At 41.8% G+C, this 72,089-nt stretch overlaps 1 protein-coding gene across 3 annotated transcripts; it reads left to right on the forward strand.

The window, feature by feature from the left end:
* The first annotated feature begins 2,329 nt into the window (after positions 1–2,329).
* Positions 2,330–58,520, forward strand: LOC122656998. Of its 3 annotated transcripts, XM_043851729.1 has the most exons (7): positions 2,330–2,445; positions 2,581–2,612; positions 3,235–3,304; positions 3,335–3,423; positions 31,882–31,932; positions 58,090–58,154; positions 58,241–58,520. In XM_043851729.1, the coding sequence occupies exons 1-7, from the start codon at positions 2,375–2,377 to the stop codon at positions 58,307–58,309; spliced, it is 447 nt and encodes a 148-aa protein (XP_043707664.1). In that variant the 5' UTR covers positions 2,330–2,374; the 3' UTR covers positions 58,310–58,520. The 3 variants fall into 3 exon arrangements, with proteins under 3 accessions (XP_043707664.1, XP_043707665.1, XP_043707663.1); XM_043851730.1 differs by having other exon boundaries at positions 3,235–3,423; positions 58,090–58,155; positions 58,226–58,520; XM_043851728.1 differs by having other exon boundaries at positions 3,235–3,423.
* The last annotated feature ends 13,569 nt before the right edge of the window (positions 58,521–72,089 follow it).

The raw sequence follows: 72,089 nt of genomic DNA on the forward strand, positions 1-72,089 counted from the left end.
TCGATACAGTATAGTCAACACAAAATGACTAATCCCATTATATAGCCTCTGACCACTATTATGATATACATCTAAAAGAATGGGCTTTAAAGGTCTGTGTCATAGGTCATGTGATGGACATCCAACCTATGTGAAGAGGAATAATCCTGAATTAGGTTCAAAGGGTATAAACAAAGTCACTAGGGAGACCTGTTTAGTACTACTATACATTTTCTCATTTTGGTTAGATGGGAAAGTAGTACCAACACAACGACAAGATGATGAGTTTTAGACTCTTAATTAGCCGAATCCTACAAAATGTGGGGGTGTGTTCACTGTGGTGTACACTGGCTAACCTAAATGAATGTAAGAGGTGTGGCCGCCTGCCGATAAGAGTTTTTAAAACGCGAACTCTTTTAACATTCATGAGACCAAGATAGGGGACAAGGCCGTATAATGTCTGATTTTATAATTAAGATGAGGTTTCGAATGTTGACTAGTAGGATATGGATGGTGAGGTAGCTGGTTACACAGATGAGGAAAGATTCAAGAAGTCTGACTTCACTCGTACTCTGTAGCATAGTTTATCAGACCTAGTGTAGGTTCAAGTTCGAAAGACACCTCCAACGATGTGTCCTACTATGTTTAAATTTACTCATTAATTCGGTGTTTTGTTTTATCGATATTTTGAATTTGTGGGGGATTGTTGGAATTTTAAATGATTTTAATATTATGGATTCAAAATATTATTTTATTTTATAAAAGGTGTGTTAGAGGGTTGATTCTTTTCCTAATAGACTCCTAAATAGCCGATGGGTGTGCCTGTTGGAAGCCTTGTTTGAATAGCTAACAAACAAGCCTTGTGGGAAAAGACATGTTTTGGGACATACCTTTTGGAGACACCCCTTAGAAGTGTCTCTTCTTCTCCTATATAAAGAGAGAAAGTCTTGCCTATTTCTCTAATAGGGTTTTGAAAACATTCTTATTTTGTTTTTTTTCTATATCGTTGTGTGTCTGTATGAATGAACTAGTGAATATTACCTTCGGATACTCCGTATTGTAATCACACTTGGGGTGCTACCATTTGTGATTGGAGTTGTTTTATCTTGGATGTGAGAACGTAAGGTCAACCCGGTCAACACATATTGGGGGAGTTCAAATACCTTAAGGAAAGTACATTAAGTACGGCTCAACTCAAAGTACAGCTTTGATGATTCAAGTGATATAAAGGATGATATTGGTGCTATCAATCCCTTCTCCAGTTTCTACGAAGATATTTCGGTGACATACAAATTGTCGTATAAAACAGATAAGTCTTATACTTATGCCCATTTTGTTATTTTTCTAACATCATAGGAGAGGTCTATATTTCTAAGTTGTTACTGTATTTTGACTCTGTAAATATTAAGACTGTGCATCTCTATTATATATGTCCATAGTTTGTAGGTTTGCATGAATGATTGCTTTATTTAGAACAAAGAAATATGTAATTGACAATGTATTCTCATTTTGTTTTCTTTAATTTTAGTTTGAGTTTCATAAAAAAGATGACAATATGTATTTCCCCGTATATTTGAGAAATAATGTGAAGGATGAGATTTTTCTCAAGATAGAGTGAAATGCATTTCAGACATTCAAATTGCAAAGGGAGCAATGACTCCCTTGGATCCATGGGTGAACTATTTTGTAAAACAATCCCCTGATGCAAAAGAATGTTTTTAAAATGAATTTTCTTATGACATCATGTGAGGTTTAAATAGATTTATATATATATTTTTTACAAAAAAAAAGGATACTACCTGGTCGCATGGCTCCTGCGTGCAGACACAAGAGCACACAAAAATACTTCCTTGCCCCACATGAAACAAAAATTGTATCAATGTTGATGCCCCTGCACTCTCATTGCCCCTTGGCCTGGTGCAAGTGTTACACGACCAATCGTGAATCTCGAGCCCTTACATTTTTAGTATAACAAATTTTTTTTTCAATGAAAGTAAATAATATCATCATTCACAATGTGCATGAAAATGACAATTTTGATAATGACATTGTGATTATTTATTTTCAAAATTCATTTTTCTTTAACTTACTGAGACTTTAGAATAAGACAAGGACAATTAAATGAAGTTCTCAAGTTCTAAATCACCTATTGAGGGGTCGTATTACGGATTTTATACATCACGTAATTTTTTTGATAAAATATATATAACGTATTTACTCCGGCGAATCGTGAAACCAGTGAACCGTGGCTGTTGGAAGAAGTGGATGGTCGGACAGGGCGGTGGGTACAGGAAATAAAGAGCAAGAGAGAGACTGCTGACGGAGTGAGCAACCTTACGGTCCTAGTTCTCCTCCTCAGTTTCTTCTTGGCTTCTCCATTTCTCTGCCTGCAGAGATGCTCGAAAACGCTTCCGATTCATCGGCCCCCTCTATCACCGTGAAGCGATATGCTCCCCCTAATCAAAGGCAACGTTTCTCTCCCTCTTTCCAAAAAACAAACTCTTGTAGATGGTTTGATTTGATCCAACTTTTTGTTCATTGCGATCTGTTGAAATATTGAGGCAAATGACGGGTGATTGCCTTTTCCTTTCTTGTTTGCAGGAATCGCGTACATAACAGGCGTAAATCTGGAGGTATGAACATTTGATAACTTGAATCTCTTCTTCAAACGATTACATCATTCTCTAGTTGGGCTGAAACACTAAGGATCATTCCATATCAATGGATGTTAAGCTTATAGGGTTTCTATTGCTTGCTTTCCTTTACAATTTCTCCACCCAATATATAGAAAGCCAAGATAAACAGAAGGGGTCGCTTTCACCCCCCTCTCTCCCTGTCATTGATCATGTTATGGCACTTAAAAAGTAGTTAAAGAACTAGCCTCATTCGTTTTCAACAGCCCAACATGGATCATGTTACTGAGAAATAGTGAACAGGCTGATGCATATCCAACAGTCCCTAGGATTTCAGCATATGGTTGGGCATGCAAATACTGGAATAAGAGCCAAGAAAATTCTCTCAACTTTAAATCACAGATGTGGTGATTGTAGAGCTCATCTCTTTCTTCAATTCCTTGTTGGATTAGGACTACCAACTTCCCAATCATAGTGGAGGTTGGATTTCATTCTTAATTCCTGCTGCAACTAGTATTCGTAAGCTTAATGCAATTAGGATTGTACTACTACTTCTCCTACTTCACCAAGCCACTATCCCAAGCACTAATGGTTTTCAGTTGGTTATATTAAACTTGAGCAGACCGATTTGAAAGAACAAGCAGCTCTCATTCAAATGATGGAGAAAAGAATCAGAATTCTTCCAGAAATACTCCTACTCTAGATCACACTGTAGCAGTTAGCAGCAATCATTTGAACGAGAATGCTCCTCCAGGATTGATAGCATTATATGGGTGTTGCAGCAGTGAGGCTGCTCAGCTTCTGAATGACCGTATGTATGCGCCTACTTTTTTATTAAATTATTTTTTTAATGTTTCTTATGGTTCACTATTCTGATTTTAATATTGTGCTCAGTTGGAGTAATTTAGGTGTAACCTTGCATAACCTTATGAAGCAAGCATCTCCCTTGATAAGTATAAACCCCCTACGATGCTCGGGGAAAAAAATCTAGATTGTCTTTGAAGGATAAAATTTCCTGAAAATTGAAAAATGAAAGGGGGAAGGGAAAACAGAAGAGGATCCCACATAAGAAGAAATTAGTAAATTACTTCCTTATACAAGAGACCCATTCCCAGCCCCCGCCTCCCATGGGCAGTGAAAAACTCCAACTGCGCCTTCACTGATCAACCCTTTGCGAAATCCCTTGAGACCTATTATAAAAGAAAAAAAAAGAAGAAGAAGATACCATCCATGAACCTCTGCAACACTTTTCGACATTAATTACATCTAGAATGGATAAAGAGATTAGCTGGCTTCGGGCCTTTGCCCAATAACCGTTAAGCCTACCACAACCCTCAGTGCTGATTTTTATAAGTGTTCAATTCTTCTCTTGCTGGCAGATCAAAATTCTTCTATCTCTTTGCTGCCAAAAGATCAGCCCTTTCTTATTTTCTTCTTTTCTTTGACTAGTTAAGCACTTTCTTCTCCAACCTTACATAGAAAGCCCTTCTTTACTTGCCTAAAAAAAAATTCCTTGTTCCTACATGCCCATTGTAGAATCCATTCCAACATGTCTACAATTGTTTGGCCACATGGACTAGATGATTTGGAAAGTTGGGAACTCCTTAAATATGCCACATGTCAAATATTGTTGCCTATCTGAACCCAATGGCAAACCCTGTAGGGGGTTTTCCCTTTATTTTTTAATTGTCCTTATTTTTTAACAGTTCCATAAAGAATTTGCAATCATTTTGTAAACCACTGTAATGGCATGTAGAGATATCAAATTTGACTTGAAAGTCACACATGATCATATGATGACGGGGAAAACATGTTAACTAATGTGGGCACTTTCAAAGCTCTCAAATGGCAGGTGAAGAGAGAGCCAAAAAAGGATCTTTCAAGTGTGGGCATGTGGGAAAGGGTTCCTACAAAGGATGTATTGAAACCTTCCTCCCACCCCCTAAAGGAAAAAACTGCTGCATTCTGTAAGTCTGACAATCTAAAGGCCCAACACTTATGGTCTTCATCAAGATAATTTTTTTTTTGGGTTAATAAGAAATTCATTACCAAAGCAAGGGAAAAAGGAGTAAGTACAACAAGAAATAGAACCCAACCTTTACACAGAGGGTGGAGAAGAGGCATGGGCTAGTAAGATGGAAGGGGGGAGACCTCACTAATTTACAATAAGCGTATTTCTAGGAGAATCAATGCAACGACTAGGAGATCATGAGACCTTGGTTTTGACTTCAAAGAGAATAGAGTTCTAGATTCGGCGAAAAGATCTAGCTTTTGAGGTGCACCTTCTAAGGTTGTGCTCAAGCCAGATATAGGAGATTGCTGCATCGGAAGCTAATTTATCCACTGAATCACAACAAGATTTTCCAGCACAAGACGTGTCGACCCAAATACATTCTCTATCAAAGAGCAGAATTCTTCTTCTCCTAGGCCAGCACTTAGCTAGCAATCCATGCCAAACTGCTGAGGAGAAAAGGCAGTCGAAAAAGAGGTGATCCATATCTTTAGGAGCATTCCAAAAAAGGCAGCATTGGGGAGAGATAAGAATCTGCCGGTGTATGAGGAAGCACTGGGACATTGAAGAGAAAGCTCCATGCATTGAAGACTAAATTCCTAACATCCACAAGCTGCCTGAGTACTATAATGCTTTGAAGACAGATGTTCACCACACCAAGTTGATTCCTCCATATTGCAAAATTCAAGGACGAATTATTTTCAAGCAGGGGAGAATTGATGTAGATAAGTCACCTAAAGGGTTTATTTTATTGAAAATAAGCTTTGGGTTGGGTTTGTAGGTGTTGAGCTTTTGATCCCATGGGTTTATTTTGTAATTGACCAATTTAATGAGCCTAAAATATGAGTATAAAGTAGGAAAACGGAATTTACTTCATTAGTTTAGTTAATCTGTTTTCTTTATTTCTAATCACTTTCTTATTCAATTTAGGTTACCTTATTAGTTAAGGAAAGGCTAGTTTGTAAGGGAGGCCAACATTGTACATGAATTTGATTAATGAAATATTTGCTTTAGCCTTTGTGAAAAATCCTGAGATAGGATGGGTGAGATTCCCAGGCTGAGATAGCCAACCCCACCTTTCCACATCCCCTTCCATCGGTTCTTGATTCTAAACTCTAGTTTCAATTACATCGAGATCAAGAGTGCTACAAGCTTTTGGGATTTCTTTTCAATAGATTGTTACATCGATTTCTTGAAGATTACCAGATCAAGATCATTGCTTCAACAGGTTACAAATTTGTGGGTTTTTATTTGTTATTTCAACCAAGGAAATTGTTCCCTCATTTGATTTCCCATTGTTCTCTTGGTTCCCTCATATGATTTCTTGTTTATTGGAGGTTTTTTATTTGATCCTGCCTGGGACTAGACCTATTCTGGTTCTAGTCTTACATTACCCAAGAGGAGATCTTCCTCCACCAAAAAATCTAGGGTCCAATGCTTGGAGCTAGGTGACTCCAAGTTTGTTTATTTTCACAGATTCCTTAAGGCGAAATCCAACTGTAGCTCCATCACGGCCAACGAAAGCTGTCAGTTGTGGACCTTGACTTGGAAGCTAGGGGGAACTGTTTACGATGGTGTCCATCAAAAAGCCCAAAGGAGAAAGAGAAATCAACTACAAGCTATGGGTGAAGTTGTCAAATAAGATCCTGCTAAATTGGCTAAGCGAACCATGCTTCGGATATCGCTCGGAGCAAGGCTAGTCACTGGATTAAGACTAACAAATTGATTATTCCTTCTCAAAGGCCCAGCAAGAGACGTTACTACGTACCTCGGCCTCAGGATGAACTCCGGTGTTGAGGCCCGAAGACTGTAAATTCAACCCAACCTAAGAAATTTGTTAAATTATGTACACCAGAATACCATGGGGACCATGGGGGTATTCTGATCTTTTGGGTGTTTTATTTATTCTTTATTTATGTATTTATGAGCAAGGGTAGAAATGTAATTAGGGCTGTGACACTGTTCACGTGAACAGTGTCGTGAATAGTGTTTCCCCTTGTAATCTCTTTTATTATTATTATTATAAATAGAGAGCTTGACTGATCTCATTGATCATTCAAGCATTATTCCACAAACCTGTTTTGTTAACATGGCATCAGAGCCAAAATTTCTCTAATCTAAGTTTTCAAAACCCACCCCCTTCCTATCGGTTTTTTCTTTCCTCCGCTTCTCTCGATTTCTTTTCTCTCCTTTTTTTTTTTTTTCCTTTGCTTCTCCTCCCTTCCTAAGGGCAGCACTACAGAGGTGATCATATGATCTAATTGCTGCCCTATTCCCACCTCTGTTTTTCCCCTTTATGAGATAATTTATTTGGTTCGATTGTTGCTGGTTCCTGTTTGCGATTTTTGGGGTTTCCAGAATTTTGAAGCCCTAGCCACTACCATTGATCAAGGCTGGTTTTCTACATATTGGACACTCATCTGCGATCAGGATCAGCTGCCCTCAAGCCTCTTTTGGTTGTTGAAGACCCCTCCTCTCAATTGATTCCTCTTTTTCAGGGTTTTCTAAAACCCTGATCATTATCGATTTTTGGGAATTGGGCTGTTTGCTGCGGTTTTTTTATCGGAGCTTCTTCTCTTCATCGAGGACATCCTCTACAGGTTCCTGGACAGATTCGATCAAGCTTCTTCGGCAATTTTTTTTGGATCCCCATCACCACATCGATCTCCAATTTCAGGTTCTCCTCCAAAACCCTGACATTGTCGATCTCTGTGGAAGGGATCTCTCTGCTGCTGCTGATTTTTTTGGGAGCTGTTTTGCCCTTCATATTGGCCCACTCGACCTTGATTTCAGCTCTTGGTTTGGTGTAATTGCTGGTTTTTCATTCTCCACAGCCTTGTTGCAACTATGGGTGACTCTGCTGATTCCACTGCAACTTCTAATCAATCTGGACATGAAAAATCAGATTGTCATACTTTTCAGCCCAATCCCATCAAACTTGATGGCAGCAACTACCTATTGTGGTCTCGGTCAGCCTCTTTTGCTATTGCTGGCCGTGGTCTCACTGGCCACATTGATGGCACTGTTCCCATGCCTGCTGCCCCAGGTGCTGCCCTGACTCGCTGGCTTGCCAACAATGGTGTTTTCATGTCTTATTTGATTGGTTCTATGACTTCGGACATTGCACATGGGTTCCTCCTTTTTGATATAGCTTCTTAGGTTTGGTCAGCCTGTAAGGAAACGTACGGACAGCTTGGTAATGATGCACAGGTCTATGAACTCAGGAAGAAGGTTCTTCAAACTACTCAGGGGGACTTAACAGTCTCTAAATGTTATGCTACTTTGCGCAACCTTTGGCAACAGTTGGACCACTTCTCTGATTACCAACCTGATAATGCTACTAATTTGGCTACCTATAAGAAACATGTGGCTAAAATCAGGGTCTATGACTTCTTGGCTGGGTTGAATGTTGAGTATGACCCAATTCGTGTTCAAGTGTTGGGCCATTCCCCTTTTCCCACACTTGAGCAATCTTATGCCTTGGTCTCCTCTGAAGAAAATCGCCGAGCTGCTATGTTGCACCCTGCTGTCCCTGACAGATCAGCCCTCCAGACTACTGCACTGGCTCCTTCTACACCAGTTGGCACTCTCTCTGTGGGTGGTACTACTATCGGTACCATTACTTGTGAGCATTGTCATAAGCCTTATCACACCAAGGACAAATGTTGGAAACTTTATGGGAAGCCCGCTGACTTTGAGGCTAAACGGGCTGCCAAGCGAAAACCAAAAACCAAGGCCAATCACTTTGAGGCTGTCACTGCAGCCCCTACTACTGACACTGGCCTATCTTAGGAGGATTTACAGGCATTCCTACGTGTGCTAAAGTCTTCCACTGCTGCTGCCTCTACTACACCAGCTACTGCCACTTCATCTACTCCCTCAGGTTCACACTTTGCTCAGTCAGGTATTTCGTTTGGTGGTCATTGCGCCTCTGTAGCTTCCCATCCTTGGATCATTGATTCTGGAGCTACAGATCACATGACCGGGTCCTCTAGCCTCTTTCATCGTTATTCTCCTACATCTGGGAAAGACAAAGTCAAGTTGGCTGATGGTTCCCTTTCCTCCATTTCTGGAAAAGGAATCATTAACTGCACTTCTTCCCTTCCTTTGTCCAATGTTTTACATATTCTAAATTTTACTACTAACCTTCTTTCTATTAGTAGTATAACTTCTGATCTTAACTGCAAAGTAACATTTTTTCCTTCCCATTGTGTTTTTCAGGATCTGGACTCTGGGAAGACGATTGGATTGGGTAAAGTGCATGGTGGCCTGTACCTGCTTGACGATGGACGTCTCACTCCACTTCCATTACTACCACTACATCAGAATTCCTTAGTATCTTCTGAAATTTATCAGTGACACTCTAGATTAGGTCACCCCCCCTTAGGCATCTTAGCATCTTTATTTTCTACTTTGGTCAAACATTGTGATAAGACCGATTTCTTTTGTGAGGCTTGTGTTCTGGCTAAACAGACACGTTCAACTTATTCTATTTCTAATAAAAGGAGTTCTTCACTTTTTCACTTAGTACATTCTGATGTTTGGGGCCCCAGTCGTAAGACTTCGGTTTCTGGTCACCGTTGGTTTGTCTCTTTTATTGATTGTCATTCTAGACACACATGGGTTTATCTTTCACACACCAAAAGTCAAGTTTTTTCTTGTTTTCAGCATTTCCATAACATGGTCAAAACTCAGTTCAATGCTACTCTCAAAGTCTTGAGAAGTGATAATGGGACTGAATATACAGAGACTCAATTTCAGAAATACCTTACTGATAATGGGATTGTTCATCAGACAAGTTTTGTTGATACCCCAGCCTAAAATGGTGTGGCTGAAAGGAAGAACCGACACTTGTTGGAAGTGGCTAGGGCGTTGATGTTTTCGCGCCATGCTCCCTCCCAATATTGGGGGGATGCTATTCTTACTGCAACCTATCTTATTAATCGGTTGCCTTCCTGTGTTCTTGACTCCCGCAGTCCGGCCGATATTTTACATGGGAATTCCACCTTTGTGGTTCCTCCCAAAGTTTTCGGTTGTGTGTGTTATGCTAGAGACACTAAACCTCATGGAAAATTTGATCCTCGTAGGTTAAGGTGTATTTTTTTGGGTTACTCTCCAACCCAGAAAGGTTAAAAGTGTTACCACCCTCCTTCTCGTCGTACTTTGGTCAGTATGGATGTGGTCTTTCATGAAAGTTTTGCCTATTATCAGTCTATACATCTTCAGGGGGAGAATTCTGGTTCCAGTGAAGATGTGCTTGTGTTTCCTCCCCTTGAAATTCCTCCTTTGGCTGCTGCCCAGCCTCCAACTGCTGCTGTCCAGCGTCCTTTGGCTGCTGCCCAGCCTTCTTTGGCTGCTGCCCAGCCTCCTTTGGTTGCTGTCCCTTCATCTGTAGGGACTCCTTTACAAGGGGAGTGTGTTGGAAATAATGGTGGTAATGATCATTGTCAGGGGGAGTTGACTCCAATCCAGAGAACCATCAGTGAATTTCAGAAGAGAATTGACAACTCTAATATCATCACCTACAAGAGACACTCCAACAGAGGGTAGCATCAATCCACTGTGGCACCAATACCTATCCAATTGCCGACCCAGGAGTCAGATCCTCCTCCTCCTTGTGGTGAGACCTCTCCTTCCGATCTACCTATTGCTCATCGAAAAGGTACTAGGACTTGCACCCTGCATCCCATTTCTCGCTTTGTTTCTTATAGTTCTCTTTCTCCATCTTTTCGTGCATTTGTGTCCTCTCTTTCTTCTGTTTCTATTCCTAAAAACTGGCAGGAAGCATATACAGATGGAAAGTGGAGGGCAGCTATGTTGGAAGAAATGAGAGCTTTAGAAAAAAACAACACTTGAGATCTTGTAACCCTCCCTCCAGGAAAAAAACCAGTAGGATGTAAGTGGGTGTTTGTGGTCAAACAAAAGATTGATGGGTCTGTGGATCAATATAAGGCACGTTTGGTTGCAAAGGGCTTCACCCAAACATATGGGATTGACTATCAGGAGACTTTTGTCCCTGTTGCAAAATTGAATACAGTTCGGGTTTTACTATCGTGTGCAGTTAATCTTGGATGGGATCTCCAACAGTTGGATGTGAAGAATGCCTTCCTGAATGGGGAACTTTGTGAGGAGGTATACATGGATATTCCACCAGGTTTTTCTTCTGATAATAATGAAGGCAAGGTGTGCAAATTGAAGCGAGCACTGTATGGGCTGAAGCAGTCACCTCGAGCATGGTTTGGTCGGTTCCACAAGGTAATGACATCTGTTGGCTACAAGCAAAGTAATGCTGATCATACTCTTTTTATAAAGAGGGCTGGTGAGAAGCTCACTGTTCTTATAGTGTATGTGGATGACATTGTGGTTACAGGCAATGATGGGGATGAGATCAGCCGGTTGAAGAGGTTTCTTGGGCAGGAATTCGAGATTAAAGATCTAAGGCCGCTACGGTACTTTCTTCGGATTGAGGTTGCTAGATCTTCTGAAGGCATCTTTCTCTCCCAAAGGAAGTATGTCCTAGACTTGTTGGCTGAAACTGGTCTGTTAGAATGTCACCCTTCAGATAATCCTATGGAGGCTACTGTTCGTCTCAAAGAAAAGGAGGGTGAACTTGTTGATAAAGGCTGGTACCAACGCCTAGTGGGAAAGCTGATTTATCTCTTACACACTCGTCCAGATATTGCTGTTGCTGTGAGTACTGTGAGTCAGTTCATGCATGATCCCTATTCTTCTCACATGGAGGCTGTTCTTCGGATTCTCCACTACTTGAAGTCAGCTCCTGGAAAAGGCATTCTTCTGTCTCCTAATGGTAACCTACGGGTAGAGGCGTATACCGATGCTTACTGGGCTGGTTCTGCAGATCGGAAGTCTATCTCTGGGTACTGTTCTTTTATAGGTGGCAATTTGGTCACTTGACGTAGCAAGAAGCAGAATGTGGTGGCTCGTTCTAGTGTTGAAGCCGAGTTTCGGGCTATGGCACAAGGCATTTATGAGTTACTTTGGTTGAAAAGCTTGCTACAAGATCGTGGTGTTCTTGTTCATCTTCCCATGATGTTGTACTGTGATAACAAAGCTGCAACCAGCATTGCACACAACCCGGTACAGCATGATCGCACTAAACATGTTGAAGTGGTGGACATTTCATCAAGGAAAATGGAAGAAGGGTTGATTTGTGTTCCCTTTGTGAAGTTTCTTGATCAGGTTCTTGCTATCTTCACTAAGGGATTATCTGAGAAATTGTTCCATTCCATTTTAGTCAAGTTGGGCATGATTGATATATTTGCACCAACTTGAGGGGGAGTGTTAAATTATGTACACCAGAATACCATGGGGGTATTATGGTCTTTTGGTTGTTTTATTTATTCTTTATTTATGTATTTATGAGCAAGGGTAGAAATGTAATTAGGGCTGTGACACTGTTCACGTGAACAATGTCGTGAACAGTGTTTCCCCTTGTAATCTCTTTTATTATTATTATAAAAAGAGAGCTTAATTGATCTCATTGATCATTCAAGCATTATTCCACAAACCTGTTTTGTTAACAAAATTCAACCCTTCTCTCAAGTAATGGCTCTCCCCTCCTCTGTACAGGACATTAAATCTGAATCTATCAACCTTTTCAGCTCTATTTTCTACCCCCTTCCTCCGGTCCCTTCCCTGCCATACCTGATGGTCTCCTCATCAATTCCATCCCTCACTCCCTCCTACCCTCTCTTCAAGCAAATCCCTTTGTGTAGGAAATCCTCTCTGCTGTCCTCTATCTCAAAGCAAACAAAGTTTCTGGTACCGATGGGTTTAGTATGGGCTTCTTCTCCTCCTCTTGGAACAATTATCAAACCTAACCTCATCTCTGCCCTTCGGAGCTTCTTCTTTAACCCTTTCCAGATTAAGGGTATTAACCAAACCTTTCTCTGTCTGATCCCCAATAAAGAAGGTGCTTCTTCTCTAATCTTTTGTACAAATTCATTACCAAGATTCTTGCTAATCGTCTCAAATCTGTGGTTGAGTCTCTTATCAGTGCCAACCAATCAGCTTTTATCCCTGGCAGATCCATCTTAAACAACATCCTTCTTTATTCTGAGCTTGTCAGAGGCTTTGACAGAAAATCCTACCCCCTTCCGCTCTTATGGAAATTGACATTCGCAAAGCTTTTGATTCTTTATCCTGGGATTTTATTATCAGTGTCTTGCACAAGATGTCCTTCCCCCTATCTTCATCAACTGGATCTTCCAATGCATTTCTTCCCCCCATTTTCGGTTTTGGTTAATGGTAGCCTTGCCGGGTTCTTCTCATCGTCTACTAGCGTCCCCTATATCTTTACTCTTACCCATGAAGTTCTTTCCAGAAGCATCCAATCCAGCATGGATCAGTGCCTCATCTCCAAATTTTCATTTGGCCTTTGCTGATGATCTCATGGTCTTCTCCAAAGCTCTCTTCGATCTAGTCCATTTTATCTTATTTGAGCCAGTTCCAATGCTTGTCAGGCCTCCACATTAACCGTTCCAAATCCTTCGTGTTCCTTGCCGGGTCACTGAGGCTAACTTTTTTGGCTCTGCAGTGATGACTAGTTTTCCTTTGGCCGGCTTCCGGTCAAGTACTTGGGTCTTTCTTTGATCCCATCCAGGTTAACAACTCACCATTGTTTCCCCATCTTGGATTGCCTTCGCAAAACGCTTCAGCTTTGGAAAGTCAAGCTTCTCTCTTGTGCCGACCACCTTGAGTTGATTAGATCTGTCCTTTAGGCATCATATATCTACAGGTCCAACATTTTTGGTGTCACTCAGTCTACTATTTTGAAGTTGGAGTTTCTCATGTGTTCATTCCTTTGGAAGGGCTATGAGTTGGCTAGATTCCTCCACCCTATCAGTTGGGTTTCTGTCTGTCTCCCTAAAGACGAAGGGGGCCTTGTAATGTAGTCCTAAATTGGTAGGAGACCAACTAGGAGCCAGTAAACTGGGATCTGTTATGAACAGGTGAATTGGCTAGGTCAAAATAGGGTTTTTGGTGAAATTAGGGTTAGGGTTTGGATCGAATGCTGTAGGGGTAGGTGTGGAGAGTTTGAACTAAAAAAGGAGGGATTTTGCTGATTGGTTTGGTCTAGGCAGAATTTAGGTTAGGTGTTGTTAGCTGAATGGTTTGTTAAGAATTTTGGGAGATGGGATGGTTTTAAGAGATGGGTAGGAAAATTAGGGCTTTGGGGTGGTTTGGAGGATTAGGAGAAGAATGGGTATTGATGGAATGATTCAAACTTACTGTTGTTGTAAGAGCAGCTCAGTTGGTTAGAGGATCTTGAATAATTCTTGAGTTTTGATTTTGAAAATTGAAGGAGATCTTCAGAGAACTTGAAGAGAACCACCTGGGCTTCACACCAAAAGGTGTCGATTGGATCAAACACCAATCCCACCAACGAACCACCCGGGCTTCCCACCGTAAGGTGTCAATCGGATCAAACACCGATCCCACCAGCCTTGATCAAACACAAGACAAAAATCTTCAATGGAGAAGAAGAGCAACAAAAGCTTTCATTAATATCAAAATTCGTATTCCATACTTTTCCCCCTTACGACCTTATATAAAAGACTCAAAATTAGACTCTTACACTAAAAAGGAAAGGCCTAACCCAATCCTTAACTTATTAGGTAACTTAAACTGACTAGGAAACTGAAATAGATTCAAAATAGAGTCCTAATTTAGTCCAACTAAAACAATTGAAAGAAAAACTTCTAAAATCACTTAAATTGAACCACTGGTTCAAACCAGCTTTGGACCGGTTCAATTTAAAACATTAAAAACATGAAAATAAAACTAAGACACCGTTTGATAACGTTTTGCGTGTTTCTGTTCGGTTTCTCATAAAAAACGTATTTTGGTGTTTTTGAGCCCGCTTGATAACCTTATGAGAAATAGTTTCTGGTGTTTTTCCGTTATGAGAAATGGAAAAACACCTAAAAATCGCTTGATAACGAAGTGTTTTTTGTGACTGTTTTTGGAAACATAAATCAAAATTTATGCGCCTTGGAAGACTTTTGACAGAACATGTTGGACATGTTCTATCATTTCTTGGCTGAAAATTGGAAAAGTGTGCCCGATAAAAACTCCTATATTCGTGAACAAAGCTCCAACCTCCATCGTTGCTCTCACGAACAAAGCTCCAAGGATTCCTTTTGTTAAATTTAATAAAAAAAAGGGTTTTGCTTGTTTCCAAGAACAGGTTTACCAAGGGGGTCAAAAACGGTTTATCAACACAGAAAATGAAAAAACTGTTTTGCTGTTTCTCAGCACATAACTAGAACAGAAACACCCGTAAGGTTATCAAGCGGGCACGTTGGTTGCAGAATAACGTTTTTGGGTTGCGAAATGGTGTTTGATAAACCTGTTTCAGGAACGTATCCAGAACACTTCTAGTACTGTAAAGGTGTTTGATAAAACCTGTTTCTACAACAATTTTGTAATTATTATTGTAAATTACAGAAATGCCATTAATACTATAATCCATATAAAGTCAATGATGTTAGGATATTAAAAATTATTACAAATCCATATAAAGTGTATATTAAAAAAAAGAGACAGAGATGCACTAATAGGTTACTATAAATTACAGAAATACCATTGACACTATAAACTACAAAAGTTTATGGATCGATTAGACATACAAAAGTTTTAAAGAATACAAATAGGAAGTGTCTCATTCATTTTTGCATCTTCAAAACCAGAGAAGCAACAAAATTCATTCAAACTATCAACAAAAAAATGAAAGAAAAAAAAAAAAAAAAAACATAGAGAAGCAGACATCGTATGATGCTCATGATTGTCTTCTATGAACAGTTGAATAAAAAGGGTTTTGGTGGATTCGAACCACCATCCCCTTGGAACATGCTTGAGACATCCTCATGTTCCAAGTGCTCTACCAATTTGAGCTAAAGACCCAACAAGGCAACAAGTAAAATTTGAAATTTACAAGTAACCATGAGACCATGCCACAAACCATGCTTCAATGATAATACCCAATGGGGACCTTGCCATAACCCTTCCTAATGTTGTCACATGTATTGAACAAAACAAGAAAAAAATTATTGAAGAGGAAGATCAAAATCAATTGTTTCTTCCTTAGAAAACAAGTCACTGATGAGCAACAAGTACACCATCCAGAACTCAGCTAATCTAACCCTGTCCAGCACCTTATCTGTTCAGCACCGGAAACATGTTCTTATACTATTTGCAGCACATTCTCTCTCTGTTATTTGTTTGTTAATGGGTTATATAGCTGTGATGCATGCAAAGGAGAATAAGAAGGGTTAGTAGCTAGTAGCTAGTAGCAGTAGCAGTACAGGACTGATAGTGGTTGGCCATTACACCCATCCATGAATGAGTACATGAGGAGGGCCATGATCTCAGACACCAAAACCCATTTGGAATCCATTAATTCCTTTGTTACTTTACTGATCTAAATTAAAAAGAAATGAGAGGGGGGAACCAAACTGTAGGTGTAATGAGTGATGACTGATGAGGCAGTGACTATGAGAGTGAAAGGATAGTTTCCTTATTTTTCCACGACCATCTCCCAACTCTGAAACACCTGTTCTTCCTTCTCTTGAGATTTGTAAGAGATAATGTACTTATAATTCATTTATGTTATCACTTTGTCACCCCACCTTCATCTTCATGTGTGTTTAACTGTTCAAGTTCCCATCTCTCCTTATTTTAAAAATCTGAGAATGAAGTCTCTGCAAAGGAGCCAATCTCTAATATTCCCCATGGTACTACTTACCACTTTTAGTTAAACAAATCCATCCTCTTACTTCATAGAGATCTTCACTAATGCATGAATGGATGCAAGTACATCAGTAATTAGTAACTTGTAGAGAATAGAAATCAAGGGAAGTAGTACTGCTGTGACAGAACATAGAAAAGGGGCAGTGAATTGTCAATAGAACTTGAGATCAATGGGATGAATCTACTGCCATTCCGGTACTAATAATCTGATCTGAAAACTAGAAAAGGTTGAAGAAGATGAAGAAGAAGAAGAAGAAGGTTAGAAAGAATAATAAGAAGGGAAAGGATAAGGGGATATAACCTTGGAATCACCACCAAGGCCTGCAGGAATGGCTTCACCACCAATCCCAACCTGTTGCTTCATCACAATAGAGCTGGAGTTGCATCACCACAGTCCAAGTATAGCTGCACTACTGACCAATTCGTGAAGGAGGTTTATGACCACTCAAACCTGTCTTAATGTTGGCAGCCGGAGTCTCTTACCATCACAGAAGAAAAAGAAAAGAAATCCTGCTACTGGTTTTGATTACTAATAAACTATGGCATAAGTTATTGTTGTAACTTATTATTGAGGATTGATCAGTAGTTGGATTGAAACTTCTTGTTAAACCCATCTTCCTCTAGTTGATTTCCTGCATCCCATCTCTGCTGGTATATCTTTTTCACCTTGAATACTTTCACAGACATGATGTGCTATCCAGGAATTTCACAAGGTAAAAAAGATCTGGAATTTGGAATAGCATTTTACAAATTATTCCTTTTCTTCAACAGATGTATGCTGGAAGTTGGCTTAGGTGATTCTATTAGTATATAGAATGATCCATGGCTGATTAACCGTGAGGATATATTTCTTAATTGCATTGATCCTAACCCATTCTCTGGTTTTGAGAAAATTTCAGATTTAATGATAGATAGAGCTTGGAATGTGCCTTTGCTAACCTCTATGTTCCCCAACAATAGAGCCAAGAAAATTTTGTCCACTCTTAGCTTCTTATAATCGTAAAGATTTTCTGTTTTGTCATTATTCCAAAATTGGTACACTCACCACTAAAATACCTGAGAACCTCGGAAAATAATATGAACTCACATGAGTTGCTGAGAATATATGCCTGGCCTGAAGTGGACAACCATGTCAACATGAATGTGAGAAAAAAGTACAGGAGTTCATTTAGTATGTACCTATACCTTTTCTTGCCCCTAGGAGGCCATTTTTAGTCCTAACCCATTAATGTTAAGGTCTGGGAAGGGGTAAATTTCAGTTAAGGCCCTCTTGCATACAAAAAAAAAGGGTAAAGTACACGTACCCCCCTATAATGCACCCAATATTCCTCGTACCCCCCTAAGTGGCTCAATATTCCACGTACCACCCCTGCTTACACCCCAAATGCCAGATAGGTCCAATCTGTTAAATACCACCGTTAGATGCCAAAATTTTGACCATTTTACCCTTTGCTCCATTTTCTTAAATCTGAAAAGACTTAATTACCCTCACTTATTTGTTGCCCTAAACTAATTGAAAATGACCATTTTACCCTTTGTTTTATTTTTATAAATGAAAAGACCTAATTGCCCTCATTTATGTATTACCCTAACTTAATTTGAAAAGACTATTTTACCCATAGTTGTCATGGCGTCGCCATGGCGTCCTGGCGCTGGAGAGGGTTGCATGGCGACCTACGCCATGGCGTCCCTCTTTGATTTCTTCTTCCTGTCTCTCTTTCCCTCCTCGATTTCTTCTTTCTGTCTTCGATTTCTTCTTCCCTCTTCGATTTCTTCTTTGCCTCTTCAATTTCTTTCGATTTCTTCTTTCCCTCTTCGATTCCTTCTTCGATTTCTTCTTCCTGTCTTCTTTCCCTCTTCGATTTCTTTCGATTTCTTCTTTCCCTCTTCGATTTCTGAATTTTCTTCTTAAAACTTGAGAACCAATAGAGAAAAAATAAAACATGGCTTGAGTATACATCTATTAACACATTAAAAGTAGAGAAAATAAAAAATAAAACATGGTCGACATGCTCGCCATGGCGGGCAACATGTCGATATATCGACGTGACACCCCTTCGCCGACTTGGATCACCGTGATGCCGTGACAACTATGATTTTACCCCTAAATACTTGTTCCTAAAAACCCCAAAATGCCCTCATCTTCCCCAAATCATCATCTTCTTTTACATACCCACCACCACCACCAAATCATCATCTTCTTTTACACTGATGCAGATTGGGCTGGCAGCCTTGATGATAGGAAGTCAACATCCGGGTATTGCACATTTGTTGGAGGAAACCTAACTACTTAGAGAAGCAAAAAACAAGTTGTTGTAGCTCGATCTAGTACTGAAGCTGAATTTCGGGCTATGGCACAAGGTATTTGTGAACTCCTTTGGCTTAAGGGGTTTTTTCAAGATTTGGGGATGAATGCTGATCTTCCCATAAGGCTCTACTATGATAGCAAGTCGGCAATCAACATTGCTCACAACCTGGTTCAACATGATCGTATCAAACATGTTGAGATTGACCGGCACTTCATCAAAGAGAAGTTGGAACAAGGGATAATTTGTATCCTGTTCATTCAGTCTGGTGAACAGTTGGCTGATATCCTTACCAAAGGAATCAGTACCAAGTTTTTTTTTTCCTATTGTTAGCAAGTTGGGCATGTTTGATATGTATGCACCAATTTGAGGGGGAGTGTTGTAATATGGGTTCAGGGGTAATATTGTCCTTGTACCTATAGTGTCTAGGTTCATTATGCACATATTAAATATGTTAGTTGAGTGTTGAGCAAGTCATTCCATATTTGTAATATTATAAGATTATAAATAAAGGCATGGCCACTGTCATAGAGATAAGCCAGTATTCACGGAATTCTACAATAGGATTAAAACATCTAATCCCGTATGCAAAATAATTACCCATATTTTAGGCCCATAAAAGTGGCCTATTACATAGAAAACCCAAGGGATTAAAGGCCCAACATGTATATAACCCAACCCTAGACTTATTCCTTATAAAAGAAGCCTAGTTTGGTGATAAATCTGCATCACCTTGGCTTGAGAAGAATCAAAGAGACCAATTATTTCGGTATTGTCAAGTTGATTTGGAAGATTGCAGCTTAGCAGAAGAGTGTTTGGGTTGATTGGGTCTATTCTTGCCTCCAGCGCAAGGACTCTATCTGGACTGTTGCTCCTTTATCTGATGCTTCATGGGTTTGTAGGAAAATCCTAAAGCTCAGACCTCTTGCTTATGGGATCATCAAATTTCATATTGATAATGGATCTTCTACTAGATTCTGGCTTGATTTCTGGCACCCCAATGGTGTCCTCCACTCCGTGGGAGATAGAGCTATCTATAATTCTTGTTTCAGCAGGATTGAACATGGTCTCTAATTTCATTCAGCAGGGCAATTGTATCCCCCCTGTCCACCCCCTTGTCCTCTCTTTGGAGTGCTTTGCCGAGTACCCCAGGAGACCAATTGGCAGTGAGGATATTGTCTCTTGGTCTGCCTTTTTGTCGGGTCTCTTTACTACCAAATCGGCTTGGGACCTCATTAGGCCTCGTGGTTGCATCAAGCTTTGGCACCATCTGGTTTGGTTCAAGAGAAACATCCCCTGCCACAGCTTCGCAATCTAGAGGGTTTTCACCTGCTGCCTCCCCACTCAGTCCTTCCTCATCTGCCGGCAGATCCCTATCTCCCCCTAATGCTGCCTTTGTTGGAATGCCTCTGAAGATGTGGGTCACCTATTTTTTGTGTGCCTTTTCTCCTCTGCAGTTTGGTATGATTTGCTGAAGGAGAATTTTTCCCTTTGATAGAGAATGGATATGGGTCGATATGTCCTTTGCTGTTGTGACAAGGTGGGAAAATTAGCTTTCGGTGTTGCCGTCTTTCACATCTGGCTTGAGTGTAACCTTAGAAGGTAGACCTCTAAAGCTAGAGCCTTCCATCAGATCTGGGACTTTATTCTCTTTGAAGTCAAAGCAAAAATTTTGAGGTCGCCTAGTTGGTGTATTGACTCCCCCAGAAATAGGCGTATTGTATTTTTTTGGGGTTTCCTCCCTTCTATCTTACAAGCCCATGTCTACCCTCCACCCACATGCAAAGGAAGCTGGGTTTCTTTCTTGTTGTATTTGTTTCTTTTTCCTGTTCTTTGGTAATGAAATTATTTATTCACCCAAAAAAAAGTGGCCTATTATAGAGATAACCCATTAGACCAAAGGCCCGACAAATATATAATCCAACCTTAGCCTTATTTCCACTAAAATAAGCCCAATTTTGTGTTTTATCTGCATTACTTGTAAAAGCAAGTAGGACCTGCACCTGGTTACAGATCTTTTAAGGGCATCTCTTGGTGCAACGGTAAAAAGTTGGGGCTGCCAGCATGAAGACGTAGATTTGAGTCTGAGGGTGGCCTCTTCATGCCAAAATCATAGTTGTCACGGCGGCATGGTGGTTCAAGGTGGTGGAGGCCTGTCTAAGTGCTTAGGCGGTAGAGCGGCCGCCTAAGCGGTAAAGGCGGTCTAGTATTAGTTTTCCCCCTCCCCCCCCAAACACTCAATACATGATAGCATGATGCATCATAGTATCATACCTTATATCATTAAAAATTAAATTTAAGCCACCTCAAGTCATCAAAATGAAAAATCATACATGACACATAAAAATTCAGAATAATCAAACATCATAAATTAATTAAGAAACTAAGGCCATCTTTGGTATAGTTTTATTTTTGATTTTTGACTTAAAAAACGTTTTTAATTGCGTTTGGTATCATTTATGGAGCCTGTTTCTATTTAAAAAAGATTGAAAAAAACCAAAAACCAAAAACAGGTGTAGAACCATTTATGATTTTTGCGAGAAAACTCTTTTTCGCAATTTTTGCGCTGAAGTTAAGATGTTTAAAATGCACGTGTGAATTGCTCCTTACAAAGGGTCTCTTGTGAGGGTATATTTGTAAATTACCCAAAGAAAACAAAACCCTCCTCTCTCACTCTCTCTCGTCCCTAATCTCTCATCTCTATTTCTTATTTTCCTGCAACTCCACCCACCCCCTCATCTTCTTCTTCCTGCAATCTACCAAAGCAGAGGCGGAGAAGATGAGGGGAGGAGGTAGTGGTAGTTGTTGTTTGGAAGAGAGCGAATTTGGATGTTGGTGGTGGTCTTCATCAGATGGTGCCGGAAGATTGAGATCTAACTGAAACACATTTCTTGGCTTATGGATTTCTTCATTGTTGCCCCGTAATTCAAAGGAGGCTGGCGTTATCGTGGTACCTGAATTGTTAGTGGTAGTTGGTGCGGCAGCGCTTCTATGCCGTCTCATGTGACCCCCCAATGCTTGGCCAGATGAGAACTCAGCCACATATAGAGCACTCATGGACCTTTGATTTATTATTACTGTACATAGCCCTGCTGCTGCTTCTGCTATGGTTGGGCATTTGATGGAGAGAGAAGGAACGAGGGCTATTGGTATTGAATTGAGAAGTTTGTCAAACAAGTATTTAAATCACAAGTAAGAAAGAAATAGGATAAGCATACCCATCAGCATTGGAGACGGCGCCAATCTCTGCACGGGTCTATCTCATCTGAAATTCAATATAAGATTAAGTATTTGAAGACGAGAAGTAATAGAACAGAGGAGGAAGGAAGTTGAGGAGACAAAATAACTTAAAAGAATAAAGGTGAAAATCTTTTTTATGTTTTGGGAAGGAAGATGGGTAAAGGTGGCATCTCTCCACCCACCTACCTCAAAAAACTATTATGCACATACGTGTGCCAAACATATTTCATTGTCTACAATCTATTATGTGTAGTGGTTACCAAATGATTTTTATGTTTTGATAAAAAATGGTTTTCACAAATGATTTTTGTTAAATTGGCAAAAATCAAAAATAAAAAGCATACCAAAGAGAGCCTAAAAGACATAGCACAAAATCACAAATGACTAATCAACGTTCTCTTATTTAGTAATTAGTTAATCACTAATCAATAATCACTAAGTCCTAGATAAAAAAACTAACTATTAGCATCATTTCATAAAAGCCCATTACCAAGCTACCATAATACCATTACCAAGCTAAAAAAAGAAAAACCAGCAGAGAAGAAGCAGAAGAAGAATAGAAGAAGTAGCAGAACAAGCATAGAAGTTAGACTTAAAAAAAAAAAAAAAAGCAGCAGTAGAACAGAGAAGAAGTTACCGTTACAGACTAGTGACTACAGAGAAGAAGCATAGATAGAAGTTACCGTTACAGACAAGTGACTACAGAGAAGAAGCATAGATAGAAGTTACCAAGCAAAAAAAAAAAAAAAAACAGAGAAGAAGTTACTGTTACAGACTACACTAGTACACTCTACAGAGAAGAAGAAGCATAAAACTATAGAAGTTAACAAGCCAAAAATAAAGAAGAGAAGATCAGAAGAAGTTACCGTTACAGAGTGAGAGTATAGAGTCTACAGACTACAGAGAAGAAGCATAGGGAGTAGAAGACTTACCTTGCCAGAAAGGTAGGAGGAAGAGGAAGCTGACTTGCTGTTGCCGGAACTGGAGCTCTGGAAGAGTCGAGTTGCTGTTGGGGGGAAGCCGTAGCAGTCGTTAAAATTAAAAAAAAAAAAAAAAGAAAAAAGAAGAAGGGGAAAACAGAGTTACAGAGAAGTAGAAGAAGAAGAAGAAGACTAGGTAGGGAGTACTGAAGTAGGGACTTACCTTGCCGGAAGACGGGAAGATTCGAGTTGCTGTTGCCACCTTGCCGGAATTGGAAGAGACTTGGAGTTGCAGACTTGGAGTTGCGCAGAGGGAAGAGACGAAGAGTCGAGGATTTTCGTTTCACTTTTTAGGGATTTGACGATTTCACATTTTACCTTTTAGGGATTATATTTTTAAGTTTTTAGTTTTAAAGCTAACTTATCCCATGTAGCAGCGTACATTAGAATCCTTATACACAAACCAATACAAATCAAACAAAAAGAATAAAAAAAAGAGCACGAAAAAAAAAAAAAAAAAAAAACCATTAGTCATCAATGGCAGTTGACTTTACCATATGGCGCACCAAGCTGTCGCTTTAACCGCCTTGGCGACGCCTAGATGGTCAGAGCGAACGCCATTCATGACTCGTAGTAAGCGTAGTCCCGCTCAGTGCTCATAATTCCGCTAGGATGCCAAGGCGGCGCCTTGACAACTATGGCCAAAATTGCCAAAGGCAAAGATCAACTCCAATCCAATCCTCTCGGGACCCCGTGAATGGAAGATTTGCACCAGGTTATGGATCTTTTATGTAATATTAGCTTATTTTACACTTCAATGATGTGATTTAGGTGCTCATTAGAACTTGGGACTTCTGAGTGTAACACTGGCCACTACAAAGAAGGTAAGATTTCATACCTTGCTAGCTCTTTCCTTCCCTACCTCCTTACATTACATGGGGCTCTCTCTTGTGACTGAAACGGTTTTTTTTTTTTGGGGGGGGGGGGTTGCTCTCTCTAGAGTCTGAACCTGCTTTTTAGTAGTTGAAAATATATCAACCATAAATGTTCCTGTTGCTTTGTTGCTAATGGTTCCGTTAGTTTCTATGTGGAAAGTTGGAAGGAAAATTTGAAAATAAAATTAAAGTTTCTAGTGTTTGTTTCAATGTGACGTACAAAAAAGGCATTGAAAAAATTAGAAAATTTTACATTGAGAAAAAATTTCATGTAAAATATCATTTGCACATAAAATTTTACAATGAAACAAAGAGGGCCTTCATTGTTTGTAATCACTCCTATTCATCAAAATGTGCTTCCTCTTTGCCTGCAGCCATGTTGGTCTCAGTGACTAAGTTTCATGACTTGAAGAGTCACTTGCCCTGTTATTCTAAGATCATCCCATGCTGTGGTTGATGTTCCATTCGCCTTAGTCATGGGTGCTCGTTCTTTTTTGAATTGAATGGCCCGTTTCTTCTCAGATATGGGGATTCATGGTTCATAGGATATCAACAATGTTATATGGGAAAATCCAGCAATGCTGAAGGAGATTCAAGAAATTGCACCTGATGCAGAAACTAATTTCATGCGGCAGTACTATTGACGCAGGCGGAAGGTTCAGATCTGTAGTAGAGATCAGATCTAGTTTGTAGCAAGGTTAGGGATAGGATAAAGGGTGAAGACGAGGTTTCAAGATCAGATTCTGATCTTGGATGAAGAGAGAAGAAGAGACCGGGGGGGGGGGATGAGAGGGAGTATTGTGAGAGAGAGGAGAAGAGATGAGATTGAGAGGGGGGAGAGAAAGAAGAGAAGACATTGAGGAGAGGGGAAGGATAGAAGGTGATCAAACACACCTGCTGATTCCCAATGAAATCAATATTTAACTCATTCTTCAAAATCTTTTTTTCATTGTTGGATTACATGAATATATAAAGAAAAAAAAATGACTCTTGGACTCGAGCATTAATCACCTAGAAACTAACTCCAATAAAGCATTAAATTACCTAGAAACTGATACCAAGTAAAATTAATTACTCACACAAACTTTTGGACTCCTACATAGAAAACATAAACCCAACTTGAAAACTGAAAAGTCTAATTAAAGGACCTAGAAAAAAAAGAAATCAACTCATTAACTAAGCCTAGGAAAATGAAAAGACACTTTAAGAAAATTAAACTCAGGTCCGGTGGCTCTTTGGAGTTGACTTCATGGGCCCCACCAGCAATAATATCGCAGGGACTAACCCTGGCCAGCTTAACCCTTAATTGGGACTGGTTCTTGGTCTTGCGGGTTGGTCTATTTCTGATGTGGACCAAAACAGCATGAGGGATCTTCTTTAGGCTTGATACTGCATCAACTATAGGGGAAGGAAGCCATCAATGACACCAAGCATGACAGCAACTTAGCTTTCATCACAGCCTGCAGGTTTTGGGGGTTTCTATATTTTGTGATTCCTTATCACATCAGGAATCTTATCCTGTTAGCAGTCCAATTGTTGGGGTTTTCTAGTAATTTATTCTCTCTCTCTTTTTATTGGAAATGTTATCTTTTGTCAGGCTGGCTTGGGAATACTTATTCCAATGATCCATTCCTGAGTTGGTTATCTTTTCTTTATTGGTTGTTAAGTCTTTAAGTCAGATTAGAGCTCTCCCAGTGGCTGATCGATAGTTCTTATCAGGTTTATTAACTTTTTATTTTTAGATTAAGATAGACTTTATGAGGGTGGACCTTGGTGCAACGGTTAGGTTGCTCCATTGTGACCAAGTGGTCACGGGTTCGAGTCTCTGGAAACAGCCTGTCTGCAAAGCAGGGGTAAGGCTGCGTACATTATGACCCTCCCCAGACCCCGTAGTGGCGGGAGACTCGTGTACAGGGACACCCTTTTTTTTTTTTTTTTTTAATTAAGATAGACTTTATCTCTCCAAGCCAATAGCAGGTTTAAGGAGTAGCTATAAATATGTAAGGCCTTCAGGCCCTCCCCACCATTTGAAGAATAAAGTAGATCAGTTTTCTGAAATTTGGTCCCATGGATTCTGACCCACCTCTGCGGATTTGGTGGTGTTTACCTGGTAGATTCCAGGTGAGGCTTAGGTGGATTCCCAGCCTGTTATCTATCCCCTATTCTATCTTTCTATTCAGAATTTCAGGTCAGAGCTACCAACCTGATGCAGTTAGTCATAGGTTTAATTAGGGATAATAATGTAATTGCTCTTCTTTTATCTTTATCTTGTTAGAGTCGTTAATAGCAAGTTAGAGTTTGTTTCAGTTATTGAGTCCAAAATAGAGTCGAACTCTGTTTTAGATTTCGATTAGGATTATGGGTTGTTTGAGTCTTCAAATACATGCTGTAACAAAGGATTCATTAAGATTTTGGAATGGAATAAGATTTGAGTTTACCTTTGTTGGCTGTGGAGCCTTGTGATTGTTTCTTCGTTTCAATCTTCTTTTGTTTTTTTTCCATCTCTTACTCTCAGGTACGACCCTTCTTCCTCCTCCATTACTTCCTGATTTCTTCTGTTTTTTTTTCCCAACTGGGTTCTTTTCTGTTGGGCGATATTACCAGGGTAGAAAGAAAGTCTTGCTGAACCATGAGCTCTAATCGATTGACCCTAATATTTTGGGTGTTGAGTCACCATCTTAGGGTGACCCAAGCCCTAGGAGTTTTTTTCCCCAGAATCATTCTCTGCTGTGAGATTTTGCATCATAACCAAGCTTGAAACTGTATTCACTGCCAGGTTAGGGTTGCAGGAGTTGAATCTCCCTTTTCTCATATTAATTGAGTTGATTGATGGTTGCATTCAAGAGAGCTTGAAATTTTGACAATTGTCTCAAAATCTCAGATCCAACTGTGCCATGCTGAAGGAATTTTATGCGATTGGAGTTCTCCTTCCGCTGTCTTTGTTCCTGGCTGAAGGTTGAAGACAATCTTCATGGCTTTTGTTTAAAAAGCCTTTAATTCTCTATTTCCAAAATTACCCTTTCCTTTCCCTTTTATTCTGTTTTGTCCTTAATTTTATTTTGTTCCAAGATTGCCCCCTCACAATAAATCCTATTTCCCTTCATATCCCCAAACTCATTTTAATTATCAACTTACCCTTTAAAATTATCTTTATTTACCAGATTGCCACTCCCCCTTTGTAAACTCCAATGTATTTTCTGAGTTTTCATTACATCTCATATTTGAATTGTTTAATACTTGAGTGGGCCAGACCAAATTAGGGTTTTGTGACCCCGGGTTCTGCATCACAACCCCTTGCGGCTATACTGATTACTTGTTCTACTTATTACTCAGTTCTGTTTTGCTTATCAGTTTTTGACTTATGCTTTTGGTTTTGGCTTCAGTTTACTTCTATTATCTTAGACTGATTCCTTTATCAAATCTGTTTTGAATTCCTGAAATATTTTAATTGATTATGCATCTCTGTTCGTGCTCTTGACTAATCCCTGTTACAGTAGGATTCTTAGTAATATGCTGATCCTTAATCAGATCTTAATTAAATTTTGCAAGCTTATTCAATTCGCTAAATTAATCCATCAATTGCAGTTTCAGGTGATGTAAATTATATCCCTTTGAAGAAGAATTTTCGGATTTGGGTTTGATTCATTTTTTTGGGTTAAGTTGAACCGACTATTCAAGAAATTAGGCCCAAATTTAAGTCCCCAATGGGTTATATGGTTCATGGGCCAAGTAATTTTGAGTTTTCTATTGTAACGGGCCCATTCTATAAGCCCAACTATTAGGGATATAAGGCCTTTATGGGATTAGTTAGTTTCTATTTTCTTAGTTCCTAATTTCATTTAATGAGTTACTTAGTGGTTAAGATAGACATTAAGTAGAATTTCTAAGTTTGTTACTTTCTATTTTGCATGTAATAGCAATGGATCCTCTAGAAGGATTCCATCACAGTTTTTATTTTATTTGCTTTTTATTTTCCTTGTAATAGCTAAGGATCCTTTCTAGAAGGATTCCTATTTAGTGTTTGTTTGGCAGCCAAGTAGGAATGAGTCTATTCTTGTAATCAGTTCACCAGTTATCATAAATAAAGAGCGAAGGGCACACTAGTTCACAGATTTATTTTTTTAGAAAACTAGCTCTATGTGAGTGTGTGCACAGTGATGAATCAGTCACAACCCTTGTGGTGAAGCAAGTGGCAACTAAGGTGGTGAGGCCCAACCACTGGCCATAGGTGGTGATACCTATTGTTCATATCTTCTTCTTCTCTATTCTGTTTTCTCTTTATTTCCTGTCAAAACAATATTCTAGCTACTAGAGTTCTTACCATGGGCATTTTCTAGGTGATTTCTGATCTTCTTCTTTGTGTTTACTAATTTCCAAACATTGTTATTAGGTTCTCTTATATTCAACTAGTTTTTTCCAGCACTGGTTTGTGTCTGTGACCTACTGTTGGGCAGAAAAATAGTCTAACCTTCAGTCAACATATTCTAAGAACCTGACCATCAATTTGGGCTGAGATTAAACTATGTTTCTCTCCTCCACCCCTACTCCATTTGACTTAAAAATGGTGTTTCATCAGATGGTTGGTTTATTAATTATGTTAGTTTTTTCCTACTTGCTTATTTGCTGTTTTTTGACTTTGTATTTTCTGTCCATCAGGCCATTAAATCCTTTGATATTTATACCACTTAATCACACCCCCATAGATCCTCTAAAATATATATGTTTAATCTTCATCGAGTTCATCGTTTGAGTGTTCTATTCACTCTAGGTTTCTGCTGTGTTTTAGGTTCACTGCAATTCTGGTTTCTCATAGGTTTTCTAGTGTTTGTTATTTCATCCTAGCATACCTCATCATCAGGCCTATCATATTTGTTTTGCTAAAATTATGAATCTTAAGAGCAAGATTTTTTTTTCTTATTGGGGGATTATCATGTTACTTCAACACCATTTCATCTGTGATTAATGAACTAATCAGCTCATCCATTGATATGGTTTACATATCTTTATCCTCTTGGATGACTGTAACCTTGGTCAAACATCTAAGATTCTTATAGGGTAGATCACATGATTTAGATGTTCTTCCTAAGGAAGCTAACTCATTCACAATCTTAATGAATCTAGCATACATCTCACTTATGGTCTCACTATCCTGTTTTTTAAATAACTCATAATGCATAAGGAGATTTACCTTTGATTCTTTAACTTTATTGTTTCCTTCATATGCAACTTCAAGGCATTTCCAAATTTCCTTGGCAGTTTTGCAAATACGCACGTGTATTCATCAGGTCCAAGAGCATAATATAGAATGTTCATCGTCTTGGAATTGTGATGTCCAGCCTTTTCTTATTTTGTCGTCCATTTTTCCTTTTTAACCAAACCTTTTCTTCTTGGTTATTGGCTGTTGTGGGGTTCTCAAAACCACTTTCTACAATGTCCCATACTTCGGGATCGGTTGCTTGCAAATATATCTCCATCCTTTGTTTCCAGAAATTGTATAATTATGCATTGAATATAGGAGGACGAGTTAGTGAAGCACCTTTCGGTAAGCACAATCTGGTGGCCATTATTCTTCGGTTTTTTAAGTCCTTTTGAAGAGAACTCGCTCTGATACCACTTGTAGGACTGCATAGGTAACCCAAGAGGGGGTGAATTGGGCAGTGCAGAATGAAATCCTAACTTCAAAATTTCTTTTGAAACCCTTTGCAATCAACCATCTCAAATTTCCAATTAAATACAATAAAATAAACATTGAAGATAAAGAGAAAAAGTGAGACAACACACACAAGATTTATAGTGATTCGGCATGACTTCAATTCCGTCGAACGTCCACTCCCAAAGCCTTCGCCAGCTCGGAATTCCACTAAACCAATCTCCTTGCAGGGTAGGAGAAACACCCACACATATTCTCTTTGCAAAGTAGGAGAAACAATTAACTACACTGATCTCCCCAAGATCACAATCTCCTTATAAAGATGGGAGAGACACCTATACACACTCTCCTTGCAGAGTAGGAGAAACACTCAACCAAGGTTTACAATGGCTCAAAGGCCAAAAAACAAGTAACCTCTTTATAAGCAGATATGCAAGTTTTAGCACATACGTTAATCCCCTTTGCTCAAGGGCTCATGCTCAATGGCTGTTTTAGATTTGCAAGTTGTAGCTCTTTTGCTTCTCAGCCTCTTTGTTTAATAGCTCATCAGATTTGCAAGTTGAAGCACATAGGTTTCACGTTTTCAACTGACAATGTCCATGTATTTTTCCATGAGTCTCTAATTGAAACGTAAACTATTCCACTATTTATAGAGTAGGTTCCAATAGTTAGTTATGATTTCAAACGGATCTATTTTTTTTTTTTTAAACTCCGGTCGACCACTATCTAGAGCCGGTCAACCGCCGCATGTAGACTACGAAGAACACCTCTCGGACTTACTTCGGTCATTTTTCTAGTTGAGTGAACTAACGTCCCTCTACACAAGGGTGCTCACGGTAACCAATGGATCATGTACCGGCTGTCTGCTATGTAGTTCACTGGTTGCCTGCTCCACTCAGAGCCGGTTGGCCGTATGATCGACCGCCAGTGTTGTCAATGGTCTTTTTTTCTCAAGTTGAAGCACAACACTTGGATAATTTCCAGTACGCTCTCGTGCCATGCCAAGTGAATCATTATAAGGTCCATTCAGGTTACTAGAGGGCTAAGTCAAGGTTCATGATAGATGCCAACCATTTAGGTCCAATATGACTTAGTTAGTCTACACTATGAACCACCTATCTTACGTTTTCTAAAATAAGTCCATAGGTGATTAGTTGATTTTGAGAACTTGAGATCATTACATCCTAGGATCATCTAGATATTACAAGTTTAAAAATAACACCTGGGATACATTTTTTTTTTTAATGCAAACCTTGGATACATTCAAGCAAACTAAGATAAATCTTCCATTCTTGGCTCGACTTGTTTGAATCCTCATGGATGGCTTGACTTGATCTTCCAATTTGAGCTCTACCCAATCCATGACAAAGTCGCTTGAGTAGTTTGATATCTTCCAGTTTAATGCTTGGACACAAGGACACACTTCTCAATGCTTGGAACCTGTATACTCATTAAAACACTAGGAAGAGAATAATAGTTTTTTCATATACAAATAGAATGTAATCACCAAAACATAAAAACCATCATTATTCACAGATTGTTCTTATGGCATCCTTTGCCTCAACAAATTCATAATTTGACGTAATGTATTTATATATAGAGCTGGGTTGGGCTTAGGCTCAACCCAAGACCTCTGCCCAGGCTCTCGGCCCAGCCTGACCTTGGGCCTAGAAATCCCAACCCTACAGCTTGTGGTCTGAAATGCCCAGCTCAAGCCCTGAAACTTTGGGGTGGGCATTTGGTGTGCTTGGGCTTGTCGAGCCGAACTTGCATGGTTGCATCCTAATACACATGTGGTGTTTGAAATTCTCACTCTATTACATAGTGTTGTCAAGGTGTTGCCTAGCCGTCGACAGTTTCCAAGGGCTTGGCTGTCACCCACCTTTTTCTAACTTAACAAGGTGGGCACCTTGGGACTCTGGGCCTCGCCTAGGGCGCTTGGGACGCTTAGGTCCTTGGGCAGTCGATTTTATTTTACTTGCATTTTTCCCCTCTAAATTCTGCTGTTTTTAACATTTTTATTGGCTTGTGTATGCGTATGTGTATAGGTGAGAAGCATGGGATCTTTTAGTACCTAAAATAAATAAATTAATTAATTAAGAAAGAAATCAAACTTCACTAGTTCACTTTTCTTATTTACTTGAGTTTTTTTTCCCCTATAAATATGCTGTTTCTAACGTTGTTGCTATAATGTTGTAATGATGTTACTTGATATAATGGAAAATTAGTGCATAGATTCAATCTGTATTGTTGTTGCTGTAATGCTGTTAGCATAATTATATTATCGCTAAATACTAGGATGCCTAGATGGCCCTCCAACGCCTTTGGTTGCCTAGGTGCCTTGGCAAATCTGCTCCATTGTAATTGTCATCATTACACAAAAAATGATCTTATCATGCATGGAATATCAACAGTTTTTTTACCTTTTAATGCAGGTTGGGCAGCTGCTATCCGCTCTTATAATGATCCATCAATTGATCTATCTGGTGAGTGGATTCATATTTGAAGTATTTCATACATTATGTATATGATGAGCACCATACATGATGTCTCTGATGGTTACTACAGTTCCTGTTTTGTGTTTTCATTTGAGAACAATTTGCGTGCCTTGTCATCCATGGGAATATCACCATAAATCACATAGATACTTACACATAAGCATGTAAATGCGCATGCACATGTGCACAATCGCTCACTCAATTACTCTCTGTCAGACCTACTCAGGACAATGGTTTCGGCTGAATTGGGTCAGGATCGGTGACCAACAACATCACCAATGAAACATTAAATTCAGAACAATAAAGTAAGCCTGAACCAACATCATCAACAATGAACTTCAATGTTGTAAGGATCAGCCACATTGGGTTGGATCAAGATCAGTCTCATCTGGTTAGGATAAGTATTGGTTGATCCTGATGCGGCCAACCAACCCTAATCCTGTATTAGGAATCAACAAATCGATTAGTTGCAACATAGACCTAGGTTTTGTCATGGCCCAGATTTCGGTAGGGCAGCGACAGCGATATATCTCTTATGTAACCTCACAATGCACTGGTATTCCATAAATCCCAGAAATCTCTCAACAACCATAAGTCTTTAACTATATCAATGCAACGGAAATTTTTCATCTTAAAAGAGTGATAGGGTAAATTAAACATTGATCCAACGATAGGATCCAAAAATACACTAGATGTCCAGTTCTGATGGCGCTACTAAAATATTACATATTGTTCGAGATCATAGTTCATAAAGTCCATATAAATAAATTTACACAAAAATGTTCTACTACCCACAAAATCCCTAAGTAGGAGGGTACTCCCAGCCTCTATTACCAAAAACACATTCAGCGCAGCAACACTGCACGTGCTCGGGATCTGTGAGAAAATAAAATAACTGTGGTGGGAGCTATTAGCTCAGTGAGATCAAAACAGACATTACCACGCTACATGCAAACATAGACATAGTATGATAAAAAGGTTTCCAAATTCAGTCCATTCATAAACATGATATGCATTAAATCCATTTCCAAATCATTTTAAAAACATACATAAACTCTATTCAATCATTTTACAATTCTTAGTCAAGGGTCTCCATAGACAAGCTGCTAAAGCACTAGTGCAACAAGTGAGGTAGACTGGAGACCCGTCGGTCCCGATTATAACCTATAAAAGCCCATACATATGGCCACTGGTTAAAGTGGCCCATTACATCACATCATTCAAAACATATACAATAGATCTTCGTAGGAAATGCAAGATTCCACTCACAATGCCCATAGGTTCAGTACTTCCACCAAAAAGTGTAGACACCTGGGAAGTCAATTGACCTATTCATTACAACAAACTCAGTCTTATCCCAATTGACCTATTCATTAATTGTACACAAATATTAGGGTTTACTTACATTTAATCATTCTTTAATTTGTTACCCGTAGGTCTATTCGATTACCTCATGGTAAGTGTTTTTTCAGTCTTTAACCTTAGTTTCATTCATTGGGTTTAACATATTAGAACATTGGTTAAGGGTGGACTTAGGTAGTTAAGTCAACACCTCTATCAAGTATCCATTATTAAATCGGTCTAAGATGAATGATTGGGTCCACTAGACTTTTCCAAGGTCCATAAGCTCTGTTTAATGACAAAGATCATTGGGCGTATAGGCCAACCCGTTTTAGCTCATAAATTCATTCTATACAATGAGGATTCCCCGCCTGACATCTAGGAAAGCTCCTTTCTGCTGTACTTGCCGCTACTGCCTAGTAGGGTTTTCAAGTAGAATAAGTTGCTCATCCAGGCCTCTTACCCTGCCAATCGTGGCTGCGACAGGTTTGCTAGTACTCTGAAAAAAGGCTTAAAGCAGAGTTTTCTCACCGACTCAGGAAAGGCTCAATCATCAGAAATGGTTTGAGGAGAGCTTCAATCGAAACCACATTAACACTTATTTTACCACTAGGCTCATTGTATGTTTCTTTTTAGAGTTCATTATGGGCTAATTATAGTCCAATACAAATCTTTATTTATTAAGTCCAATTAACCATTGTAGGGTCATTATGTAAGTAATATCATTCTCATAATTCATTTGATTTATAGCCCTTTAATCAGGTACTCTAGTCCAGCTTAATTGACTTAACAAGTCTCTTGGTACATCAATAATAGTCCTTAAGTCCAAGTTGATTAAATCCATATCATTCGTCTTCAACCGATGTAATCCATGTCCACAAATGTTTTTTTTTTTATCCCGAATATTACCTGGGACCCGGGCCAGCCCCTAGAATTTTATTAAATCCAATTAATGAATAAAGAATACAAAGGGGGGGACATACCACCTTACCCCAACCCATAGGAGCAGAACTCTCACCTCAACTTTGAACCCGACCCATACAAACCAAGAACAATCAAAACAGTACCTACTTCGTTAGAACTGGCAATCCTATCCTGTCTTCCCGTAGTATACGCTGCAAATCCCCAGGCAGCTGGCTGCCAACGTGGTGATTGATGGAAGAACCAGTATCACAGGCTAGGTTGGCCATCAAATCCGCCGCCCTGTTACTCTCCTTATAAGCAAAGGTAACCATGGCCCGAGTAGAAGTAATTAAGGCCAAAACTTCCTGAAAACAATACAATCCCCTCCAGATATTACACCTCTTACGGTTAACCATTCTAATAGTGGAAGCAAAGTCAGAATTAACCACAACATCAGCAAGACCCAAATCAAGACACAACTTCAACCCATCTCTCAAAGCCCACGATTCAGTCAATGAATTAGTGCAATCACTATAAAAAAAGAGAAGGCTGCCAAAGCAACACCCTCCTTGTCCCTGATGACCCCTCCACCCCCACCAGCCCCAGGGTTGCCTCTACAAGCACCATCTACATTAAGCTTCACCGAGACGAACAGGGGGCACCAAAAAACAGGAATAGGGCGTTGCAGCCGGGCCGGAGGAGCCGATAAACCCAAAAACTACAGAATTAAGCCGTCTCTATGAGAAGTTGCTCTCCCAATCTTGGAAGGATACGAAAGGCCTCTCACCCATAACTTTAAGCATTCAATAATAGCACATCCAGACCGCCTATATTCCCCATGTCTTCTATTATTCCTCTCCTTCCAAAGCTCCCAAATAATTAAGGAAGGCAAAAGTCCAGCAATGTAAGCACTTAGGCTGCTACAACTTGCAGACCCATGCCAAAAAAAAATACGACTTCTGACGTCCTGAAAAGGTAGTAAATCAATGTCAAAGACACGTGAAAAGAAACACCAAACCTTCGCTGCGGTGCCTCCAGCAATGAGGCAATGATTAGTGGTCTCCCTCTTAGGCCTCCCGCAACAGTGCACTTAGAAGCCAGAGGAATGCCTACAGCCATTAAAGAGTCATCTGTGGGGATTTTTCCATTGATGAGCTGCCATGTAAAAAAAGCTACCTTCGTGGGCAGAGACTGATTCCAGATCCATGTAGTGTAGGCTACCTCAGGCGATCTGCTCCGGACTTCATTCCAGATCGATCTAGCAGTGATGCAACCATCACTAGATCCAGTCCACACCAAAACATCATCCTTATCAAAAAGGACAAAACTACCCTGAAGGACGCTTTGCCTGACCCCAGCCGAATCAATCCGGTTCTACAAGTCCTGCCTCCAAAAGCCATCCTCATTTACAACATCCTTATCATGCAAAGTAATGTCAACTTGAAGGCCGTGGTCCACATAATCAATCAACGGACCAACCCCCACCCAGTTATCCAGCCAAAAAAAATATTCCCAGCGCTAACTAACCACCGCGACTTCTCAAGCCTAAAATCTTTATAAGCCAAGGCATTCCTCCATGATCTCGACTCTAACCCACTTGATCCTGCCAAGGCAACATGATGACCCTTAAAAGCTTTAGCTTTAAAAAAAGAACCCTATAGTCAATGGCCAGCAAAGATCCTCCACAAACCCTTGAGCCTTAGAGAGAGCCCGAAATCCTCCAGCAGCCTGACCCCCAACCCCTCTTCCTCCACAGGCCTACAGACCTTCTGCCAACTCACCCAGTTCCTTCGCTTTCCCCACTCTGAACTCCCCCACAGAAAATCGGCAAAAATGCCATAAATCCTCCTAAGAACAGCCTTTGACGGCTCCAAGGATGCCAGAACATGGATGGGAATAGATGCAAGAACGTGTTTTAACAGTGTCACACGTCCCCCAACAGACAAGAGCTTTCCTTTCCAACCTGCCACTTTGTTTCTTATTCTTCCAATCAGGTCATCAAAGAAACAAACTTTAAGCCTTCCAATAGAAAGAGGGGCTCCCAAGTAAGTTATTGGTAACTCCTTTCTTGCAATCCCAGTGATGGTCTCCACCATTCGTGCTCTAGCCACCGAGGCCTTTGTACCCAACACAAAACAACTCTTTTTTCTATTCACCAGCTGCCCCGAAAAGCTTTCATACCTACTAATAAAGCCCAAGATTTGCTTCAGCGAGGTCTTCAAACCCCTGGTAAAGATAATGGTATCATCTGCAAACAGGCAATGGGAGATTCCAGGACACCCTCTTGGAAGTAGGAAATAAGATGCTCCCCCTCAGCAAACAGATTTTTTAGCCCCCTGCTAAGAATTTCCTCCGCCAAAATGGACAGAGCAGGAGATAAGGGATCCCCTTGTCTCAATCCCCTAGAAGACTTGAAGAAACCCGAAGCAGAGCCTCCCAGAACTATAGAAAACCAGCAATTTTCTGTAGTCTTCCTTATTAAACCAATCCAACCATCAGCAAACCCAAATTTAGAGAGCACCAAGTAAAGGAAATTCCACTCCAGATGGTCATATGCCTTTGCCATGTCCAATTTAAGAATCACATTTCCTCCCCAGGCCTTCCTGTTCAAATCCTGGGTGATCTCCTAGACAATGGAGATATTATCATGGATACACTTGCCCTGGACAAAAGCTCCCTGCTCTTCCGCTACCAAGGAAGGGAGGAAACCAGCCAATCTAAAAACAAAAATCTTGGCAATAATTTTGTAAGAAAAATTACAGAGGCTTATGGACCAGAAATCGGACATTACCTCAGGGCTGTCCTTTTTAGGAATAAGCTCAAGATTGGCGAACGTAAAGCTTCTTGGAAGATTGCCCCCTTAAAAAAAATCCTTTATTCCTGCCCAGACATTACTACCAACAACCTCCTAACAAGCCTTGAAAAAATGCCCAGAGAAACCATCAGGACCCGGAGCACTGTCACTCGATAAGGCGAAAACAGCCCCCTTCACCTCCTCCAAAGTGGGAGGAATCAACAAAGAAATATTATCTTCCTCCGTCACCACCTGAGAAATGTGGGCCAGCGGATCCTCATCCACCAAACATCCCTGTGTGGCAAAAATATCCGAGAAATGACTCACAGCTGCCGACAGCACTCCCTCATGATCAGTGATACACGAGCCATCAGACGCTTTAATTTTTGGAATACCGCCTAGTCGTCTTCTGACATTAACCATAGAGTGGAAAAAATTAGTATTCCGATCCCCCTCTTTTAACCATGTAACCCTGGACTTTTGCCTCCAAAAGATTTCCTCCTGCAGCAACATCCCCTCCAACATTTTCTTGGCCCCCCACAAAGGCCCCCATTGAATCAGGGCTAGCAAGAAGGTCGTAAGCCATCTCCGCCCTACTAACCACATCCTCAGCATCCCTGACTTTCTGATGAATATTGCCAAAGACCTCCCTATTCCACGTACGGAGTGCACCCCGTAGACGTTTGAGCTTCACGAACAAGACATAGAGCGGAGAACCAAAAACAGGCAACTCCTACTGGGTCTTGATAAAATCATGAAAACCCGGATGCAATATCCACATCTGTTGAAACTTGAAAGCTGAAAAATACCGAGCACTAGGATCTGTAACAGAGAGCCACAAAGGCGCATGATCTGAACAGGTTCTACTGAGATGTGTAACCTCACACCTGGGATAAGCAGCTAACCAGGCCGGGTTCAGTAGAAAACGATCCAACCTGGCCAGAACCCTCCCCGCACCAGCTTGATTATTCGACCAGGTGTAACAATTTCCAATATACCCCGCATTCATGTCCACATATGTAAAATAGTACTGTAAGTACTCATTTCAGTCCATATATTCCCTTGTTTAGGCTTAAATAATAAACCCAATCAAGTGTTTGATAAAATGTCTCAAACATTTGCATCATCTCAATGATCTATCTTGTAATTCTTATATCACTTAAACACCAGTTTAAACATTGTCAATAGTTCATAATTCATGTGGCTAATACTAATCTCTTTCCATTTATATTAACAACATTCATTAATCTTACTAACCCTTTCAAAAATGCATGTTTATATTTGCCATTTGGCAAGCAATTCTCACTCACTGGACTCATAGAAGTCAATTTACATTCTGTTCTGGTATAGAAAAATAGGTTTGCATGGGCTTAGGAAAATGGCCATAACTTCCTGGATACAGGTCGGAATGAACTGCTTCCAAAGCCAAGAGGCAAGAGTTCAAGGACTCATAACCCTACAACTTTGCTGCTAAAGGTTTTCTTAGATACTCAATGCAAATGGCTCCGACATTGGCTTGAAATTGGGGTATTTGCACAAGCAGATACTGGAAACATAGAAATTACTAACCTCTAATTGTGCTAACTTCTTCTCTAACTCTCTTTATCCTTCTTCTAAACTTCTTTCTTCATTCGTCCATAATAGTACCTTGACATATGAATTAAAACTAATACTACTTAGTTTTATATAAAATTAGAAGGGAATAAAGGAGATGTGATGGGTTGTAGAGGAACCTACCTCGCTTGATAAAGGCTCTAATGTAGTCTTTTCCTTAAGCTTTTTCTTCTTCACTTCTACACTTCCATTTACATCATTCTCTATACATAAAGCAGTAGCTAACAATTTTTAGCACTCAACTAATTAAGCTAACTAAGAACTAAACTCAACTAATTGGAACTAACTATGAACTAATTAAGCCACTTACCTTTGTTGAAGCTTTAATATTCTTCTAATCTTCTGTAACTTCTTAATTACTAATCTTCAGCTCAAATTTAGGCTTAAATCAAGAGGCAAAAACCCTCCAATGAAGTGGGTTAGTGATGTAGATCAAAACTTGAAGAAGAAGAAAGGCCAAAACACTGTTGACGTGAACAGTGTCAGTCCTTTGGTGTGAATATTCCTAGAAGAATTAGGGGGGGCAGAATAGTCTTTTAATTATGGGTTATTTCCAAATGCCCCCCTGAAAATTGCCAAACTTACAGTTGCCCCCCTGAACTTTCACTAATTCCACGTGCACCCCTGCTTTCCAAACTAAGTACCACTATAGTCCCTCCCGTTGGACAGAGATGTTATGTTATAACGGATCCCAGTTTTTGAACATGGATGGACCATTCTGCCCCCTTGATAGCGTAAAATGACCAAAATGACCTTAGGAAAAAAAAAAAAAAAACCTGCAATTCATCTTCCCCAAATCGTTTAGGGTTTGGGGAAGATGAGTTCTTGAATCAGAAATCAAGAATGGAATGGTGTCTCAGAGAATTTCTGGATTAATACGAAGCTTTCCCAAATCTAACTGAAACCATTTCATCCGGAAAAAAAAAAAACTAAGGAAGGTGAGAAGAATCAAAACCAGATTTCTCTTGAGTTAAAAAATGCCCTAGTAATCGCACACACAACAGATATCTCTGGGAAAGATAGAAGAAAAACCATATCCCCCATTATTTCTTCGTGAGGCAGAGAGTATAAATTTGTTCACTGAGAGTCTAAGTATGTCCCACAAACACTCCTTTCTGCGATCAAAACAACCTTCCAACTTCAAATCTTAAGAGAACATGAAAGCGGCCTCCATGGAGTTTTTCAGTTTTCAGAAACTTTTACATTCCACCTCCGTTTTTTTAAATCATGAAGCTTGCTTAATTCACTGGGCATGGAAATTGACAATAAAAATCTGAGTCTCTCTTGCTTATTAATTAATCTCCAAACGATTTTTTTTTTTTTTTTTGGGGTCGAAACTAAAAGCTCAAGCTTGTCATAGATATATTCTATTCTCCCCAGTGTTTGGGCAGGGATATTAATTCTCGAGTTCGCATTCTACCATTCCCATCCAAGGTTCAAATAAATGGAATCGGAAATGAGATTGGCCTTAAGTGATTCCGATTCAGTCGGAATTGGCCTGAATTGATTGGGAATCAGTCGAAATCTATAACTTGAATTGTGTACCACTTCCATTCTTGATTTCTGATTCAAGAACTCATCTTCCCCAAACCCTAAACGATTTGGGGAAGATGAGTTGCAGTTTTTTTTTTTTTTTTTCCTAAGTAAGGTCATTTTGGTCATTTTACCCTATCAAGGGGCAGAATGGTCCATCCATGTTCAAAAACTGGGATCCGTTATAACATAACGTCTCTGTCTAACGGGAGGGACTATAGTGGTACTTAGTTTGGAAAGCAGGGGTGCACGTGGAATTAGTGAAAGTTCAGGGGGGCAACTGTAAGTTTGGCAATTTTCAGGGGGGCATTTGGAAATAACCCTTTAATTATTAGTGATTCAAGTCTTTGAGTGAAGGGTATAATTGTCTATTTATATTATCAATATTTGAGTACAATTTGCTGGCCGATGGTTACTTATAAAGGTGGGGGGACCACATGACTTGAGTTATGACAAGAAGAATCTCCAGTGGGGTCCACAAGAAGAGGAAGCTGGCTGCACTTCAAGAAGATTTGAAGACTTTAGAAGATTCAATTTAGTTTCTATTTTATTGCAATATTTAGTTTTTATTTCATGTCTTTCCTAGTTACTAAATTTTGTTAGTTTCTATTTTCCAAGTAGTTTCTATTTTGTTAAAGGTTGAGATGCAAGCTATGCTTTTATTTATATGTAACAGCCCTTAGAGGCTCCCCATGATTTTGATTAAGTGAATGAAATTTTGCTTTGAAGCATGAATATTCTCGTCCATGTGAGTGACTTGAAGGGCTGGGAGGCCTGACTGAGAGAGGCAAAAACCTAGGGCTGAGAGAGCCCGTCTGGTGAGAGCCGAATCTCCTTATCCCTTTCTTCTATCTTCTTCTCCTATCTCCAGTCGATTCCCTGCTGTTAGTTGCTTTGAGTCACCAACCAAGTACTGCTGCTGCATCTGTGAAGGGTCAAAGATCAACCCAAATCACTGCTGGAGTTGTTGTTGCTGATTAGAGAGAAGAAACCTTCTTCTCCATACCTGCCGGCTACACCCTTTGCATTCTCCTGTTGCTGCAATTGAAGGACCTGGGTCCAGTATCCTCTGCTCTATCGAGGGTGGTATTTGAAGGGTTGATTCAGACCTGCAAGAGGGCCACTCGACCCCAGTTGCAGAGCCCCTGTTGGCTGGATTGTTCTACAGCACAGACCTTCTAATTTGAGTCCTACCTTCTATTTTCATTCTTCCTCCTCCATCTCCACTTCTGGCCATCAAGATTGACCCAAACTTGCAGACACAGCTTATACCATTAAGGTGTAGACTAGTTGCAAATGGAGCCCAAGATCAGCTCTGTTTGAAGGTTTTCCTTAACTTTCTAATTTGGTGTTTCCCTGATAATTCAGCATCCAACCATCAGAACCGAACCAAATTTTGAACCAAGGATCCTTTTAGCAACCCCTACACTCGACCCAAGTTTGATACTTTGATCACCATCACATGGCTGGTTTGGCTGGAAACCCTAAGTTTCTAATTCTGATTCTGCTCCCATTTGGAATTTTTGTGGGTTTTTGGGACAAGCTACTTAGTCTTACATTAGTTAGCTCTTTTATAGACAAGTTTATTCCAAATCAATGGTATCAAGAAATAGGGTTAAGGCACCCCCACCTCCACATGACAATCCTACTTGACAAATATCAATACACATTCTACAAATGGCAAGACTTGATTCATTGCATGAGCATCTCTTGACAACTCAACAATAGGCCTACACATGGTATTCGTAGCCAATCACAATATGCCACTAATTTAACCACATGGCATTCATGCATTCCACCAAATTTTCACCCAACACCAAGCCACCATGTGTCTTATGGTGATTCCTTGCATAGGTATCACATGAAACCTACCCAATTTGCTTGACACTTGGCTGATTAAAAGGGACATTTGTCTTTACATAATTGACACTTGGCAGTCTATGTCAAGTGTCAACTTCCCATTGTTCCCCATTAAACCCACTAACTTTGTCCCTTAACTAAATGCCCTTAGGCTAGCTAATATTTACATCATGCCATTGCCTAGTCATCATTCCACTCATACAAGTACTAACACTATTCCCTTAGGCTAACTAATATTTACATCTTTGCCACTTAACTTAATTAAAACCTTATAATTAATTAAATAATTCTTAATACTAATAGATACACCACATCAATTAAATAATAACTAATAATATAACACAACATATAATATACCTTAAATTACAATATGCTACAATACCTTTATTTATTAAGTATCAATAATAGGTCATAAAGGAAAAATTACGAATTTACCTTATGTTCATATGAGAAAGAGGCTGGCCCAACTTAAATGGGATTTGATAGCTTCTTTATGGTCTAACATTCTTGCCAATACATTATCCTCATTCTGCTCCGGAGTGTGATCTCTAATAAAGAATATCGCTCCATGAGCAAAGGCTCCTGTCATGATGAATCCTGCGATGTATTGATGATGAGTATATAACGCAGCTTGAGTAGTAAAGTCTTGTGCTATGAATGCATAAGCAGGTAAAGAGTACATGTGTTGAGCTATCAAGGAAGTAATAACCCCTAAAGAGGCTAGAGCAAGGCCTAATTGAAAATGAATCGAATTATTGATCCATATCTGGTGTCTATCGAAAGACTCCGTAAAGTACCTTTTGGTAATACACATACTATTATTAGTACTTAAGTGGATGCGGGTGTTGCAGGTTTAGGATATTTTCATGACAAACATGGTACTAAGAAGCTTAATGGTTTGTATGTTCAGGCAGCCTGCAATGGGAGAAACAAGAGGAATATATGGTAGGAAATAAGGGAGAGAAAAGATATGGAGAAGGGAGGAGAAAACCAGATCGATATGGAGAGAGGAAGAGGGGTTGATCTGGATTTTTTTTTTTTGGGGGGGGGGGGCAGTGAATAATTATGACAGTGGCATGAACAGTAACCTGAAGAAGAGAAGAGAGAGAGAAAGCGGAAGCCTTCATGGCTAAACAATTCAAATCCCACTTCTATATTCCGTTCATACATAAGGGAGGGATGACTACATGTATCTCAAGATCCCAATCTAAAAATAGTAAAAAATAGAGTCCTGCTAATATCTAGTTTCTTAAAATAAGTAAACTAAATTAGAAACTACTAATAGGACTCTTGTCTTAATAAAACCCCAAAGCAGAAACTAAATCTAATAGAAATCTGTTCTATTAGAGAAAATTAACGGCTAGGGAATGGGCCCCACAAGATCCCCACATTGGCTAAGATAGAATATTTATATAAACTCCAAGTAAAGACCCCTTGGCATGAATACACAGTGGGATTCTAAGACACCTAAGGATTAGGTTTAGACTTTAGAATACCAGTACAAAATCCAGAATCACAGGGATAGGAACCAAATTAGCAATAGAGAAACTGTATGACTCAACAAAGACCGATTGGATCTGTCAAAATCTAGTCGAGTAGTCTGCTGGGTATGAAAAATAAACCAGTAATAATTGAAAGCAATCTGAATGTCTGATATAAATGAAGAAACTTACTTCAATTAGAAAAGTTGAAACCGAATTAGAAAATCGAAATCAGAAACCAGAATTAGTACTTACCATAATTAGTAACTCATATATAGAAAATCAGAAATTTAGTAAGTAGAGTTAAAAAAAGATTTAGAAACTAGAACTAGAAATTAGAAACTGATGGAAAACTGAGATTTAGAAACTGAAAATATCAAAGAGGGTTCAGCAAACAACCAGAAATCAGAATAGCAAAACAGTTTCAGAAACAGAATAGCTGCTAGGGTTTCTGTAATACATGGGCAGATTACTAGTTTCAAAATAAAAATGAAACTTGTAACAGAATAGCAGTTAAACCAACAGAACAGAATTAGAAACTCATGCACAGGGTTGGGGAAAGTGCAAAAAACTGACCTCAATTGATTGGAGAGAAAATAGGGGAAGATAGAATGGGAGATATAATCAGGAATCCATCTGATTTCCTACTGAATCCACAACAGTCCACACCTGAATCCATAGATGCTAAACACTCCAGAAGCCACCAGACCTTGGCCTGAATCCATAGAACTAGAAAAATTTGAAGCCCTCATTCATTCTCCTCCTGTAATTCTGCATCAAGTCTCCCCAGCTTGAAAAAATACTCGACCACAAGTTTTGTAGAGACGAGGAATTAACATTGAATGATGAACAATTGGAAATTGTCTTCTGTCCAGAACATAACTGTGGTAGCATATGGATGATAGGAATGAAATCCACAACCCTGGGTGCTCGTTGAAGAAGTGAGGTAGAATCATGAACACAATTTTCTCGACACCAAGAACAGCATTGGTAACAGCCATATCCTCATGTCGAGTGTTCTTGTAGTCCTCCACAACCACGCCCTCCTCTTCTACCACTGTTTAGTTGGATTTTAGATTAGGTAAGCAAGTAAGAGAAGAAGAAGAAGTTGGAGGAGGAAGAAGAAGGAGACTAGAGCAAGGAAAGGAGAGTATTTCGGTTGTAATATGTTGTGTTGGAGAGAGCACTCACACATCTATATTACTTCAATGATGTTAAGGAAAATATTACATCCACCTCCCTAGTGAGGTAAGGTAAAAAAGGATAAAAAAGAGAAAATACATAATAAGGCAACTAGATAAGACTAGTTCCTAAACTACCCTTAGTACATAATTTCTAACACTACCCCTCAAGCTGGAGAATAAATGTCGTGCATTCCCAGCTTGCATAAGAGGGTACTAAACTGAAGGGAGGTAAGCCCCTTGGTGAAGATGTCTCCCAGTTGATCACCAGTCTTCACGAAAGGGGTACAGATGCAGCCGGAGTCAATCTTCTCCTTGATAAAGTGTCGATCCACTTCAATATGTTTTGTTTTGTCATGTTGCACTGGATTGTGAGCAATATTGATGGCTGCCTTGTTATCATAGTAGAGTCCCATAGGCCCTTCGGTGTCAAACCCCAATTCTTGAACTAGTCTCTTCAGCCAAATGAGTTCACGCACTCCATGAGCCATAGCTCTACATTCTGCTTCTGCACTGGATCTGGCTACAACATGCTATTTTTTGCTTCTCCATATAACCAAATTGCCTCCCACAAAGGTACAATAGCCGGAGGTAGATTTTTTGTTTGTGATAGATCCAGCCCAATCAGCATCAGTGAAACCTTCCACTCTCAAGTGATCATGCCTGGCATACAACAGTCATTTCCCTAGGGAAGACTTCAAATATCTAAGAATACGATAAACAGCATCTAAGTGACCACCCTTGGGGGCGTGCATAAATTGGCTCACTACTCTCACTGCATAGGAAATATCTGGGCGTGCTATAGAAATATAGATAAGCTTTTCCACTAGCCTGTGGTACTTTCCTGCATCAACAAGAGAGGGATCACAAGCTTCTCCTAATTTGTGGTTCTGCTCAATAGGAGAGCTTGCTGGTTTTCATCCTAACATCCCTGTCTCTGTCAACAAATCAAAGAACAAACTTCCGTTGACATATGTTGATTCCTCTCTTGGACCTTGATACTTCAATTCCTAAGAAGTACTTCAAGAGACCCAGATCTTTGATTTCAAACTGTTGAGCTAAGTAGATCTTCAGTTTATCTACCTTAGCTGTATCATCTCCAGTGACCACAATATCATTAACATAGACAATAAGGGCCGTAATGGTACCATTGCCCCGCTTAGTAAAGAGAGTGTGCTCAGCTTGACTCTAGGAATACCCGTTCTTCAGAATAGCCTGCCGGAAGCGCTCAAACCATGCCTTTGGTGACTGTTTGAGACCATATAGTGCCTACTTGAGAAGACATACTTTCCCTTCAACTGAAGGTATTTTGAAACCTGGTGGAGTTTGCATGTACACTTTCTCTTCCAAGTCACCATGAAGGAAGGCATTCTTGACATTTAATTGATATAATGGCCAATCTTTATTGGCAGCGAATGATAAAAGAATTATTATAGAGTTGCGCTTAGTCACAGGAGCAAATGTCTCCTGATAGTCAATTCCATAGTCTTGATTGTACCTCTTGGCTACCAACCTTGCTTTGTATCTCTCAACAATACCATCAGATTTATACTTGATTGTATAGACCCATCTACATCCAACTGGGACACGTCCCCTGGGAAGATCCACCAATTGCCAAGTACCATTCTTCTCAAGAGCCATCATCTCCTCAGACATAGCATCAATAACATTCTTGGGAATAGAAGCAGTAGAGAGAGCAGCAATAAAGGCAAGACCTGTAGGAGAAAGAGCACCATAGGAAACAAATTGGGCTATAGGATTAGTACAAGCTCTTTTCTGTTTTCTAACAGCAATAGGAATGTCTAAATCATATGGAGGAGAAGGGATGTCACCTGATTGAGGAGAATGAATCTCAGAATGTGGATCTGGATCCAAAGATGACTCTTGGCAGGTCTTCTTTCCTTTACTCTTTAAGCTTTCACTTTTTTGTACTGAATGTGGTAATCCTTCTCATTACCAGAACCGCTTTCAACAACCAATTCTATTTCAACCAATTTAGTATTTACACCTGATTGATCATCAGTATCAACCACATCCACAGTACTGTGTTTTCCAATGTCAAGCATAAAAGGAGAGATAGGGAGAGGAGAATGAAGAAAATCAGCAGCCTGTTCACTTCCGCAATTCTCCCCCTAAAGAGGATGCTGAGAAGAGGCAAAGAAAGGGACAGATTCAAGAAAGGTGACATCTTTGGAGAGAAGACACCAACGAGAAGAAGGATGATGGCACTTGTAGCCTTTGGAAGTAGAAGAATACCCAAGAGAGAGACACTTGAGAGCTTTGGGATCAAGTTTAGTGCGATGGGGTTTGTTAGCATGCACATAAAAAACACAGCCAAAGACTTTGGGAGGAAGAGAGAAAGTAGAAACCTTTGGCGATATGGTTTCTAAGGGAGATTTGGAACCAAGGAGTTTGGTATGCATGCGATATATGAGAAAAGAAGTAGTGAGAAGAGCTTCAGGCCAGAAGGTCTTAGGAACATGCATACCAAAGAGAAGACTCCGAGTGACCTCCAATAAATGGCGATTTTTCCTCTCAGTACCCCCATTTTGTTGGGGTGTTTCAACACACGCTAGTTGATGGATAATGCCATTGTCAGTAAAAAAGGTTTGGAGGCCACCAAACATGTACTCCCTCCCTTTATCAGAACGAACAATTTTGATTCGAGTATCAAACTATTGATAAAAATTTTTAAATGCATCACAGACATCACTTTTATGTTTCATAAGAACAGTCCAAGTAGCATTAGAAAAATCATCAACAAAGGAAACAAAGTAATGATAGCCAAATAAAGAGGTAGTAGGGGAAGGTCCCCAAACATCTGTATGCACAATATGAAAAGGAGAAGCAGATCTATTACCATGATATGGATAAGGTGAACGACAGTGTTTGGCAAACATATATGGTTCACATTGAAAAACATGAGAAGAGGCAATAGAAGAAAATAAGTGAGGTAATTGTTTCCTCATTACAACAAAAGATGGATGGCCAAGACGATGATGCCATAACATAACAGAATCCACAGAACTACTATCATTACGTCCACACACATAGGACTGAGCTGTGGGCAAAAAAGGTTAAAAAAGATAAAGGCCTTGCTCCTCACGACCACTGCCAATAATCCTCTTCGTCACCAAATCCTGAAACAGACAATGAGAAGGAAAAAAATGACAACAGTTCAGAGATTTAGTTAAATGACTCACAAATAGAAAGATTAAGAGTAAGATTAGGGACATGAAGAACAGAAGTAAGGGAAATGTATAATGTAACAGAAATACTGCCCTTACCAAAGATGGAGGAAAGGGAGCCATCAGCTACCCTAACCTTATCCTTACCAGAACAAATGCTATAGGAATCATAATAATGGGACGTACCAGTCATGTGGTCAGTGGCACCAGAGTCAATGACCCAAGACTGGGCTGCAGTAGAAGCTGAGGTGGAGACCTACAAAGCTGAGGGTGAAGAGGAGCTAGCTACCGTGGGTGTAGGAGATGTGCTCAGCTGTGACATAACCCTGCGAACACTGCATCTGCCAAAGTGGAGTCATCTTGTGTAGCATCTGCCTCAGTCATAGCAGAGTGTGCTCCTCGGCTCCCCCTCTATGGCCAGTACGAGCACCACCTCGTGTACCAGGAAGATGGCCATGAAGAGTCTAACACCTATCCTTGGTATGTCCAGATCTCCCACAATGATCACATTTAAACCGGTATCTGCTACCTCCACTAGCACCATCTGTCTCTTCTGCTTTGTTTTCCCCATGGTTAGGGCCCTGGCCTTTACCACCACCACGGGTGTCCCGGAAAGAGGAAGAATTGAGAGCTGACCCCTCAAGAGATGATGCTGGGGCTGGTTCCATAGTAACACGCCGAGTCCTCTCAAGTAGCTACAAACCTCATCAAGAGATGGAAGAGGGGACCGGCCTAAAATTTGGAGTCTGATTGGCTCATAATCAGGGTTCAGACCACCAAGTAAAGTGAAGACACGCTTCTTTTCAAGAGTGCAATACACCTTTGCTTCATCCTCTGGATTGGTCAACTGAAGGTCCCTGTAGTGGTCATACTCCTTCAAGAGACTAATATAAGCATTGTAGTACTCAGAAATGGTCCCGTCACCCTGCCTCATTGAATTATTTTTTTGGTGAAGCAGATAGACCTTGGCAGAGTCACATACCCTATCAAAGGTTTAAGAGACACTGCTCCAAATTGCCTTGGCAGTTTCCTTTCGCATGAACCTTCTCCCAATCTTGGGCTTCATGGAGAAGATTAGCAATGTCGTGACTGTGGAATTTTCGGTCTCCCATTTATCATAGCCAGGAGAACCCTACTCTGGGGCTTTAATAACACCTGTAATGTACCCAAGTTTCCCTTTGCTCCTAAGGGAAAGCTTCACTGAGTGTGACCAGTCCAAGTAATTAGTACTATCAAGCTTCACAATAGAAATCTGTGGGTGTGAGGTCTCATAAACAAACTGATGACCTGTTGGAGTGGGCTGTGAGTCAGCCGAACCAAGCTCAGATGTTTCCGAATCAATCATAGTGTAAGGGAAAAAACACTTGACCATAAACAAGTGTACCAACAAGAAGTGGGGAGTACACACTCAACCCAAATATGGAATCCAACACAAGAATCAAATTTCAGCAAGGAAGAAAATCCACATATTCTCGACAAGACTTCATCCTAACATTCTCCAAGGAGTAACACAAGCTGAAACAAGCTTAAAGACTTCACAAAAGGTGTTCCCATTCATTTCTCACCAAGATAGCAGCATATTGCAGTCCCAATACAAGAAGCACAGAAAATATGCAGTCTCAGTTTTACCTGGGCAGAAACAGATATCCCATGAAAACTGAAAATGTTCCAATAGATCCTTCAAGCAGCAAGAAGGGATTTATGGGACTTGATAAACATCCTTGCGCGATTCTAAAGACCCATTCTAAGGCTGAAACTCATGCCGAGGGAAAGAGAAACAAGGACTGCAAGTTGAGGCTGGCGGAAATTCCTGCAGTGGCTGGAAGAGCTTCAAAACCTCAAGGGAACTTCAACAAAGCTCAAACAGCATCTTCAACCACATGAATAGGTTATATTGAACCTATTCCATGCTCCTTCAACAACTTTTTACATAGAGATCTTCTCCTTGAACCCCTTTGCGTCCTAGGGTTTCAAAGAGAAGAAAAAGAATAAGAGAAAAAGGCTAAATACGACTCTCAAACCCTAGTGTTCTGATACCAAGTTGGATTTTAGATTAGGTAAGCAAGTAAGAGAAGAAGAAGAAGTTGGAGGAGGAAGAAGAAGAGAGAAAGAGGAGACAAGAGGAAGGAAAGGAGAGTATTTCGGTTGTAATATGTTGTGTTGGAGAGAGCACTCCACACATCTATTTTACTTCAATGATATTAAGGAGAATATTGTATCCACCTCCCTAGGGAGGTAAAAGGTGAAAAAGGATAAAAAAGAGAAAATACATAATAAGGCAACTAGACATAAGACTAGTTCCTAAACTACCCTTATTACATAACTTCTAACATGCTTCAACTGTCTTAATTTCTTCATTGCTGTCTTCATCTTTGCTTTCAGCCAATGGAGCCTTGGATAGAACATGAATCCCATGAGCTTACTCTTCATCATCATCTGGAAACTCTGTTCCTGTGTCCCGAGGCAAGGCATCATATCATAACGGCGGCTTGTCTGTTTTTTTTTGGACAGAACTTGGCAGTGTGCCTTGTCTTGTGACAGTTGAAACACTCAATATCACAGCTGCTGTGTGCCTTACCCTTGTCCTTACCGATGACTGGGTGCTTCCTGTATCAAGGATAGCTGTAACAGTTCAATTGTACTCCCCGGATTGAGAAGCAAACTTCCCGGAGGAAAGCTTCAAGCTCTCTTCTGCTCGTAGAGCCTTCTGGAAACCGTCTTGCAAATCGTACAAGTCATGGAAGCTGATTTCTTTTCTGATCTCAAGATTCAGTCTTGACTTGAACTGCGAAGTCAACTGGAGTTCATCATCGTCAATTCTTATGCGTGAAACCAATGCATCCTACTGTTCCTTGTAATCCACAACTAAATGGGTTCCTTGTGGTAGGGTATTAGCTGATCATTCAGTCAAACCTTGAATGTACAAGGAAGTATAAATTCAGATGGTTTTGTATACCAGATTAAAGGGTCTAGTATTGTTATTACTAATTGGTAAAATCCATATCTATAGAAATATAGGAGAAGAGGTGTTTTTATGGTTACTTACCCTTTAGGTCTTCTTTCATCTCCTCCCAAGTTGTGGGTTCTGTACCTCGAACTCATAGCTTCTGCTCATATTTCCACAACTCCTTAGCTGGTCCAACTAGATGAGGGGGAGATGGAAGGGAGATATGATTTGGGATCCACCTGATTTATCCACAACAGAAACAACTACTGAATCCACAGAACCAGAACAGCTTTGAAGCCTTCATTCATTCACCTCCTCCTGCTGGAATTCTGCATCAATGCCAATGGCCCCCACTAATTAAAAACAAATAAAATAGTATAATAGTAATTGACACCTTAGACAAACAGATTTAAAAACTATCATATGTATCTAGCCTACATTATTACAATACATCCAAAATACAAAGTACAAATTAGAGGTCCAAAATAGAGTATCAAGCCACATCCAAAGGTGGTGAATGTGCTCCTGCATCAGATCCAGGTTGGGATCAGCAGATTGAGAATTGAGATAAGCAGAGCAATCTAATTCTGCACTCCTCGTTGATAATCACCCTCCACATATACAAAAATTACCAAAAACCAGAATCTGTTCTCCCTTGTGCCCGAGCAAACCATCGCGTAGGCCCCCTAATATTTTGTGTGCGCACATGTTTGTGTATGACATGAGGTTTAAACATAAACATAGACAAAGAGGAAAAAGAGTATATTGATCAAGAAGTATTGATCCATGTAGTTGCTGGTCCTGAATCCTCTGAATTTAAGATATGTGGCAAGTTATTGAGCCCTAAGATCCAAGATGCATAAATGATCAGACTGTAGGATTTCAGATAGTATACTATAAGGTCCTAGAAGAACATTGTGTAAAACCTAACACGATGCAGAGAAGAATGGAAATTGCAAACACAATCACACAATGCGCACAAAGATTTACGTGGTTCGGCAAGGTTGCCTATCTCCACGGTGAGATGAGATCTGTTTCACTATCAATGGAGAATAGGGTTACAGTCGTTCGTTCCTCACACCTCTCTCAGATTTTCAAATACAGAGAAAGAACTCTCGCTACAGATTTATAGTGAAATCCTATACAGGAAATTTACCGAAATACCCATATAGTCCTTAAAAAAATCTCCACCTTGGCTTGGATTTTGACCAGCCACCTTGAAGATAAGTTGTAGATGCCTCCATCTCCTCATGTACCTTCTGAAAGAAAGATACAACACCACACCCCACAAACAACCAGGGTGCATCCATCACTCTATCAACAATGAGTGATGTTGATCAAGTCCAAGCAGTGCTCGAACTTCTCTGTGGTAACAGGTAATGTAGTCCTAAAATAGGAGATAATCCTACCAGGAGCCAGGTGAAATCAGGCTCTGATCGAGTCTGTTGTTTGGGGCAGATTTGGAGCTGTTTAGGGCAAATCTAGGGTTTAGGCTAGGGTTTTGGATGAAAGTAATATATGGTAAAGATCAGCAGGCCTAGGGAATTATTTTGATATAAAAAAAGAAGAAGATTTGATTAGGTTTTATAATTCTGCAGATTTAGGGTTAGGGTTTCGGGTTTAGAAATTAAGAAAATTTACCAAAACAAGGGTTTTGAGTGGGATCTAAGGGCTGGGACTAAGGTCGAGTTTTTTAAACAGTAAGGAGAAGGTTCGACTGTAATATGGGCTGAATTGAATGGCTAAATAGGTTAGAACAGGTTTTTGACTATTTAGGGTTTAGTGGAGATGAAGGGGAATTAGGGTTTGGGTGATGGGAAGGGGCAGCAACTTGGATCGAGTATGGAGGGTGTTGAGGAGGAGCTGTGGTCAAAGTATGAGAGGATTCTGATGAGGGAATAGGTCTGGATAGGTTCTAGATTAATTAGGGTTTATGAAGTTAAAACAGAAAATAAAGGGGGAATTGATTGGGAAGGAGAATGAATAGAAAAACAAAATTTAAAGTTTAAACTCACCACTGGAATCCACCGGCAGCAGCTTGAATGATGAAGGATGAAGCCACCTTCAGAGAGAGATCCTCCCAGCCGTCACGGCGTAAGGAGTCGTAGGAATCCACCCACCCTTTCCACCTTGAAATCCACAAGGATGCACACTCAAAGGAGCAGAACAGCAGCAGCAGTCGGCCAGCAGCAGAAAACAGTTTTTTTAATTCAAATTTCAATGTGGGGGAGCCTCTACTTTTATAATAAAGGGCCAATGGCCAAATCCTAGTATAAATTAAAGTCTCCTCCTTCTAAAATTGTGGAAGGGAGAGATTTAATCTAACTTAACTAATTTAAAACAGTAAATTGACTAAGATACCCCTACTAACTTAAAATAAAAGAATCTAATTTAAAACAACTAATTTAAAAGAAGATTCCATACTAGCCAATAGGATATAAGGACTTATTGACCAATAGGAACACTTCACTTAAATTAGACCAATTGAACCAATTGGATGCAACCAATTCTAAACCGGTTCAATCTAAAAACAGGAAAATAAAATAAACTAAGTATGGAAAATAATAATCCTAATCTAAGGCTCCCTATTCAAACCCTAAGTTCAGGGCTTCTTCTTCTTCTTCCTTCTTGGAGCTGCATCAACCGGCTTGGTAAACATATCTGCAGGATCGCTATCTGTATGAATTTTCCTCAAGTGAATGCTGCCTTCTGACACAAGCTCCCTGATCTTATGAAATCTCACATCAATATGCTTTGTCCTTGCATGAAACACTTGATTCTTTGCAAGATGGATGACACTTTGACTATCATAGTGTAGCACCGTACCTCCTTGCTCCAACCCCAACTCACGAACCAATCCAGTCAACCAAACTCCTTCCTTGGCTGCCTCAACCACTGTCATGTACTTTGCCTCTGTAGTAGACAATGCAACTATAGACTGAAGCATCGCCCTCCACGGGATGGGTCCACCAGCTAATGTAAACACATAACCTGTGGTAGACCTCCTCCTGTCTAAATCACCTGCATTATTAGAATCTACATATCCTGTCAGCTTTGTGGAACTTCCCTTACCACTGAACATAATACCCAAACCTGTAGTCTTGCTCAGATATTTGAAGATCCACTTAATTGCATTCCAATGCTCCTTCACTGGATTACTCATGTATCGACTAACAACGATGACTGCATGAGACAAATCTGGCCTACTATATACGATAGCATACATGAGGCTCCCAACTGCGCTGGTATAGGGAACCAGAGACATCTGCTCCACCTCCTCATGTGTTTTAAGGCATTGCTTTTTAGATAACTTGAAGTGGCTAGCTAATGGAGTGCTAACCGATTTAGCCTTTTCCATGTTGAAATGCTCCAGTACCTTTTCAACATATCTCTTTTGAGTTACCTAAAGTTTACTTGCACTTCTATCTCTAAGGATTTCCATGCCAAGGATCTTTTTGGCAGCACCAAGATCCTTCATATCAAATTCAGCACTCAACAAAGACTTTAGAGAGATAACATCATGTTTATTCTTGGCTGCAATGAGCATGTCATCAACAAAAAGCATCAAAAGAATAATAGAATTATCACCTGACACTTTATAATACACACAGCAGTCATACTCACTTCTTGTGTAGCCAATCTGCACCATGTAGAAGTCAAAGCACTTGTATCACTGCCTAGGAGATTCCTTAAGACCATAAAGCGACCTCTTAAGGAAACAAACATGATCTTCCTTTCCCTGCACCTTGAAACCTTCAGGCTGCTCCATGTAAATCTGTTCCTCCAAGTCCCCATGAAGAAACGCTGTCTTTACATCAAGCTGTTCAAGCTCAAAATCAAACATAGCAACCAAAGCAAGTAATACCCGAATAGAAGTGTGCTTCACCACTGGAGAGAATATTTCATTGTAATCCACCCCCTCCTTCTGTGCATAGCCCTTGGCTACAAGTCTGGCCTTAAACCTTTCATGCTCCTTCTCCGACGCTGCCTCTTTCTTACGATAGACCCACTTACACCCAATGGTTTTTCTTCCTTTGGGTTTTTGAACGATCTCCCAAGTCTTGTTCTTTTGTAGAGACTCCATTTCCTCCATCATAGCTGTCATCCATTTATCACCTTGCTCATTATTTATAGCATCCTGGTAGGAAGATGGGTCACTGTACCTACAGTGAGGGCATAAGCAACAATGTCCTCAAACCCGTATCTCACAGGTGCTTTGTGAGTACGTGTCCCTTTACCCTTTGCCACGGTATAGAGATCATCTATCGTTTCCTGCTTTCGTAAGCCACTGGATGACTCTTTCCCTCCCGCTGCTTTTCGACTCACCTAAGTCCACCCCACAGAGATCTTTCTTTCTTTCCGTCATCTTCTTTTGACTTCAACATGTGAGACTCATCAAACCCCACGTCCCGCTGATCACAACTTTCGTGAACTAGGATCCCATAGCTTGAACCCCTTTACACCTTTCTCAAAACCAAGAAAGGTACACGCTTAGACTTTGAGTCTAACTTGGAACGTTTCCCATTCTCGCACATGAACATAGGTTGGACAACCAAATATTTTCAAAATAAAATAATCTATTGGTTTTTCTGTCCATACCTCTTCGGGAATTTTGCAATCAATTGCCTATGATGGAGACCTGTTGATGAGAAAACATGTCATATTCATTGCTTTTGCCCAAAAAACCTTGCTCGATCTTGCATTCAGCCTCATGCTCTGAGCTCTTTCTAGAAGTGTCTGTTCATCCTCTCGGCTACTTGTTTTGTTGTGGTGTATCGACCTTGTGAAGTGACGTGTAATCCCTTCATCCTTGCACGTTCTAGAAATGGCTTGTACTGTACTCCCCTCCATTGTCTGTTCTCAAGTACTTGATTTTCTTTCCTATCTTCCTCTCTACCTCAGCCTTCCATTCTTTAAATTTAGTGAACTCCTCACTTTTATGCTTCATGAAGTAGACCCAGACTTTCCTTGTGTAATCATCAACGAAGGTCACAAAATATTCTGCCCTCGTACATCGTTATGTACATAATCAAGCACTCCCTTGCTTGTGTGTTTTGCAGTTCTAAAACTAACCTTGCACTATTTCCCGAACACACAATATTTGCAGAGTTCTGTTTGCAAGTTTTGATCCCCTTCAACAATTTCCTTCTATGAGGCTCCATCATACCTCTTTCACCCATATGCCCCAATCGCATATGCCACAGATGAGTGTCATCTGTATCAGACTTTGCATCTGTAGTCACAGATGCTCCACCTGTAACTGTACTCCCTATGAGCCTGTATAGGTTTCTTGTTATTTGCCCTTTCTTGACAACTATAGCTCCCTTAATAACTTTGAGAACTCCACCTACTGCTGTATACCTGCAGCCATTAGAGTCTAGCGCCCCCAGAGATACTAAGTTTTTCTTTAATTCTGGAACATGTCTCACATCTGATAGGGTTCTTACTATCCCATCAAACATCTTAATTTTAATAGTACCTATCTCAATGGTTTTGCATACTGCATCATTCCCCAGTAGAACAAATTTATCAATGTATGATTTGTATGTATCAAACCAATCCTTGTATGGACACATGTGATACGAACAACCAAAATCTAAAATCCAAGAATCAGAAAGTTGATTCTTACCTGATGATATAAAGAGTACATCTCCATCATCCCCATCCGAGCTATCAGCCACGCTGGCTTCTTTAAATGCCTTATCTAAACCTTTCTTCTTCAAGTCTGCCTTCCTCTTCATACAGTCTCTCTTCAGATGGCCTTCTTTCTTGCAGTAGTAACAGGACCACTTTGGTTTCCCCCCTATTGATTTCGACCAACCTCTGTTCCCAAATCCCTTCTGATTTGATCTCCCTCTTTCCTGCTCCTTGACATTCCCAAAGAGACCTTCTCCTTGAGATTTAGTACCGTTGGCCTTCTTCCTTGTTTCATTGGACATGAGCACAGCTGTGACTTCATTCGTCTCAAGAGTCTCCTTCCCGTACAAGAGAGTTGTTACTAAGTGATCATACGATGCTGGGAGTGACGCTAGCAACAATAGTGCTTTATCCTCATCCTCAATCGAAACCTCCAGACATGCAAGTTGACTTATGATCTGATTGAACGTATTAAGATATTCTAACAGATCCGTACCTTCCTCCATTTGTAGAGAATACAACTACTTCACGAACAGTTTGTTCGTTAGGGACTTCGTCATGCAGATACTATCAAGTTTCGCCCATTCCTCCGGTGCAGATTCGAGATCCACCACATACTGCAAGGTGTCATCTGACAGATTCAGACAAATTGCGCTTACCGCCTTCTCCTCCATCTCTTCCTAGTCTTTATCACTCACTTTCTCCGGTTTCTTCGACTTCCCCAACAGGGTTTTCGCCAAACCCCGTTGTTAGAAGATCCTCCATCCTTCGTCGCCAGAGAGTGAAGTTGTTCTTCCCATTGAACTTATCGATGCCATACTTGACACTCGATCCCTTCCCTGACATCGTGATAGCAAACCCCAGAAAATGGAAAACCTGGAAGCTCTTATACCAATTTGTAAAACCTAACACGATGCAGAGAAGAATGGAAATCGCAAACACAATCACACAATGCGCGCAAAGATTTACGTGGTTCAGCAAGGTTGCCTACGTCTACGGTGAGATGAGATCTGTTTCACTCTCAATGGAGAATAGGGTTACAGTCGTTCGTTCCTCACATCTCTCTCAGATTTTCAAATACAGAGAAAGAACTCTTGCTACAGATTTATAGCGAAACCCTATACAGGAAATTTACCGAAATACCCATATAGTCCTCCAAAAAATTTACCGCGGCCCCTGGAGGCTCCACACAGCAGTCCATCATCAGAAGTCAAGACACCAAAACCTCAACACATTGATGGGCAGTTCGCTCATTTTTAAACAATGGTAGGAATGGGGTGAAAATGCTTGGCAGGAATTTGTCATTCTCACTTGTCTTCCATTGAATGTTGCTGAAGTTAATTAGCATGTTGTTCGATTGGCATATAATTACTATTAATAGATGTACCTCCAGCCTTGTGATAATACTTTTGTGTATGTGTGTGTGTGTGTGTGTGTGTGTGTGTGTGTGTGTGTGTTAGGGGAGGGGGGAGGGAGGTGGGTGTTGATACTATATATTTACAGTTTATTTTATATATTTGAAGTTTCATATCTACGAGGAAACAAGAGGATAACATTTCCAAATGTAGAGTGGCTATGTGAGTACCTGATTCTGTAGAGATGCACTCAATTTCTGGACGTGGTAGATTCTTAATTGGTTTAATTATTTACATTTACATTCTAACAGAAAGACCAATCATGTACTCCGGAAGTGGAGCATCAGCATGGGGACACCCAAGGCTTCCTCATCAGGTCTGGTTCTTTGTGCGTGTCTTGTGTCTGTCTGTGTGAGTTATCCTTGTTGCCTCACTCTGTTTGGCAATTGGATTTTTTGGCAGATCATCAACGTGCAATATGAAACTCCAATGCTTGCACCAATGTCTAATGCTCCATCAAAGCTCAGTTAAATTTCAACATGCCATGCAGAATACCGCTGCTTGTCCTGATGCCTAATGCTCCATCAAAGCTCACTTGAGGATTACATTTTATGTTTGCTTCTAGTTTTAAATACATGAAATGATGCTTGGAGGTACCTTGTTTATTAAACTAGATATTGAGGAACCTCTTCACTTGTTAAACTGAGAAATTATGTACTATTTTAGACTATAATTTTCCTCTGAAGGATGCTGTCGATTCAGAATCTCTCTTGGGGGGGAATCTGGAACTCCTTGCCAATAATGGAAAACGAGATTCATAACCAAAAAAGTCCAACTAAAACACATTAGATTTATCTTCAAGCACTTCTGTAAACATTCAATTTCCTTTAAGTACCTGATGAAGTACCCGAATCATGGACGGTATGTGCTTTTACTCCAGCACGAGTTAGAGCCAAGCACTTCCAATGGAAAGGTGAGGAGACTAATTAGAGGAATTGAACCTAAAAAACAAAAAAGAGATTTGTTTGTCTTTTCCGACAATTTGTATGACCTTCAAATGCAGTAAAATGCGTTCTTTTCGGCTTGTATATCCGCCCCTCCCAATCGCCCTTGTTTCAGCGTTCTACCGCCGCAATTGCTCAATGGTCAGTGGGTTGAAGGAGGTCATGCTCTACGTTGCTTATCTCTATTGCATTTAGGAATATTTGCTTAACATTTCCCAAGTGCCAAGGTGGGGAAGTATATGTCATTGTTTCATTCAGTGGATGATATGATTCAGAGAGAAATCGTTAGAAATTAGAAAGATGGAGGATATTGTATCCAACAGTACATTCAGTTCTTAAAGAAAAGGTTGTTAATGAAAACAATCCTTATTTTGATTGTATTGGTTTGATCTGGGATGGAAGGATTTGAACCTCTGAGTAGTGGGGTTTTTCTTTATTGGAATATGGATGAGATCAGAGACACCATCATTGTGGCAAACGATGCAATAGCATTGGTTAGAGCAAAGCCCAAAATATTAAGTTTTTTTATATTTTTGGGTGAGAAAAGAAATAAATTAGCTGAAATAAGAAATATCAATAACATACAACTTATGTCTATTGCATCTTGCTGCTATAGCCAAATCATTTGCAACCTGAATACAATCCTGGGTTTGCTTACAAAAACACACAATAGAAAAAGACTTCAAAATATTCTTGATGTTCCATAGAGCAGTAAAAACTTCTCATGGCCATTGAAGAGTAGACTAGGTGAGCCATTGAATCAGATTAAGACAATCAGTCCAATGTTGAGAGACGAAAGGATCGTCTCCCAATGATCCTATTTTCTGTAGTCCGAGGAGTAATCCTTTTGGGTCGGCTTCCTAAGCTGATCTTGAATAGCCAAAGTCCTAACAAGTGCATATAAAATTATTTTTATAAAAACAATAATCACCCAACCAGCCTCTCCCGTGTCATGTGCAAAACTACCATCACAAATGAGGGTCAATGATTTTGGTTGTGCAATATTCAATAAGTCCTGAATTGAAGGTGAAGGGTTAACAGGTTTCGGTTTAGGTTGGGAAGTAAGAGGATAAAGGCTTAGATCTGCAATCCATCTATTCACATTTTGTATCGCTGTATGTGAATTGGGGGCGGGGTGTAAAACCCAATAACGGTTACGTTATGTCCAGATGAAATAAGTGGTGATGGAGAAAATGGATAAAAGAATTTCTTATTGGGTATTTGGCTTGGAGATGAAAAAATCATAGAGAAGAGGGGATTAAGGATTTTTTTTTTTGTGAAAAAAGAAAATTAACATTACTACTTAAAAAGAATACAAATCTTGAAGTCTGTCACTGTTCTCGCCCCGCATTTTATGAATGCGTGCTAAGTTTGCTAGATGGTGTGGGAGAGAAATAGTAAATCTGCCTTTTTTCTTAATACAGACCGAGGTAAAGTTACGAAATAAAAACTGAATATCAAAAAGAGTTCCAAATATTTTCCAAGGCCATGGCTTAGCTGGTGGTTGTTGGGTGTTATACCTAAATATAAATATCCAATTAGATCGTGCCACGTCATCAGGGGATTACAACCCCATGACGGACAAAGATTACCGGATCACTTCCATGGTCTATTCCAATAAGGAACCTATTAAAAACGGCACAACACACCATGTTGGCATGGATTAATCTTTCCATGCGCCAACCTACTCCTATATGGAAACTATTAGGAGAGCGCCCATGATCCCTATGAATCAGGGATCACACTCCTAAAGAGACTCTACCAGTGATACTCTTGCCAAAGACAAAACTTACTATGTTGGGACTCTCTCCTGGACTGCCTCTGTCAGCCACAGACGCTATATATACTCAGGTATAACCACATACAAACCATCTTCATTATTCTCAATTGTTGCTTAGAGAGATCTGACTTAAGCATCGGAGAGTCCCCTGCTAGTACAAATCGGCTCTCTAATGTTCACTTTACTCTTTTGTGCAAGCCACGATATAGGAAGATAATTTGTGGAGATTTCTTGACGCAACACTAGGGATATTCAACCATTTCTTATGAGTCAGTCCAGATCTCTACTCCTCTTTGTCTTCCCAGAGGCACTGCACCAAAGATTCCCTGTGAGATTCCTTGGCATTTTGCTTCTTGTACTGATCCTACATCACCAAAATCAATGAAAGAGGCCATGAATTTGTTGTTAGAGATAATGATTGTTGACCATCCTCCTGATTTTTTTGTGGGTTCAAAGCATCCATCTGTTATGCTCACCATCTGATTTTGAATATTTTCTGGATTGATGTCATGATAGAATCCAAGAGGTGCTTGTGGCTGGGCTGGAGGGGAAATGTCTGTTGGGTTTAGTGAATCAATAGATACAAAAATTTTCAAATCTATTTCCCAATGTCTGATGAGGTTGATTAATGTGGTGGAGTTTCGTTTACTTGCTTGGAATATGACTTGGTTCCTTGAATTCCAGATAAAGTAGGATGTGATACAAGCTACATGTAGGATTCTAGATATTTCAATTTTGGTTAATGAAGGATGGTTTATTATTTGTAGAAGTAGATCAAAGATGGTAGCCGATCGTAGAGCTTTTGGGTGTGATAAGGCATAAATCACCCACCAATCAGAGGCTGACACATGGCTGAGCCGAGGACAATCTATGGGCCGACCCTGTCATCGCCAGATTTGATACTCCGCCACTCGGGGGTCGAGCACCCAGCCGAGCCCGCACCTCGCCGAGAACTCCGAGCATTGAGTGCACGGCACGATGACAGATCAATGCTGACCCAAAAATCTCCCCTTCACAGCCGAACTGCACGCCCGCCGACCCCTTGGCCCGAGCCTACGCAAGTCGGCTGCGATTGGAGCACCATAGTGCGGCCGAGCCCACACACAACTTATGATGACCCTCAGGTCACATAGGCCGAGGCCGAGCTCTGCACAGAGACCACCATAACGCCCCCACCGGAGGTCACGGGACCACGTCAGCACCACTCGAGAATCGTTGGATAAGGGTCGATCCACAATCCTAGCGCAATACGGAATCGCACTTTACATGGACTCTTACCTTAACGAGAGTCCGACCCCGAAAATGTCTCTCCACTCCGCTCTACATGGAAGAGCCTTCCAAGAGAAGAACTCCTACCATACTAGGACTCTCCCAACCGCCTCATCTCCCTCTATAAATACTCAGGTATGGAGCTCAAACGAGGATCTCATTTTTTACTAAGCTGTTACGCTGTTGCACTGGAGACCTGACTTGAACGTTGGAGATTCCTAGCCCGGAGCCACACCGGCTCTCTTGGGTTCACTCAGTTTTTTGCAGGCTCATCCGTGGGCGAACCGGGTGACGGAGGTTTTCACACGCAATAGGATGAATGCCCAGAGAGCCATAAAACCAAATTCTTTTTGAGAAGGTGCAAGAAAGTAGAATATGTCATTCAGTTTCTTGTTCATTTTGACAAAACAATCATTTAGGGTTGATGGGAATGAATCTTTTGATTTTGTCAAGAGTAGGAAGACCTCCCCTAAGTAATCTCCATCCGAACATTTTGAGGTCTTAAGATTCTATATGGACTTCCATATATTGGCATTGGAAAAGGTGGATATAGTTAGTGTGAGAGATGAATTTTGCCGCCTGTTTGGTTGTAAGTTGACATGTTTTAGTCAAGGGATCTTCATGAGGATTATTGGAGATTGGAATTTGGAGAATTGCTTTAGAGATATGGGATGGAAATAGGGTGTTTATAAGAGGTCTATTCTAGATGGAAAGAACAGCCGAGAAGCCCCCGTGGGTCCAATTTCCAGATGGAAAGAAGAATAAGGAGGGGTGATGCTGATCGAGCTGACCAGAATGGCCGACCTCAATGGGACTACCAAGTGAACCGATCCCAAGCTGAAGGACAAAATGGCCGACCTCAACCAAATCAACGGGATAATTTGCATTAGGTGGACGAGCTGAACGGCCGAGCACCTGAAACCGAGCTGGAAAAGAGGTTACGAGACCTAGCCGAGCAGGTGGAGGGATTAAAGAAATAGGCGACCCCAGACGCCTATTCCCTGGTCGGACGACACCCTTATCCTCCTGAGATCATGACCGCACCACTACCGGCCGGGTTCAAGCCACCTCCCTTCAACCAGTATAATGGGACGATCGACCCGACGGATCATATCAACTACTTCAAAGCGATGATGATCATGTACGGGGGAACCTAGATTGTCTCTTGTCAGGCTTTCCCCTCATCTCTTAAGGGTGCGGTAACCTCATGGTTCTCCTGGTTGCCACCAAACTCCATAACGAGCTTTGCTCAGCTCTGCCGAGCCTTCGTCACGTGCTTCCAGAGTAGCACAAAACACAAGAAGATGACGGTCAACCTCCTCAGCGTGAAGCAACGATTTGATGAGTCGATTCGAGTGTTCGTCTCACGTTTTAACAAAGAATCCTTAGACATCAAGGATTTAGATGAGGCCACGGCCCATACTGCGATGAGCATTGGGCCCTCTGACATAGACCTCATCAAGGACTTGTCCCGAAAGCCTACCAGAAACCTGGTCGAGCTCTTGGAGAGGTGCAATGAGTTTACAAATATGGCCGAGGTGCTCCAAGCCCGAAAGGGAAAAGAAGGCCGAGCAGAGAAGAAAAGGCTGACGATCGATGATCGTAAAGAGGAAAAGCGGGTTAGGACGGATCACCGACCGAGAGATCAGACCGAGCTCGGAGTCTCAATTACACCCCACTGAATACCTTGCGTAAGGAGATTTTGATGCAAACACAGGGCGGTACATCCGTCGACCATGACCGATGCAAGCCGGGTCATCTCGGAATCCCAACAAGTATTGTCAATTCCACAAGGACACCGGTCACGACACCGAGGATTGTTATTAGTTGAAAAGAAAAATTGAAGAGCTAATAAAAGTGGGGCACCTAAAGCGATATGTCAAGGGAGGCCGAGAAGAATGTGGGGGTCGGCGACCTAAAGATCGCGATCAAAGGAGAGCCTAGCGGAGGCCCAAAAATAGGCGGGCCGAGCAGTGACAAGGGAGCTCCCATATACACTATCCTTGGAGGGCCTGGATAAGAGTCCACTCAGAAGGCCAAGGTAAATGCTCGGTTCGTCGGAGTCACCGAGATGCCAGGCAAAAGGCCGAAGTCTGAGGCGACGATCTCCTTCACAAAGGCCGACCTGGAAGGTATAAGTTTACCTCACGATGATGCTTTGGTGGTGCAGGTGGAAATTGCAAAGAGACCCGTTCATTGCGTATTGGTTGACACGGACGCATGCGTGGACCTTATGTCCTTAGATGCGTATCGACAATTTGGCTTCGGCGATGAAGCGCTCAAGCTGGAGGGCACCTCACTTTATGGGTTCTCAGGAGCCGTCGCCACCATCAAGGGCTCAATCGACCTACTGGCCACGTTCGAACAAGCTCCATGTCAAGCGACGATCCAAGTTAAATTCATGGTAGTGCGGGTCAGTGGTGGCCTTCAACGCCATACTCTGCCGCCCATCATTGACCGCTCTCCAAGACATCATCTCGTCGACACACTTGAAAATGAAGTTCCCTACAGAGAACAGCATTGGAGAAATTCGAGGTGATCAAAAGAAAGCTTGGGAGTGTTACGCCACATTCGTCAAGCAAAATAAAGGCAACGTCCGAGGAATGGCGATGTGCATCGAACACCTCCCAGAAGACCAACGAGATGAGCTCACAGAAAGGCGTGGAAGACCTGTAGAAGACCTCACCCCATTCTCCCTCAACGATGAAGATCCGACGAAGACAGTACAACTCGGGTCATTGTTGAGCGAGGAACAAAGGAATCGGTTTGGAAACTTCTTGAAGGTAAATGCCGACGCCTTTGCCTGGTCGGCTACCGACATGCCCGGTATACCTCGGCATATAGCCGAGCACCGACTACACATAGATTCGAGCCGAAAGCCAGTTCAACAGAAGAGAAGGAACTATTTCCTTGATCGCCAAGCCAACATCAAGGAAGAAGTAGAGAAGCTACGCCGATCATGATTCATCCGAGAAGAAAAATTCCCGACTTGGTTGGCAAACGTCATTATGGTTCCTAAGCCGAACGGGAAATGGAGGATGTGCATCGACTACACGGACCTTAACAAGGCTTACCCAAAGGATGAGTACCCGCTATCTCGGATTGATCTCTTGATTGATGCCACGGCGGGGCACGAGATGTTGAGCTTCATGGACGCATACTCCAGCTACAACCAAATCATGATGTATGAGGAGGATGAGTCGTACACGGCATTCCGAACTGACCAAGAAATTTTTTGTTACAAGGTTATGCCATTCGGATTGAAGAACGTCGGAGCGACATACTAGCAGCTCGTGAACTATATATTTCGCGAGCAGATCGGAAGAAACATGGAAGTCTACGTGGACGACATGTTAGTAAAGAGCTTGAAGGCCGATCACCACTTGGCCGACCTGGAAGAGGCCTTTAGCATATTGAGGAAGAACCAAATGAAACTGAACCCTGCCAAGTGTGCATTCGGCGTGATCTCAGTCAGAGGCATCAAAGCCAATCCGGCAAAAATCAAGGCCATCCAAGAGATGAGCCCTCCAAGGACGATTCGAGAAGTACAAAGGCTAAATGGGCGAGTAGCGGCGTTGGCACCATTCATATCGAGGTCGGGCGACAAGTGCCTACTGTTCTTCAAGGCCCTAAAAAATATTCGGAACCCGAAGGACTTCGTCTGGTCGGATGAGTGCCAACAAGCTTTTGAGGAGCCGAAGAAATACTTGGAGAACCCGCCTCCGCTCACCCTACCCGAGCCAAAAGAAGAGCTTCAAGTTTACTTAGCTGCTACCTCGGTGGCGGTCAGCGCGGTGTTGGTTAGGGAAGAAGGCCGAGCTTAGAAGCCCATATACTACATCAACCATGTTCTTGTCGACGCCGAGGTGAGATACTCCAAGTTCGAGAAGATAGCATTCACTCTTGTCACGGCCGTGAGAAAACTAAGGCCATACTTTCAAGCTCATTCGATCGCGGTGCTGACCGACCAACCTCTCAAGAAGATATTGCACAAGCCCAATGTATCAGGTCGGTTGATCACCTGGGCGGTTGAGCTGAGTGAGTACGATATAAGCTATCGCCCGAGGACCGCGATAAAAGGACAAGACCTTGTCGACTTCGTCGCCAAGTGCACAATGCCCGACCTCGAGGTAGAGGAAGAGAAGATAGCAAAGGAAGCCAATGCAGAAGCTAAGGTCGACCTGACCTAGACCATGGACGTTGATGGCTTGAGCAACCTCGGAGGAAGCGGGGCTGGGCTGATCCTGGTGAGCCCCGAGGGCTTTTGAGTCCAATATGCCTTAAGGTTTAACTTTCCAACCTCAAACAATGAGGCCAAGTATGAGGCCCTCCTAGTCGGACTCCGAGTCAGCAAAGCCATAGGCGTCAAGCAATTGAGGGGACGAGGAAATTCACAACTTGTGGTCAACCAGGTTAACGGAGACTATGAGGCAAAAGACGAAAGAATGATAGCCTACTTGAGCCGAGCACGAAAGTTGATTTCCAAGCTCGAGCACTTTGAGATGACCCGAGTATCGAGGAAAGAGAACGTCGTGACCGACACCCTGTCTAGGTTGGCCGAGGCCGACCTCCCAAATCTGAGCCAATCAGTGTACATCGAGATTCTGGAGAAGCCATCCTTGCAAGAGGAAAGCGTCGAACACATTGAGGAGGACGGGCCGACCTGGATGGATCCCATTGTAAACTATTTGGAGAATGACCAGCTCCCGGAGAATTGGGAAGAAGCAAGGAAAGTCAAAATCTGAGCTGCCAAGTACACCATGATCGACGAGGTGCTCTATAAGAAAGCCATCTCAGCGCCCTTTCTCCGATGCCTCAGGCCGAAGGGCGCTGAGTATGCCCTGGCCAAGGTGCACGAAGGAATATGCGGGAGCCACATGGGCGGCCGAGCCTTAGCATACAAGATATTACGATAAGGTTTCTACTGGCTGAGAATGCAAGAAGAGGCCATGAAGTATGTGAAGACGTGCGAGAAGTGTCAACTCTTTGCACCCGTGTCGAGCCGACCTGCAACCAAGCTGACCTCTATGCTGAGTCCAATTCCTTTCGCCATGTGGGGGATGGATATACTTGGAGACTTCACCCCGGCTTCCAAAAATCAGAAATACGTGGTCGTCGCCATCGACTACTTCACTAAGTGGATTAAAGCCGAGCCCCTCGCAATCATCACCGAGAAGAGCATGAAGAAGTTCTTTCGGGATAAGGTCATCTACTGGTTTGGACTACCAAAAGTGCTCATCACGGACAATGGCACGTAATTCAACAACCCGGCCTTCTGAGAGTTCTGGGAGCACTTCTATATCGACTTTCGACCAGTCTCAGTAGCTCATCCATAAGCAAATGGACAAGTAGAAGTGTCCAACCAAACACTACTTGCCGGCATCAAGAAAAGGTTAGATGAGGCCAAAGGAAGATGGGTGGAAGAGCTCCCAAGTGTCCTATGGGCATATAGGATGACTGTAAGAACACCCACCGGGGAGAGCCCTTTTCGGGTAGCATATGGGGCCGTGGCCTTCACCCCGATCGAGGTCATGGCATCGTCATACCGAGTGCTCAACTTCGATGAGAACACCTATGAAGATGGGCTGAGAGCCAACCTTGACTTCCTCGACGAAGTTTGAGAAAATGCCCTACTTCAGAACACGGCATACCAGCAGAGGACAGCAAAATACTACGACTCAAGGGTGAAAGAGCGGCATTTCCGCCAAGGGGACCTCATCCTCAGAAAGCTCAGCGCGTCCCAGTCGAAGCAGTAAGGAAAGTTGGCACCAAATTGGGAAGGCCCGTACATAGTCTCCAAGAAAATTCGCCCAGGGACATATAGCTTGCAGACTTTAAGGGGCAAGAAGGTACCGAGACCTTGGAACTCAGAAAATTTGAAGAAATTTTTTCAGTAATTTCCTTAAGGATTCTGCTTGGCACGGTTTATGACGAGCATATTTGTATTTGGCTTCGGTCTCGACGTTTGATTCAATAAAATAAAGCCTTTCTCCACCACTTGGCGTATTTCCAAGCTCCAAAATCAAGTCGTAAGACCGGTCCTCATAGACCTGGCCGACCTCAAAGACCGACCCTCATAGGTTGGCAATCAAGTCATAAGATCGATCCTCATAGACCTGGCCGACCTCAAAGACCAACCCTCATAGGTCGGCAATCAAGTCGTAAGACCAGTCCTCATAGACCTGGTCGACCTCAAAGATTGACCCTCATAGGTCGGCAACCAGGTCGTAAGACCAGTCCTCATAGACTGGCCGACGTCTAAACCAACAACCACAAAATTGCGCTACGACCGAGCTGAACGAATACCAAAGATCAAGTAAAATATCCAAGGCATTAGGCTCGGCCATAGCGTCGGCTCGACAGCGTAGCCACCCCACGGTTGTCCGACCCGAGCTAACATGCCGCGTCCAAGCAATTAGGTCGAGTCCTTGAGCTCGGCTACAAGGTCGGGTCAGCAGATCAATCTCAACATTCAAAACAAATTCACGAAGAAAGGAAAGCAAACAACTGCCGAGCTCAAACACTTAGATAAATTTGAAAAAGAAGAAGCATTCTATTTATTGAAGGCCGACACCTCGGCAAGGTTACAAAAGGTTGGCAGCTTGGCCCAGTACATACAAAAAAGAAAAAGAGAAAAATTTGTTCAAAACTCCGCGCAGGGGGATGTATACATCAAAGTAGAAGAAGGGGGGCCTAGAGCTCGGCGGTGTTGAGGAGATCCTCGACGGCAACCTCCTTGTCAGTGACATCCTCTGTGGAAGGGGTGACCTCGTCCCGAAGAGCGGTCTCCGTTAGGCCGGCCTGGTCAACCTCCACCCCGGCCTCGTCTCCCAACTCCTCAACCACGGTGGTCGCGTCGTCATCAAATCCAGAAAGGTTGAGGGTGGGGTAGGCAGCCTTTATCTCCTTCAAGAGGTCGGCTCTGCCCGCGTCATAGCCCTCTCCGTACGGCAACTTCCTTATCTCATGACACACCTCGGCGTATTCCACTGACATGAGGTAGTCACTAATGGCTTTTGCTCTAGCCCGGGCCAGGTCGTCCTTGGCCTTCTTCTTGGCTTGGTCGAGCTAAGCCCTCAAGGTCTCAACCTCCTCCTTCTACTTCGCCACTGTCTCCTCCAGGCCCTCGACTTTCTCCTCTGCCTCGATAAGCTTCATGGTAGTCACGCGACATGCCATGACTGCCTCGCGAGCCTCTTTATTGGCTTGCTTGATCTGGACCTCGAGAGAATCATTCGCGGTAAGAAGCCGCTCAAAATGGAGCATGGTCTCCACCGCCTTGGCAAAGCCCTGCCAGAAAACATCCGACCAAATGTCAGATCGGACTCCACAGGTCGGATCCATTCACAAGAATCGAGCAAAAAGCTTACCATGTTGAAGTCCTGGAACAGGGAGGAGAGGAGCTCGGGATCGGATAACTTCTCGAACATTTCCTTGTCCTTGGGGAGCCTACTTGTGTCAAGCCACTCCTTGGCATGAGTGGCCAACATCAAGGCCGAGTCCCCAGGGAAGAGCCGCCAGCTCGGCCGAACTGGAACATTACTGGCCGAGGCCCTCCCCAAGACGTACTGGGAGATGTCGGTCGGTGAGGCCATAGGTGGAGGACCACCACCCATCAGGTTGACCGAGAGCTTCTGGCGTTTGATGTCCCTCGGCGGGCTCAACTCGCCCTTTCGACCCTTCCCTCTTTGGGAGGGGTTCAGCGGGGCTCTATCCTTCTCGGCCTCGAGTTCGACCACCGTGTTAGTTGGGCTCGGCAGCGTCGCCTTGCCCTTCGACACCTTGGAAGACTCGCCCCGAGATTTCTTCTCGGCGTTCTTCCTCCTCCTGTCCACAATGGTTTTGGCCCTAAGCCGAGCTGAATCCATTGGGGGAATGTGGCCAACCACTACAAGAAAGACAGAACGTTAGAAGCATACCAAAAAGAAAAAAGACCAAGTAAATGGGTCAGCCCGGGGGACAGAAACCGGCTCAGCTAGGATACCCTACCCGGAGTCAGGTTCCACCTTTGGAGACACCCTTCTTCCTGAAGCTGGAGGACATCGAAAGGCGGGTGCGGACGAATCAGATCGAGCGATGTCAGCTCGTTCTCATTCAGAGGCAAGGTCCTATTGACGTAGTTCAGGTGGATGTCCTTCCACTCGGTTCGGAAAGGGCAGTTTGGGATGGAAGCAAAGAAAAACCGAGGCTTCCAGTGTTTATTAAAGCTTGGCGTCCCGCCCAAAAACTTGTGGCCGCTCAGGGCCACACTCTTCCCAGTTCGGCAGGTGAAATAGTACCACCCCTTCTCCGACGACCTTTTCAGAAAGTAGAGCTGAGAGAAGAGGGCCACGCTAGCAGCTCGGCCCATCTCGCAGAAGAGGACGTGGAAGGCTTACAAGACCAACCATGAGTTCGGCATCAGCTGACCTGGGGAGAGGTGGAAGTGGTCCAAGATCTGATCCACCAGGCCGAGCACGGGAAGCCTGAAGGCGTATTTGAATGGGATCTCATACAACGCCACCCCGCTGGGCCGGATGAAGCAGGCCATCTCCCTAGGACAAGGAGCTCGGAGTTTGATGTCCTCGGAGATGGCATACGTCGCCCTGAAGCGGTGGAGGTTGGCGTCAGTAATTGTACTCAGGACGGTGCCAACACTCCCCTCTTCAGGCTTAGGAGCGTCAGCAGATGAGCTGACTGAACCGACCCCACCTCTGGAAGAACCTCCCTCGTCTGACTCCTCCTCATCTGTCAAAGATGATCCCTGGCCCTCAGCTCGGTCTTCAGGAATTGGTTCGGCCTCAAGGCCGGACTCCATGGGTAGGGGAAGCTCGACGACTTCAGCTTGACGCGGCTCAGCTACGGCGGGCTCGTCCGAGGTTGAGCCCAACAGGTCTATGGTGGGAGAACGAGCTGGGAGCTCTCAGCTTGGACTCGCACCCTCTGCCGCCCCGATGAACACCTCTCCCATATAACTACTACCATCTGACATACTGGGCGGAGAAGACTTATTGGTTGAAGAAGAGCTGAAGACGAGTTGAGCAGGAACTAGAAAGCGCCGAGTACTGGAGAGCTGAGAAATCTGAGCTAGCCGAGCGGTCAATACCTTGAAGTAGTGAAGAATGAACAGGGAGGAGTCGCCTATTTATAACTCTTGGGTTGAACTGATCCAACGGCCGAGGAGAGTTCAGCACGATTCGATCATCCAGATCAAAAGACGATTCGAATTCCAGAGCTCATTTATGGCGAGGGATGATGTAGCCCTGACACCCCAACTACAGACCGTACAATGTCAAATCACCGACAAAGGGAGCTCGGTTCGGCCGCAAGGAGGTTTCAGACGAACGGACCCAGAAACTTCATTCATCAGTGTCGAGTTGACCCCTGATGAGTGGGGGGGCCTGTGATAAGGCATAAATCACCCACCAATCAGAGGCTGACACATGGCCGAGCCGAGGACAATCTATGAACCGAATCGAGCTGTGCGGAGCCAGGTCGACCCTGTCATCACCAGATTTGATACTCCGCCACTCGGGGGTCGAGCACCCAGCCGAGCCCGCTCCTCGCCGAGAACTCAACTGAGCATTGAGTGTACGGTACGATGACAGATCAATGCTGACCCAGAGATCTCCCCTTCACGGCCGAGCTACACGCCCGCCGACCCCTTGGCCCTAGCCTACGCAAGTCGGCCGCGATTGGAGTACCATAGTGCGGCCAAGCCCGCACACAACTTATGATGACCCTCAGGTCACATAGGCCGAGGCCGAGCTCTGAGGCTGAGCTCTGGACAGAGACCACCATAACGCCCCCACCGGAGATCACGGGGCCACGTCAGCACCACCCGAGAATCGCGGGATAAGGGTCGATCCACAATCCTAGTGCAATACGGAATCGCACTTTACATGGACTCTTACCTTAACAAGAGTCCAACCCCGAAAATGTCTCTCCACTGGCTCTACATGGAAGAGCCTTCCAAGAGAAGAACATTGGACTATGTGAATTGCGTGTTTGTGCATCCCCATCCCCTCACTGGCTCATTGGAGCTAACCCCCTCGTGCGCACATTTTTTTAGATTATGATGCAGGTGACGGATATCTTGCGGGACTTGGAGTTCAACCCTCGGGATACGATGAGATTGGTGAGGAGGAGCCGGAGGCCGTGTTTGAGGAACATGGCGACGGGTGTCCTTGCGATGATTGTGCCTACGGGCCGTGAGGATATTTGGGACTTGATCCCTTTTGATTTACTTTTGGGGCTAAGGCCTATGTTGAAATATTTA

The sequence above is a fragment of the Telopea speciosissima genome, chromosome 3 (assembly GCF_018873765.1).
Source record: "Telopea speciosissima isolate NSW1024214 ecotype Mountain lineage chromosome 3, Tspe_v1, whole genome shotgun sequence".
NCBI lineage: Eukaryota > Viridiplantae > Streptophyta > Magnoliopsida > Proteales > Proteaceae > Telopea > Telopea speciosissima.

Coding starts and splice junctions, on each gene's coding strand:
- LOC122656998 (XM_043851728.1), top strand. CDS start 2,375: ATGCTCGAAAACGCTTCCGATTCATCGGCCCCCTCTATCACCGTGAAG. Junction 3,424..31,881: donor TGCTCAGCTTCTGAATGACC/GTATGTATGCGC, acceptor CTTTTAATGCAG/GTTGGGCAGCTGCTATCCGC. Junction 31,933..58,089: donor TCCATCAATTGATCTATCTG/GTGAGTGGATTC, acceptor ACATTCTAACAG/AAAGACCAATCATGTACTCC.